The following is a 72,089-nucleotide window of genomic DNA, read 5'->3' as shown; positions in this document are numbered from 1 at the left end:
CTCCAATACCTTATTCACATGGGTAAACCATTCAAATTATTAGATATTCGATTGGGGCATCATTGTTGAGAGAAGAAACCCTAGAACTTGAATTCAAGAGGATTGAACTTCAAAAAGGTAATGTCTTCACCCTCTAATTGATTATACCATTTGATTAATGATTATAGACTCTATGTTCATGAGATATGAGTTGATGGGTTTGATAGAAAAATATGAACAATTATATGTTTGGGTTATTGACTTTTGATTATTGGTTATCTTATGGGTGAAGAAGAACGATATTGATTATAAGAAAGTTGAGATGTTAGAATTTATCCAGGAGCAAGAGAATGGCTTGTTGGGTGTAGAAATACCATTATTGAGGGCTATGAAGCTTTATGCCCACCAAGTGTTTGATAAAATACCTAAGTGACCAAAACATGAGTATTATTACTAATATGGAATCTCTTTGACTTGTATAGACATATATTAAAGTTGAAAGGGTTGGCGAATATTGTATTACGCTCAAGAGCAGGAAGTTAAGGTTTGTGAGGCTAACTCTCTATGTTTGGGAATGTTAATAATTCTCCATATACTACATTTCTTGTACAACATTACTAATTGCCTCAGAAGTATAGTTAAGCCTAGTTCCTTGAATAGTTGCAGAACTTCTATTATCTAGCTCCATAACTCATTCATGACTTTCATTTGGAACATTGTGAGCTCAGTGCGTAATCAATATAGAATTGAGTTTGATTCCCATGAGTCTCAATCTAGATTACTCAGCATGTCATAAACATTTGAAGTTTCAATTTTCATAATCAGTTCAACAATACATGTCTCAATCTAGTCCTATTCAGTATTCCCGTATCATGTAACTCAATATGATTCAGTATTTCAGCATCACATATTGCAATATGATTCTCAGTTCCTGAATTTAAATCCTTGAATATTGAACACATGTATTTGGACCTGAGGCCGTAGTTTATATGCTTTATGCATATTTGGGCATGCGGTCGTAGTTTATGCTTTATGCATGTTTGGGCCTGAGGTCGTAGTTGATGCTTTATGAATTTTTGGGCCTGAGGTCGTAGTTATGTATACGTATACTTGGGCCTGACGTCATAGCTTGTGCACATATATATTGGGCCCGAGGACGTAGTTTATTCAGATAAACAGGTTGTTCATCATTCAAAAGAGGGAGTATTCATATCCTTACTTCCTTTATTCAGTTCAGTTATCAGTTATCATTTCAATTATCAGTTATCTTTCGGGGCATTATCATTACCTTACAGTCTTCAGTATTTTCAGACAGTCAGTGTTTGTGTTTTCAATACTTCATTAGAGGCTTCATAGACTAGAGTAACAGTTAGACAGAGTCACAGACTTTTTATGTTAAGCAATATTAGCTACAAATATACTTCAGACTTATGTTAGTGTTCCCGCACATTAATTTATATCATTCAAACTTTCAGTGTATCAACATGTGTTAGTTTATCTTCCGCTTTCAGTATGTTATGATATTCAATGTTGATTCAGCCAGCCAGTTGGTTCGCTTGGTCATAGTAGTCAGGCATCTAGTGCCGTGTTACGTCCAGGCCCAGGTTCGGGACGTGACACTAGTTTCCACCCAATGAGAAATTCGGGTGATTCTTCCAGTTGGAATTATAGGTATTCCCATATTGTGTATTCTGTTCATTGGACCTCTACCTTCCTGGCCCACATAATAAATAGATTCGGGATTCACCATACATTGGTCACTCTTATGACCATCTCCATAAATTTCAAAACATATGGCCATCCTCTGAACCTGCTGCATCTGATGCCCTTGACGCATTGCCATCTTAGCCACTTGGTTGGTTAGTTTAGAAATTACTTCTTGCATGGCTGACACCTCATCCAGTTCGAGTGTACCTGATGCCTTTTGTTTTATCATCCTTCTAGGTTCACCCTCACCTTGCCAGTTATGATCGTTTGCAATGAAATTGTTTAGCAAAGACTGAATCTCACTGTACGGATTTTGCATGTAACTTCCTCCACAAGCTGAGTCTAGATTTTATTTGGAGGTCTCGTCCAACCTATCCATAAAAGTATGTCCCAACACCTCATCAGTCTGAGAATGATGTAGATAGTCTCTGAGTAGTTTCTTGTATCTTTCCCAAGCTTGTCGAAGAGTCTCACCATCTCGTTGTTGAAACCCAAGAATCTGGCTCCTTAGGGACGTTGTCTTTTTAGTGGGGGAAAATTGATTAAGAACTTTCATGCTAGATCATCCCAAATGTGGATCGAGTTTTCGGGCTCCTTCTGCAGCCATTCATTGGCTTCCCCCAGAAGTGAAAAGGGAAACAATATTAGTCTGACGTAGTCCTTGGAAACGTTCGGGTAATTATAATTATAAGTATCCATAATTTTTAGAAAGTTCTGAATGTGCCTCTGTGGATCTTCATGAGATAGACCCACATACTGCCCTATGGAATAAATCAGCTGCACCATGTACTGTTTGAGCTCAGAATGACCCGTGATGTCAGGCTTCACTATAGCCTGAATCATATTAGCAATATTAGGCCTTCCGGCCTCTATCACTAGCCTCTCTTCATTTTCCCCATCTCGATTGGCTGTGGTTGGACTACGATGCCCAACCCTACAATTCTTGCTCTTGCTTCTCCCTCCCTCCTTAATCTGTGGAAGAGTCTTTCGGGTTCAGGATCAAAAGGCGGAAGGTTGTTTAAACTGTTACTTCTTCTTAGCATTCAAGGTGAACACCTATACAGTTAGAACAACAAAACAAATTAAATCTCGAACAAAAATAAATAAAAGCTTATTTCAGACAAGTAGCTAATTTCTAAATCCCCGACAACGACGCCAAACACTTGTTGGGTCCAAATGTACATGCAAATATATGCGGTCGACAAATAATAAAGTGATGAGGAAGTATCGTTCTCATGAAGATTTATGATCAACTATTGTCCAATCTAAATATTTATAAATTTATTGCTCAAGTGAGTGTGAAGAAAATGATTGTAATTTTTATTAACTAAATTATTACGAAACTAATAAGCAAACAAGAAAATAAAATCGCAAGTAGAACAAACATACACTTAGAAAGAATTCAACGAGATAGGGATATTCTAGAGTTATAGGATTAATGTCTCTCCTATTGCATTCTTCCGGTTGATGTAATCACTTGACTTATTTAATTTGTTGATTAGCAGGGTTTATTATGCTAGCGAATTTCTTTCAACGCTTTGCTTGTCTATTCAAGCCAACCTAAGACTATATGGCTATAGAATCAAAATTAACAAGAACGCATGTGTATTTCCTGTAAAATTAACCAAGTAAGACAACTAGAATATATCTATTCTAATCGCGAATCTATTCTCCGATGTCCGAATTTAAAAACTTACTCTACTCAATCTTTTATGCAATCGATAGTTCCCACTTTCGAGTTCAACTATAAATTCGTAGATAGTACTCTATTGTTAGCTACGCAATAGAATAATTAAGTGCAAGATTGAATAAACAAATTAATATGATAGGATCAAGCAACACAATCAACCGTCAAACTACAATAGTTAATAACGAGCCATAACCCCAGAATAATGAGGTTCTTAGCCACTCATGATTTAGTTAAACAATTTTATAAGTGTTGAATAGTTGAAAATACTAAGAAAGAGGAAGAAAAACTGAGAATCCTTACTCCTGAGTGTTTCGTACTTGTGTTTTGCTCTTAAAGTGGCGTCTCCCCCTCCAAAATAGGTTTATACTTCTTTTTTATACGAGATGGGGGTGTGTCGAGCCAAAATAACCTTGTCCCGCGCGAAATATGAGACTTCCTGTCACCCAGCGTCCAGGGTAGCGCGTCGCGCTAGCCCTGACACTGAGTTGTGCCCAAAAAAAACGAGTCTATAAGTTGTGCCCCAGGCAGCGCGACGCGCTGAACTGGGCGCTGCTCTGAGTGACTTTTTCACTTTAATTTGTTTTCTTTTTGCTTCACTTCGTGCACTTTTATCCCACATTGTATCCGGGTGACTCCTACATATAAACATACCACGAATAAGAATAAATAATTACATTACACATCCAAATTCCACAAAATACGAGTAAAATGTGCGGCAACATGCATATAAATATATATATATACTTTAGGCCGAATATCAAATATATATTGACACAAATTTCATACTTACTGTCATGAGAGTACTAATTATAATGTTACTTGACATTCAATGACATAAAATCCTGAATCCGTGTCAAATTACTTATATAAATATTTTGCCGCTAAACCCCAGTTTTAAGATTTTTAATTTTTTGGAAAGAAAGAGCATCACGTTCGCTCAACCTTTTTGACACTTACAAACAAAGGTTGTGGTGGAATGGTAATACTCCTTCATTCTTAATTAAAGGTCTTATATTCGAGCTCTGGGTATAAAGTCATCTTTGCTAGGGAGTGCTTTATTTCAAATGTGAGACTTTTCGACACGAATTCGTATTTAGTCGGACCCTCAATACAAATACCGGACATAAATCCAACTTTTTCTTTCAATATTTACACTTTCCGTTGTTTCCAATTTCATCTTATATTGAAAAGGTTAAGATTCTAATTTAAGGCCCCCTTTTCACCCTCTGTCTGCTCTATCTGTTTTAGCAATTTCATTCGACATGCGTTGAGAGTTAGCGCAAGAAAGAAAAATCAACATATATTAGTAGTAGGATTTAATTTATAGTTTTAACTTTATACCTATTTATCCGCTTTATGTTTCAATAAACTTAGTAATTATTTTTCGCTTCAATTTTCAATAATTATATATTTAGTTACTTATAATTATCTTTAACATGATCTAATTTGTTTAAAATTATTTGTTTAAAATTATTTGTTACTATAGGGCTCTAATATGGTGTAATATTATCCGATTTGAATCAAGCATGCACGATTTTTCTCAAAAGGACTCACACCATTAAGAGATCCCCACATCTTATATGCATGCTCTTAATCTTTTTCAGCTACTAACGTGAGACTTTGTTCTTACACCCAACAATCTCTACCTCGAACTAATTTTCACGTGGCCCATTATCACGATTCACGGGTCTCCCTCTCGAACCAGGTTCCACGGGCCTATTACCACGATCCACAATTAATTTTTGAGATTTACTGTGTGCCACTCACATCATCAGAGTATTTATGGCAACTGAAATCCGCAATTAATTTCTTCTTATGTGCGCATCTCTAAGCTTGTATGGGTAAGCAAAACGAGCCCTGCACCATCACTCTGCCATTGTCATACTTGTCCTGTCGAACCTGGCTCTAATAAGTTGTTGGGCTCAACCAGCCCGTATATATTCTTAATATGGTGTGATATTATCTGTTTTGGGTTAAGCCGGCTCCAATCTATTCAGTGCCAATATGGGACTTTGTTCCCACGTCCAATAGTTACACTATTAATTGGGATCTAAAAGTTACACTCTTCTAATTATATATAATCTTCTTTTTAATTTGCGTTTGTGCGCGTTAAAGTTAGGGATTGTTTGGTTTAGTTTATATTACATTATAAATTAAAATGCATTACATCAAAGAAAATATTCAACAAGAAATAATCATTGCATTATACAATTATTTATGCATTACTAATTCTTATTTTAATCTTTGAATTACTAATAGCTCTCTAAACAAAATGATCGTTTACTGCATCACCCATTTTAGTGCTACCTGCGATACCCAACTAACAAAAGGAGAAATACAAACACTTCAGCTACTTACGCCAACTATATTACCACAAGTCCGAATCTTTTTCTATTTATTCTTTATTTTTCTTTGCCGTTTCGAAATGAATTAATCAGTGTTAGATACTCGGGTCCGAGTTATTCACCATGCGTACAGATTGAAGAAAGCAGAAGTGGAGATGCCATTACTGTGTAAAGTTAGTTGGAGTCAGTTATATCAATATTAATCAATATCATAAGTGCTCTATTTGGGATAAATACTATGATAATAAGGTACAAATTGATTAAAAACCGGCTATCACATGCAAAACTATATATATCAACCTCAATAGCTAGTAATCACTATGTAATTACAATGCATACCAGGGGCGGATGCACATTAACGATATCCGATTCATCTGAACTCAGTACTTTTAATACGGAGCATAGATTTATATATAAAAATCTACTAAAATTGTAGCAAATAGTAGGCATAAACCTATAACTATAACGACCCGATCGGTCGTTTTGGACTTTAGCATTCCGTTCAGTGAATCGAGGTCTTGGGTGACAAAATAAATTTTGTAGCTGAGTACAAACGTTTCTTTCCTCCCCACATGCATAGAAATAGATAAAAAGGAATTAATTCTAACTCCCACATGATGAAACATAGTAAAAGGTTTGCTTCATATTGTGTGTCATGACTTGCGTGCATAGCCGGATTCGATTTTCGAATGTTTCGGGATTTATTTGGATGAATGATCCTCATTTTAGAAGTATAAGTTGAAAATATTGACCGAAATTTGAATTTTGTAAAATTTTACCTCAGATCGGAATTTTTATGGTTCCGTTAGGTCCGAATGATGATTTTGGACTAGGACGTATGCCAGATTTGCATTTAGATATTTCTAGAAGGTTTTGGCACTATTTGGCGAAAGTTGGCAATTTGAAGGTTTGGAAAGTCATAGGTTTGACCGGGAGTTAGCTTCGCGGTTATCATGCTCGGATTATTATTCCGAAAGTTAGAATATATTCGTTGTGCCATTTGAAACTTGTGTGCAAAATTTGAGGTGATTCCGAGTTGTTCGGCGTAAGTTTGAAATCTGGAAATTTGAAATAGTTCATTAAGATTGAATTGAGGTACGATTCGTGGTTTTGATGCTATGTTATGGGATTTGAGGCCTCGAGAAGGTCCGTGTTATGTTTTGGGACTTGTTGGTATGATTTGACAGGGTCCTAAGGGGCTTGAGTGTATTTTAGATTATTGGTTGAGAGACTAGTTAAGTTAAAAAATTTGGAGTTTGACCATGGTCAATATCAGGTCAAGACAATCTCTTGTTAATGTTTTGAGTAAAATAGAAGATGCGTAGCATATTTTATGATTGAAATGCATAGATGGTTTGTATCTGGGAGGTTCCAGATGAGTTTCGGGGTGGTTTCAGATCATTTCGGTATGGTTTGGGATTGTTGGTGCTGGTACTTTGCAATTGTGAACTTTTTGTTGCAATTGCGAACAACTACATTTGTGAACTTCTGGTCGCAATTGCGAACCATGGTCGCAATAACGTGATCGCAATTGTAAACTTTTGGTCGCAAATGTGACATCTGCAGCTGGGTTAAGAGTTGGAATTTCGGGATATTAGCTCATTCTTTCATATTTGAACCCTAGACTCGGTAGGAGAAAATTTGGAGAGGGGATTTTCATATACAATTATCGGGTAAGTGATTTTGATCACTTTCCAACTATTTTACATAATTATATATAAGATTTAACATCAAAATTTTGACAATCAAATGGGAATTTTGGAAAACTTTGTTTATGTTTTGAAAAATAAAAATTTGGGATTTGAGAGTCGAATTGGACTCGAATTTTGAAACAAAATACATATATAGACTCATGGGGTTATGGATAGCCAGAATCTACACTTTGACCCGGGTTTTGACCGGGCGGGCTAAGAGTCCTCATGGACCAGGGGGATCTATTGATCCCTATTTTGGAGGCAGGGTGCATCATGGTTGAAGCTTTTTAGGTCAGCAAGTTCAATTTTAATGTTAGGCTTCACGTGGTATTTCAGATATCCATGGGTGCTAGAGTACCAGTACCAGACAACTTCCACAGCCACGCCAGCGGAGAGGCTACTTTCAGTGTGGGGATACTAGCCACATGGTGAGAGATTGTCCTAGACTCCGGACTTATGTGTCACATCAGGGTATTCAGGCTATGAGTTCCGCTCCAGTTGCTGCTATGCCTGCACCGCTAGCTAGGGGTACAAGTCAGGCGGGAAGAGGTCATCCTAAAGGGGGAGGCCAGGTCCATTGTTATGCTTTTTCTGGTTGGACTGAGGCTGATGCACCAGATGATGTCATTACAGGTATGGTTTCGGTTGGTTATTGAGATGCATTAGTATTATTTCGATTTGGTTTCATTTATCGGTAAGATTCATCCTACCTTACTTCAGATATGTTGTGATTCTTGTACTCTGTTCATGTGTTCACGCCAGTTGGGGGATTCTATTCTGATAACCCGTGTCTATCATTCTGATTTGGTCGCTATTGTGGGTCATGAGGCTTGGGTAGACTTTCTGTTAGTTAAATACGGTAGGTTTTGATGTGATTTCAGGATAGTTTGGTATGATTTGAGGTTTGGGTGCTCTACAGGTGTGGGAAGTCTGTTACACATTGTGATTTCGGTTCTACGGGATTGAGTTAGTAGAGTTTTATAGTTGTTGAGATGTTTATCTTACTTGTGATTCTGAGTGAAGGATGGGGACCTGGTGTTCTTGGTGGATATGTGTGTTTATACCGGGCTATGTGTCGCGGTGAGGTCATATCAAGGTAAGATTTGTTGTGGTTGTTGCATGCGTCTTGCTTCTTCCCAATGGATTGGATTCGCAGTATGGTATCAGTGGGGAGATGTGCCTGTTTGGCTTGTTTGATAGTCCTCTCATATGTTTCTCTTTTCATATTCAGTGGTATTCGAGTTATGCTTGTTGGGTTTGGATTGTAATGTGCCCAAGTGGCATTCAATGTGGCTTGTTGTTCGAGTGAGTAGTTATGATTTTTGCATGTTTCTTGCATCATTGTCAGTGTTGTAAAGGTTTGGAACAAGGTTCTAGTCGATAGGTATCGGGTTTGGTAATGGGCACCTATTGTGGTCAGAGTTGTTGCTATAGGCATATGGACGGTGTCTTATGTCATGTGGTTGTCTCTTGTGGATGTATGCATGAGCTGTTACATCTATTTGAGGATTATACAATGTGTTTATGTGAGAATAGGATCCTTGATAGGTGTTGAGATTAGGTTCTAAGGATTATCGGCATGAGTGGAAGAAATAATCTTCGGTTGTGATGATGTTGTCGAGCTTATGTGGATTGGGTGACGTAGGATTACATGTGGGCATGTGTATGGTGAGTTTATACTGTGGTTTGATGGCTTGGGAAAGACTCTTGGCATGTTCGAGGACAAACGTTTGTTTAAGAGGGGGAGAAAGTAACGACCCGACCGGTAGTTTCGGGCTTTAGCCATCCGTTCAGTGGTTCGAGGTCTTGGGTGGCTTCATATTATGTGTCATGACTTGGGTCTATGGCCGAATTCGATTTTCGGATGTTTTAGGATTAATTTGGATGAGTGATCCTCATTTTAAATGCTTAAGTTAAAAATGTTAACCGAAGTTTGACTTCTGTGAATTTGACCTCGGATCGAAGTTTTTATGGTTCTGTTAGGATTGGATGATGATTTTGGACTTGGACATATGCTCGGATTTGCATTTAGATGTTTCTAGAAGGTTTTGGCACTATTTGGCGAAAGTTGGCAATTTGAAGGTTTGAAAAGTATATAGGTTTGACCGGGAGTTGACTTCGGAGTTATCAATCTCGGATTATTATTCCGAAAGTTGGAATATGTTTGTTGTGTCATTTGAAACTTGTGTGCAAAATTGAGGTGATTCTGCGTTGTTTAGAGGTATTCGGCGTAAGTTTGGAATTTGAAAATAGCTCATTAAGATTGAATTGAGGCGCATTTCGTGGTTTTGATCTTATGCTGCGGGATTTGAGGCCTCAAATAGCACCGTGTTATGTTGTGGGACTTTTTGGTATGATTTGACGGGGTCCCGAGGGGCTTGGGTGTGTTTTAGATCATTGGTTGAGAGACTAGTTAAGTTAAGAAATTTAGAGTTTGACCATGGTCAATATCAGGTTAGGACGATCTCTTTTCAATGTTTTGAGTACGCGAGTAGGTCCGTAGAGTGTTTTATGATTGAAATGCATATATGGTTTGTGTCCGGGAGGTTACGGATGAGTTTCAAGGTGGTTTCAGATCATTTCGGTGAAGTTTGGGATTGCTGGTACTGGTACTTCGCAATTGCGACCTTTTTGTTGCAATTGCAAACTACCGCATTTGCGAACTTCTGGTCGCAATTGCGAACATATGGTTGCAATTGCGAACTTTTGGTCGCAAGTGCAACATCTGCATTTGAGTTAAGAGTTGGAATTTTGGGATTTTAGCTCATTCTTTCATATTTTGAACCCTATACTCGGTAGGAGGCGATTTAGAGAGGGATTTTCATCTACAATCATTGGGTAATTTTGTTCATTTTGCAAGTATTTTACATGATTATATATGAGATTTAACATCAAAATTTTGAGAATCAAATGGGAATTTTGAGAAACTTAGTCTATATTTTGAAAAATGAAAATTTGGGATTTGAGAGTCGAATTGGACTCGAATTTTGAAACAAAATTCATATATAGACTCGTGAGGTTATGGGTAGTCGGAATCTACCCTTGGACCCGGGTTTTGACAGGGTGGGCCCGTTGTTGACTTTTGAGGAATTGTGCAAAGATCATAGCTTTATTTATTGGAATTGATTTCTCTTGCATTATATAATATTATTAAGCCGATTTTGGTTAGATTTGTGCCGAGCGGAGGTGAATTGTAAAGGAAAAGTTATTTTTGAGTATTGAGTAAGGGCTTTTGAGGTAAGTATCTTGCCTAACCTTGTGTTGGGAACTAGCCCGTAGGAATTGGTTTGTTTGCACTATTTGGCGTGAAAGACGTGTACTCGAGGTGACGAGAGTGTACACAGCCTTATATGTGAAAATTTGATCGGTTTAGACTTTTAGGTTTCCGACACACACTGAATTGAAATTGCTCTATCATGTTATGTCCTCCATTGTTACATTCACTCTTATATGCCTTGTTTGAAGTTGTTGGTTCATGTTCTATCTTTTATTGCCAAATATACTCATGCATGCTTTAAATGTAACTGTTGCCTCTTTATTGTCATGTTATCTCTTTGATAGTTGATTTATTCTTGTTTGAAGTTAGTTGTTACATGTTATCTCTTTCATAGTTGATTATTCGTATTTAAAGTCAATGTTACATGCTGTCTCTCTTATTGTTAAACTACTCTTACTTGAAGTCATTATTACTTGTTATGTCTTTCATTGTTGAGCTCATTCTTCCATTTCCTCGTATTGTTGTAATTTTTATGTTGATTTACATGTCGTACCATCGTGTTATTGTTGTTCTTTTTTTACTTGGTGTTGTTGAGCCGTAGGTTACGTGTGGTTGTGGTAATTGAATTTGTTGTTATAGAACGTTGTCGTATATGAGTACATGTGGTACGAGTTGTTACATTGTGTTGTTATGTATTTGGCATATAAAGTATTATTGAGAGGATTGTCGGGTTGTTTGTAAGTGAGTTATCCGTGCTATTATTATTATTGATATTTGCACATGCGGCGTGACAAGGCAGGCTATATTTGTTGCGTTTGCGCAAATGGCGAAACAGGGTAGGATAATTATTATGCGCATTTGGCGAGACAAGGCGGGCATCTACTTTATTGTTGCGCATGCGGCAACACAAGGGGGCTATGTCGGGGATGCTTTGTGATGGCCTGGGGGCATTGCCAGTTATTATATTTGTGTGGTGGTGCGACTATCTTGTGTGAGTCATGCCTATTACATATTTTTGTTGTGTTGTTTACAATGTGCTACACGGTGTCTCTGATTTTACCTATTGACTTGAGCTGTGATAGTAGACTTGCACAAGCATACACTGTAGCATGTCACCTATATCAGTTCAGGAGTATGAATGTTGATGTTTATTGATCATGTACATGTATTCTTGTATACCTACCTTCTGTGCATGGTTTGGACTATTAGCACGTGAGTTGTCCGTGCGGATATGAGGTATTATTACTATTGGTACGTGAGTTGTCCGTGTAGATCTTGGTACCAGTGGTATTGGCACGTGAGTTGTTCGTGCAGCACGTGAGTTGTCCGTGCAACACATGAGTTGTTCGTGCAGCATGTGAGCTGTCCATGTGGTTGTGATGGTAATGCGGGCATGAGATGCCAAGTGATTATGATTCGTGATTCCGGATCCGTTATTGTGATTATGAGGTGTGGTACCTCGGGGTGATTCTTGCGTAAACTTGGTGTAAGAACAATTGATTATTTGGTTGTTACTTATTTTTTCAGACTTGGTTTCACTGGGACTCTAACTGTGTTCTGATTACTTTACGGCGTTAGTACCTGTTTACTCCTTGATTCTATTTGTTGCTTCTACTTTCCATCTGCTAGTGTTATATCATTAATTATTTCCATGTTTAGCTTTATATTGATATTCATTCCTCTGTTAGTTTTATATCAATACTTGTATAGGTTATTATGTTTAGTAGGTGTCTTGGTTATACCTCGTCACTACTTTACCGAGGTTAGTCTTGATACTTACTAGGTACTGCTGTGGTGTAAACATGCTACGCTTGCTGCACATTTTTGTACATATCCAGGTACCTCGGAGCGCGCTGATCATTAGTTAGCTGATTGTGAGTTGCGGTGAAGACTTCAAGGTATACCCGCCATTGCATTTGTAGGCCTCGGAGTCACCTTCTGGAGTTTTACATTATTACTGTTTACTTCTATTCCAAACAGTGATGTATTTGATATTCTTAGTTATTCTTAGAAAAGCTTTATTACATGTACTACCGGTTTTGGGATATTGTACATCTATTGATGATTGTTGGATTTGTATAGCAATTACTGGTCCATGTTAAATGGTTGATTCGTTTAATCTATTAATAACTCTCTATGTGTTAGGCTTACCTAGTCCTAGGGACTAGGCGCCATCATGACTCATGCAGAGGGATTTTGGGTCGTGACAATAACTTTAAAAGTATAATGAGTTCAATGATAAGAACCTTAAAGATTTAGCCCACATAATATAAATCTTGGATCTGGCTTTGATGTATACGACACACAGGTTGCATCATTTAGACCAAACAAATATTCCTCTCTAGCCATCCTTTTCTTTTGCTTTATGGATCTGGTGAAAAAGTATTCGCTATTAAAGTTAAGCCTTTCATATTCTGATATATGAATTGTTAAGCCGAGTATGAAATTATGTTTTGATGAATAACAAACTGTGATAAGAACCAGGTTTCAAAGTCTGGTCTAGCATGTTGCAAGACTGCTGTGAAGATGTGACAGAGTGAGTGTGTTGAACGTCAAAAGAGATAGGTTTAAATCAGGCTAGCTAAAGTCACCAAGTCAGATGTGGAAGACCAGCAGTCCCGTGCGAGTAGGGATTCCTAGAAGATCCTGTCCATGTCCAAAAAGGAATACACGTTTGGAGGACTTCTTGTAATAAAAGGAGTATGTATATATGGAAAATACTCGTTGGAAGCAAGAAGGATCCAAGTTGGAATTAAATAGGGAAACCTAGCCTCAACAGGAAAGGATTTCCTTAACCAAAATATTTTAGGTTTTGAAGCATTGATTGAAGAAGAATTTCGGCCAACCGTGCACCTATAAAAGAAGACTTTTTGCCACAATTCAAGACTATGACTATTGAGAGAAATTGTGAGAATAATTCTAACAATAGCTAGAGAAGCAGTAAGGTACTTTCGAAGATCCAACTAAATCAACTGCAGAACATGTTCTTGAAGATGAAGCTACTCGAGTTCTTTAGTTGTTAGGTTGAGTCATTTTGTTCTGATTTGTAACCTCTCTGATTTCATAGTAGTTTTGTAATAGGTTATTATTGAGACATAGCATTTCTTTCTATGGTAGGGTTAATTGAGTTGATTATAGGGGTTAGGGTACTAGAGTTAGTTCACTTGGTTATTGAGTTGCAACTTAAAAATTGTTGTTTGAAGTTAGTAGAGATTTGAGAAAAATCCTACTAGGTAGGTCATGGTTTTTACTCCCTTGAGCAAGGAGGTTTTTTACGTAAAAATCTATGTGTTAATTACTTTTCCACAAATATTCTTTTTTGAATGTGTTGAACTAGTTCAAAGAATCAGGTTCTTTGAAAACATGAAAATCAGGCAAGACACAATTCAACCCCTCTTCTTATTTCTAAGTATAGTCTAAATTAACAATTAGTATAAGAGCATGTTCTTTTATAATAGGCTAACACCTTGAAAGGATCTACAATAGTTGTACCACAATATACTCAAGAAGTATAATCAGCTGTTAGGCCACCACTGTTAAATGAAAAATACTATGGATGGTGGAAGAAACAAATGCGTGATTTCCCGAAAGGAGAAGAACTAAAACTCTGGGACATTGTTGAAAAGGGACAAAAAATCTCAATGATGTTTGATGACAAGGGTGACCCTACTAGACCAAAGCCAATAGAAAAATACTCCGAGGAAGATGTCAACGGAGTTCAAAAGAATGCAAAAACTAAGAAGATTCTAATTTGTGGAATTGACCCTGATGAATAAAACAAAATATCTGCCTACAGAGATGCAAAAGCTATATGGGATGCCCTGCAGTGTGCTCATGAAGGTACCTCTCAAGTGAAGCAGTCAAAGATTGACATGCTAACTAGGCAATGTTAACTATTCAAGATGAAAGAGAGGGAAACTATCCTGGAGATGCATACCTGGCTCACTTCAATTATCAATGAACTAATATCTATTGGAGAAATTATTTTCCGCAATATAATTGTGAGTAAAATTCTGAGCATACTGCCTTCTGCATGGGACAACAAAGTAAATGCAATTATTAAAGCAAGGAATGTAAATACAATGATTCTTGATAATCTTATTGGAAATCTGGAAACCTATGAGTTGAAGCTCAATCAGGATCACAGATCGACAAGCTGCTAAACCTCGCGAGATAAAGAACCCGGTGCTTAAGACAACCCACAAAAACGATGCTGAAGAAGATGATATGGCATTGCTGACTCGACGTTTTAATATAACTTGAAGAAGGGTAGCTCATCAAAATCCAAGACTATGGAGAAGACCAATAATAACAACGTTGATGGTTGCTACAAGTGTTGAAAGAAAGACCACTTCATCAAATATTGTCCCCTGTGGGAACTAGAGTAGAAAAGGAACAATTCTGATAAAGGAAAGCAACAAAAGAAGGACCGAGTTCCTGGATGTAGGATGACTAACAAGGCAACAACAAAAATAACATACCCAGTATTATCCCACATGGTAGGTTCTAGGGAGGGTAATATGTACACAGACCTTACCCCTACCTTGTGAGGATAGAGAGGTTATTTCCAATAGACCCTCGGCTCAGAAAAACATAAGCACCACATTAATGAAAATATAGACAAGAAGGGACAGTGCCAAAAAGCCATATAAAAGCAGAATAAAAATAACAAAACAGTAAGGTGATCACTAATGAAAGAAAACAATGGTTAGTCATAAAAATCTACTACCAACAGAAAGCGAGACTGCATGCCAATACTACTGTTATGAACACTCTAGACTACCTACTCTACTACCCTAATCCTCGACTTTCATACCTTCCTATCAAGGGTCATGTCCTCGTTCAGCTGAAGCTGTGCCATGTCTTGCCTAATCACCTCTCTCCACCTCTTCTTTGGCCTAACTCTACCTCTTCGTAGGCCCTCTAATGTCAACCTATCACACCTCCTCACCGGGGCGTCTGTGCTCCTCCTTCTCACATAACCAAACCACCTAAGCCGCGCTTCCCGCATCTTGTCCTCAATAGGGTCCACACCCACCTTGTCGCGAATAACCTCATTTCTAATCATATCTAACCTGGTGTGCTCGCATACTATGTGAACATCCTCATCTATGCTACCTTCATCTTCTGGACATGAGCGATCTAATAGCCCCCTCAACTTCATCAACTCTAATCTGCATACAATACCCAAAGTCACAATGACTCCAGGAGAGTTCCAAATAACCAGTACAATGCTCATGGTACCCTCCTCGTTCAAGATACTATGGAAGTAGGTCTGCCATTTCTGACGGATAAGCCCCTCATCCAACAAAACTCTACCTTATTCGTCCTTGATGCACTTTACTTGGTTCAAGTCACGCGCCTTCCTTTCTCGTGCCTTGGCTAACCTGAACAACCTCTTATCCCTACCTCGGCCCTCGAGTTCCTCATACAAATGACTAAAAGTTGCAGTCTTGGCCGCCATAACTGCTAGGTTTGCCTCTTTCTTAGCCAACTTATAATGCTCCATATTCGCCCTCTTCTCCTCCTCGTCTACACTTTCCACTAGCTTCAGATACACTGCTTTCTTGGTTTCCACTTTTCCTTGTACCTCTCCATTCTACCACCAGTCTCCCTTGTGACCACCAGAGTAACCCTTTGAGACCCTTAATACCTCTCTCGTGGCTTCCCTAATACACTGTATAGTCGTGGTCAACATAGCGCTTGCATCCCCACTACTACTCCAAGCCCCCATAGTCACCAGCTTGACCCCCAACTCCTGCGCTTTAGCTTCCGTCAAGGCTCCCCACTTTATCCTATATTGTCTATACGTCGCCTTCTTCCTCCTCTTCCTCTTTTTCCTCATGATCTCAAGGTCCATGACCCGGAGCCTATGAAGGGTCGAGAGGTTCTCACTCAGAATGACCTTGCAATCTGTGCAAAGACCTCTATCGGACTTCCTACAGAGTAAATAATCAATCTGGGTCTCGGCCACCGAACTCCAGAAAGTGACCAAGTGCTCCCTCTTCTTTGGGAAACTCGAGTTTGCTATCACCAAATCAAATGCTCTAGCAAAGTCCAACAGAGATGTTCCTCCTCCAATTCTATCTCCAAAACCAAAGCCACCCTGAACATAATCATACCCCCCAGACGTCACTCCAATGTGGCCGTTGGAATCTCCTCATATGAAAAGCTTCTCGGTATGTGGGATACCACGCACCATCTCATTCAAATCCTCCCAGAATCGCCTCTTGACTTCCTCATCCAAGCTTGCTTGGGGTGCGTACGCACTGATTATGTTCAAAGTTAAACCTCCAATAACTAGCTTAATAGTCATCAGCCTGTCATTCACCCTCCTAACCTCCACAACTAGTTCACGGAGGTCCTTATCAACCAAGATACCTACCCCGTTCCTGCCCCCACCCACCCAGAATACCAAAGTTTGAAACTGCCCACATCCCGCGCCTTATCTCCTACCCACCTAGTCTCTTGTACACAAGCTATATTAATCTTCCTTTTCTCGAGAATCTTTGCTAACTCTACAGATTTTTCAGTCAAAGTTCCTATGTTCCAAGACCCCACTCTCAGCCTAGTAGCACCCTTAGCCCTATTACCGCCCTTACCCCCCGCACTGACACCCCCGAGGACAAGACCTTACCCTGCCATCGTTCACCAAATCCACTATAATCTAGCGTCTAAAGATCACAAAGAAAACGTGCAAAACTAGAACAGAGCTACTAGGGGATATTTTAAATAAAGATTCAAAATAAAGATGTAAACAGATAGATAACAATATAAACAAGTAGGCAAAGCTATCACTAATGCAATTAATTTGACAATGCTAGGGAAAATACTAACTAATGATTCAAGAACAAAATAAGCAGGCAAGGAGAAACAATTATACTAAAATATCAAACTATTAAAATATCAAGACAAGAGAGGAACAATAGAACCTAGATTGTAGCCCTTGAAGTTAACAAAAATCTGGCTGTGATGGATTGCGATGAACTGGAGCAATTGTTAATTGCTTAACTTTTATCTTTCTGTGATCAATTGTTAATTGCTTAGATTTAATAGTTAGCTTTAGTTCATAATCATCCCAACCAAAGTGTTAATCATCCTGAATAGCATTTCAGTCAGAAATTACTTGAATATTAGTTAAATCCAATCTTTGTGGAGTCGACAATTAAACTCTACTATCTTTGGCTAGCGAGCATCAATTTCATGTTGTGTTTTGCGCTCGTCAAATTTTGGTGTTGTTGTCGGGGATTGGCAATCAATAGTGTTCAAAATAGTTTTTGATGCTAGATCAAGAATTTATTTTTTTAATATTCGTTCTATCATCTCTGTGCAGGCAACATGTTAAGTTAGGTGATGTATGACACGATCCTCTTCCAAGGAATTAGTGTCATACAACCCAGAGTTAGACAAGCACCTGCGATAGTTGAGAAAGGAGAAAGAATCAAGTGGATCCTTCTTGGGTCAGAATTTGACTCAACATAAAATAGCAAACATCGAAGATGATGGGGGTAGACTTAGCTGCAAAGGAGGCAACACAACATAGAGAGCAAGTTGCACGGATAGCGGCTGAAGCAGCCCTTAGAGCTACTGATGAGACTGTGGATGGGGATGGGGGTCGAAGATTTAATCAAAATCTAACCGTGGTTGAAGATGCATACAAAAATGTGGGTCCCAAAGCAGGCAGATCATTGGGTGACTATGCCTAACCAGTTTACAATCAGAGACTGTTAAGTGTCAGACCTCCACCCATAGCAGCAAATAATTTTGAGTTGAAGCAAGGCTTGCTTCAAACCATCCAGAACAACTGTGTCTTTAGAGGGAAGGTGAATGAAGATCCTAACACTCACTTGATGGACTTTGAGGAAATTATGAACACCTTCAAGTACAATGGAGTATCAAAAGATGCAGTCTGCTTAAGGGCATTTGCCTTTTCAATGAAGGATGATGCGAAGCACTGGCTTCGATGCTAACTAACTGGGTCGATCGGGACATGGGAAGATATGATGAAAATATTTCTTGATAAGTACTTCTCATCTGCAAAAACATTGAAATTAGAACAGAAATCCACAACTTCTGCCATAAGGACACTGAAACGGTCTTCGAAGCTTTGGAAAGATTTAAGAGATAATGAGAATGTGTCATCATAATGGAATCGAATTGTTGATGCAACTCCAAGACTTTTGGAATGGACTAACACTCTGAGTAATGCAGTTGGAGGTCCATTAATGAAGAAAATCTCAGAGGAGATTGTCTATATCCTTGATGAATGGTCTGATGATGCTAACCAATGGCCCTTTGAGAGTAATGAAAGAAGAAAATCATATGGGGTTTACGAGGTGGACTCTAACACATCAGTGCAAGCTCAGCTAGACTTCATGGCAATAGAAATAAGAAAGTTAACCTTAGCAAGGGCCTAGAGCCAGCCATCATCAGTTTGTGACTTCTGTGGAATGGATCATCCAACACATGAGTGTCGGGCCTCAGCTACAGATGAAGTGGTAAGTGTTGTGGGAAGCTTTGACAGAGGCAACTACCAGAGTAGTAATAATTTAAACTCTATGGGTCATAAGCACCCAAGATTTTTGTGGAGTTCACCCGGTGGTAGTCTGAATGTATGGCAACCGAATAATCCCAAACAAGGACAAGGAGCTCCAGATTTTATGAATCGGCAGATGCAGCAGTACCACCCTTAATAGACCAATCATCTAGCATGAAAGATCTAATATAGCCTTTATAATTAAGACAGGTGAGACACTTGAAACTCATTGCACATCTATTCGGGAACAGGGCACATCCATCCAGAACTTGGAAAGATAGATGGGAAAACTTGCTAATCTATTATCTAAGAGGGCTCCAAGAACTCTCCCTGCTAATACCGAAAGGAACCCAAAAGAAACAATAAATGTGGTGTCTTTGAGAAGTGGCCAAGTACTAAAAGATCCCATCGCAAAATAAAAAGGGTGAGTTGATTGAAATATGAGTGGAGATTTTAGAGGAGAAAAAAACTAATGACAATCAAGAAGGTGAAGTGAGGGTAGATCCAATTGATGGTCTCAAGAACAAGGGGGGACTAGAGCTTTAAAAAGAAGAAGGATGAGAATTCAATGAATGAGGAGACTGAGAAAAGTAGATATATGCCTGCTTTACCTTTCCCCCAGAAGCAAAGAAGAGAGAAGCTGGAGAAACAATTTGGGAGCTTTTGTAGAATTACTCAAGAAGGTGCATGTTAATCTGCCTTTCACAGAGGTACTTTCACAGATGCCGACATATGCCAAGTTCTTGAAGGAGATATTGTGCAACAAGTGAAAAGTGGAAGAGACATCGGTAGTTAGGCTCACAGAGTATTGTAGTCCTATTCAAAAAAATAAGCTCCCACGAAAGTGTGGAGATTCGATGAGTTTTACTATACCTTGTTCTCTAGGGAGTACTAAATTTGAAAGTCATTGTGTGATTCGGGTACTTCTATTAATCTTATGCCCTTGTCTATTTTTAGGAAACTTGAGAAAGAAATTGGAGCAATCAGATCGATACATGTGTCTTAGCAGCTGGCGGATCAAACCATAACAATACCTGAAAGAATAGTGGAGGACGTGCTAGTTCGAGTAGACAAATTTGCGTTCATTGTGGACTTCATCGTGGTGAACATGGAAGCGAATAAGGAGGTCCCTCTGATTTTAGGGAGATGTTTCTTGGCTACTAGTAGAGCTATTACGGATATTCAGTAAAGGAAGCTCATGCCAACAGTGGGGGAAGGGAGAGCGTGTTCAATATGAAGAAAGCAATAAGGGCACCTAGAGATGTGTCGACGGCACACTCTGAATTCAAGGCAGAGGGCCTAAAAGAGCGAGCTAGAGGGGGTAGGTATAACAACTGTTGGGTGTACCCAAAGAATATAGAAAAGAAACTTTCATCATGGATGTGTGCATTAGGTCGGGCGTGCAAAGTGGATCCCGACTTCGATTCAGACCCAGACTAGATGATTCAGAGGAGTTTCCTTTACCTCTTGCTTTTTATTTGTGTGTCATGGGGACATGCCATAATTTAAAGTGTGGAGTGAGGGAGATAAATATGTATATGTATATCTGTTTTTTTTTTTTACTTCTTTTATCTTTGTGTGTGTTTTCGTTAGTATTATTTTAGAAAAAAAATATTTGGCTTTTTCCGATGATGGATTTCCTCGACTGTCTTCTTGAGGGATCAAAGTCGAAGAAAAAACATATCTTTTATTTTTTTTCTTAGGTACTGTAACAATTCCCCATTAGTTTTCTTTGTGTCGCTGTTCATTTCCAAGTGTTTTGCTTGAATCGGGTGTAGTTAGTTTTTCTATTGTTAGGAATAGAGAAGTCTTGTGCTATAGTGTTAAATCGAGATAACTATTCTTGACTTTACATATTCCTTGAGAGTGGTGAGTGCCTTAGTTATGACGCCTAGGCCCAGTTCTTGACTCGTGTATAGGTGCCTTAATTTGTTTGCTCTCGGCCTTACTTAACTGCTTTGACTAGAGAGTCGGGATAGTTCCAATCCTAAGTGAGTTATGTGTCAATGTGTGTGTGAGGTTGTCATTGATATTCTATGAATGTCAGTTGATGTCTAAATTTGACCTCCGTAACTTTCGAAATAGCTATCACGACCAGGAATCCCAACCTCAGGGTCGTGATGGCACCTAACTTCCACTTGCTAGGCAAGCTGACGTGAGATAATTAAATAGCTAATTTGTTAACAGTTAAAAACACAATGATGATACACAATGAGACATACAAACCCAATCTAACACAGTACTAATATAAGTCACGTGATAATATCTACTCCCAGAAATCCGGAGCCACGAGTACACGAGCAACTAGAAGTCTACAAACAAAGTCTGAAATAAATACAACTATTTCGAAGGAAATGAACCGCAAAAGTGGAAAAAGGAAGGGGACTTCAATGTCTGTGGACGCCAGCAGATCTACCTCGAGTCTCCATATGCAAAGATCCAAGATGATGCACCTCACGGGCCGCAGGGATCAATATAGTATCTGCACAAGAAGTGTAGAAGTTTAGTATGCGTACAACCGACCCAATGTACTCCGTAAGTGTTGAGCCTAACCTCAACGAGGTAGTGACGAGACTATGACAAGACACCTACATAGATAAATCTGTACAAGTGTATATAAAGCAACAACAATAACAGATAGCGATGATGTACAAACTGGGAGGGGACACACAAAAGGGGGCAAATATTACAGCTGCGACAAGTATGAAATCACGAAATAGTCAAGTAAAACATCAACCGATGAAATCAGATAAACCAATGATATGAAAATGGCACGGCATCACCCTTTATGATTTTACTCTCGTTCTCACCATGCAATAATATGAATATAATGACACTGCATTACCCTTCGTGCTTTTACTCTCATCCTCACCTTGTAGTAATAACATGAATGAAATGGGACAGCCCCTTCGTGCTTTTACTCTCTTCCTCACCATGTAATCATGAAAATGTAAATGAAATGGCACGGCATCACCCTTCTTCCTTTTACTCTCTTCCTTACCATGTAACTATGATATTATGAATTCGAGAAATAAATAATGCGGGGAGTAAATTTAACGTCAAATATGGTGCCATGATACCCAACTTCAACTTCCAAAAATATTCAACAACTATTAAATAAGCAATAATTACGAAATGAATAATCAAAGAAGCAATAACCTAACCTAAGCATGGATATCATAATTAGCGAAGCAATAAAATACAAAGGAACAAGTTCCACCCGCATGCTTTAACCCAATAACAATGTATAAGTACTCTTCACCTCACATATAATTTGTTCCCACAAATAAAACTCGTAGCATGTAGAATAACAAGTCCTAATCCCTCAAGCCAAGGTAAACCACGACACTTACCTCACTTCGCAATCAAATCAAAGCTCAATCGGGGCTTTGCCTCTAGAATTAGCATCCAAACCAATCAAATCTAACCAAATATAATTCAAACAATTCAAAATAAGCTTTAGAGACTACCCACGAGTGAAAAAGATTCAATCTTTAATGATTTTGGAAAAAGTCAACAAAAGTAAATCCCGACCCGCTTGGTCAAAACCCCAGATTCTGACCAAAACCCAATTATCCATTCACCCCCAAGCCTGGTTATGTGATTTGTTTCGCAATCCGACCCCAATTCGAGGATTAAATCTCAACTTTTACAAAAATATCCAATTCTATCCAAATCCCTAATTTCTACCATAGAGATCCTATATTTAATGTTGAAATCTCATTAAATTTATTGGGTAATTGAAAACAAATGAATTTGGGAAGAAAAGTCTCTTGGAAAATCGCCTCTAGGGCGTTAAGGGTTGAGAAATTGTGAGAAATGAGCTAAGTCACGTATTCCCCTCTTTTACCCAGCTCCGGATGTCGCAATTGCGATGTCTTGTTTACAATTGTGAACATCACAAAATGTGATACAAGGTCGCAAATATGAAACCTGTCTCAGGGCCACAGTAGTTGCAATTGCGACATTTGGTTCGCAAATGCGAACTCCCAACCTTCGCAAATGCGAACCATTTCTTCACAAACAGAAAGAAAGCTCAAGGACTACTAAGTCGCAAATGCGACTATGAGATCGCAATTGTGATCACTTCCAGTTTGCAAATGCGAACAAAATCCTCGCAAATGCTAAACCTCCCAATCCAGCCCATGCTCGCAAATGCGAACACTTTTTCACAAAATCGAGGCTTGCAATTGCGAGCCAAATCTTGCAAATGCAAGATCTGCAGCAGAGCGCCAGCACCAGAAGTGCACTAGCTATTCCAATCTTAACCGAATTCATCTGAACCACGTCTGAAACTCACCCAAGCCCCTCGGGCTCCAAACCAAACATGTACACAAGTGTAACAACACCATACGAACTAGCTCGTGCGATGAAAACACCAAAATAACACCTAAACTCACGAATCAAGCATAAAAATGTATGAAATTTTCAAAGAAACTTAAGAAGTTTCAAATTTACAATCGGGCATTCGAATTAAGTCAAATCAACTCTGTTTTGCACCAAATTTTGTAGACAAGTCATAAATAGGGAAATGAACCTATACCTAGCTCCGAAACCAAATCTGAACCCGATAGAAACAAAGTCAACCTATAGTCAAACATAGAAATTCTTTAAACCTTCAAATTACTAGTTTTTAATAAATCACATTAAATCGAGTTAGGGAATTTCGAATTCAATTCCGGGCATACGCCCAAGTCCCAAATCACGATAAAGACCCACCGGGACAGTCAATACACTGATCCGGGTCCATTTACACAAAATGTTGATCGTAGTCAACTCAAATTATAAAAACTTTCTCGCAAAGGACACCGACTGTGGACTGCAAATTGAGGAACACTAAACAGAGTTATTCAAGGTCTCGAAACACAGAAATAAAGGCTAAAACTCAAAATGACGTATGGGGTATCACATTCTCCTCCCCTAAAACAAACGTTCATCCTCGAACGGACATAGAAAGGTACCTGGACTGTTGAAAAGGTGTGTGTATCTTCTCCGCATGTCGGACTCAGACTCCCACATGGCTGCCTCGATCGGCTAACCTCTCCACTGTACTCTAACTGTTGGATAACTCTTAAACCTCAACTTCCGGACTTGCCGAGCTAGAATGGCCATTGGCTCCTCCTCATAAGTCAAATCCTTGTCCAATTAAATTGAGCTGCAATCTAACCCATTGGACAGATCACCATGATACTTCCAGAGCATGGAGACATGGAACATCAGGTGGAATGCTGAAAAGTTAGATGGCAGTGCAAGCTCGTAGGCCACCTCACCAACCCTCTCAAGAATCTCAAAGGGTCACATATACCTAGGGCTCAACTTGCCCTTCTTTTCGAACCTCATCACACCCTTCATGAGTGAAACCTGGAGCAAAACCCTCTCTCCAACCATGATTGAAACATCATGAGCTCTACGATAGGCATAACTCTTCTGCCTATACTGAGCTGTGTGAAGTCGATCCTGAATCATCTTAACCTTTTCCAAGGCATCCTGAACAAAATCGGTACCCAACAATCGATCTTCTCTCGGCTCAAACCAACTAACTGGCAAACGGCACCGCCTCCCGTATAATTCCTCATAGGGAGTCATCTGAATACTTGTTTGGTAGCTGTTATTGTAGGCAAACTTCGCAAGCAGCAAGAACTGATCCCAAGAACCCCCGAAATCCATAATGCAGGCGTGAAGCACATCCTCCATTATTTGTATGGTGCGCTCGGACTGACCATCCATCTAGGGGTGAAATGATGTACTTAACTCAACATGTGTGCCTAACTCATGTTGTACGGCCCTCCAGAAGTGCGATGTGAATTACGTACCCCGATCAGAAATAATAGACACCGGCACACCATGAAGATGAACGATCTTGCGGATATAGATCTCACCCAAACGCTCTAAAGAATAGGTAACTCCTACAGGAATGCAATGTGTCGGCTTGGTCAACCAGTCCACAATGACCCATGCTGCGTCGAGTTTCTTCAAAGTCCGTGGGAAAAAAACAACAAAATCCATGGTAATACGCTCCCACTTCCACTCGGGGATCTCAAGCTTCTGAAGCAAACTGCCAGGCCTCTGATGCTCGTGCTTTACTTTCTGACAATTCAAACATCGAGCCACATATGCTACTATATCCTTCTTCATTCTCCTCCACCAATAATACTACCTCAAATCCTGATACATCTTGGCAAAACCCGGATGAATGGAATACCACGAACTAGGCCTCCTCAAGAATAAACCCACGAAGCCCATCCACATTAGGCACACAAATCTGACCCTGCATCCGCAGCACCCCATCATCTCCGATAATAACCTACTTGGCACCACCGTGCCGCATCGTGTCCTTATGAACAAGCAAATGGGGCTCGTCATACTGACGCTCTCTGATGTGCTCATACAAAGAAGACCGAGAGACCGTGCAAGCTAGAACACGACTAGGCTCCGAAATATCTAACCTCACAAACTGATTGGCCAAAGCTAGAACATCTAATGTTAGCGGTCTCTCACCAACCAGAATATACGAAAGGCTACCCATACTCACAGCCTTTCTATTCAAGGCATCAGCCACCATATTGGCCTTCCCCAGATGATACAAAATGGTGATATCATAGTCATTCAACAGCTCCAACTACCTTCTCTGCCTCAAGTTGAGATCCTTTTTCTTGAACAAATACTGTAAACTTCAATGATCCGTGAACACCTCACACGACACCCTGTAGAGGTAATGCCTACAAATCTTCAGTGCATGAACAATGGCTGCCAACTCTAGGTCATGAACAAGGTAATTCTTCTCATGAACCTTCAACTTCCATGACGTGTATGCGATCACCCTAGCATCATGCATGTGTAGGATCCTGAACCTGTGGGCAACACCAACACTAGTGCCGTAGTCAAAGCATTCTTGAGCTTCTGAAAGCTCAATCACACTCATCGGACCACCTGAATGGAGCGCTCTTCTGGGTCAATCTAGTCAAGGGGGCTGATATGGATGAAAACCCCTCCACGAACTGGCGATAATAACCTACCGAACCCAGGAAACTACGAATCTCTGTAGCTGAAGTAGGTCTAGGCTAGTTTTGAACCACCTCAATCTTCTTAGGATCCACTTTAGTGCCCTCGGATGATACAACATGCCCCAAAAAGGCAACTGAATCCAACCAAAACTCACACTTTGAAAACTTGGCATATAACTGACTATCTTTCAGAGTCTAAAGTACAATCCAAAGATGCTGCTCATGCTCCTCTCGACTCCGGGACTAGATCAAGATATCATCAATGAATACGATCACAAAAGAATCTAAATAGGGCTTAACTACCTGGTTCATCAAATCTATAAATGTTGCTGGGGAATTTGTCTACCCATATGACATCACTAGGAACTAATAATGCCCATACCGAGTTCGAAAAGCTGACATAGGGACATCCAATGCCTTAATCTTCAACTGATGGTAGCCAGATCTCAAGTCAATCTTCGAAAATACTTTGTCACCCTAGAGCTGATCAAATAAGTCACCAATCCTCGGCAACGGATACTTTCTCTTGATAGTGACTTTGTTCAACTGTCGATAGTCTATACATATACTCATCGAACCATCCTTCTTCTTCACGAACAACATGGGCGCACCCCAAGGCGAGACACTAGGTCTAATGAATCCCTTATCAAGAAAATCTTGCAATTGTTCCTTCAATTCCTTCAACTCAGGCGGGGCCATACGGTATGGTGGAATAAAAATAGGCTATGCACCCGGAGCCAAATCAATACAGAAGTCAATATCTCTGTCGGGTAGCATCCCCGATAGATCTGCAGGAAACACCTCTGGAGACTCACGCACAATAGGTACCGAATCCATGGAAGGAACCTCCTCACTAGAATCATGAATATAGGCCAAATAAGCTAGACATCCCTTCTCGACCATATGTCGAGCCTTCACATAAGAAATAACCCTACTGGTAGAATAACCAGGAGTTCCTCTCCACTCTAATGGAGGAAACCCTGCCATGGCTAAGGTCACCTTCTTAGCGTGACAGTCCAATATAGCATAGTACGGTGACAACTGATCCATGCCCAAAATAACATCAAAGTCTACCATATCAAGAAGTATAAGATCTACACTAGTCGTAAGACTCCCAATAGTAATCACACCCGAGCGAAAGACACAATCTACAACAATAGAATCTCCCACAAGCGTGGACACATACACAGGAGCACTCAAAGAATCAAGAGGCACAACTAGATATGAAGCAAAATAGGATGACACGTAGGAATAAGTAGAGCCCAGACAAATAGAATTGAAACATCTCTATGGAAAACTGGAACAATACCTATGATAACGATGTCAGATGACTCGGTCTGAGGTCTAGTTGGGACTGCATAAAAATAGTGTTGGGCCCTACCATCCTGACCTTCGTCTCTCGGACGGCCTCTAGCTGGCTAGCCTCCACCTCTAATGGCCTGACCTCTACCTCTAATGGTCTGACCTCCACCTCTAGCAACCTAACCCCTACCTCTAGTTGGCTAAGCAGGCGGTGAAGCAACCGGTGCCAGAACCATGGCATGAGAACCCTGTTGGTGCATGTCGCCTTGTGATATGGAGCAAAATCTAGAATAGTGCCTCGGATCTTCACAAGTATAACAAGCCCTCGGCTGTTGTGACTGTTGACCCTGGAACTGGCCCTGTCGACCTAGATAACCACTCTGATAACTCTGGATCAGAAGTGCACTAATAGGAGATGCAATCTAGGCTAGCCACTCAGGATGAGATACATAAGGACCACGGCTACCCGAAGCACTATGGGATGCCTGAAGCGCTGACTGAAACTACCCGGAAGGATGGCCTCTACTAAAAGTACCCTTGCCTCCAGAAAAGGCACCACTGAAGCCACCGAAATAATGAGGCCTCTTATCAGATACCGGCCTACTCTCCTATCCACGAACCATCTCGATTCTTCTAGCAATCTCTACGGTCCTCTGAAAAGAAATATCATCTTCGGTCTCATAGACTGTCTGCAGCCTGGTACTTAGGTGAGTCCATCAATGAATCTCTTCACTCTCTCCCTCTCAATAGGGAGTGAAATAATCGCATGGCGAGCAAGGTCCACAAATCGAGTCTCATACTGGGTAATAGTCACGCTACCCTACTGAAGTTGCTCAAACTGCCTGCGGTACTTCTCTCTCACAGTGAAAGGAATGAACTCTAGAAATAGCTATGAAAACTGATCACACGTAAGTGAAGGTGATCCAGCTGGTCTAGTCAACACATAATCTCTCCACCATCTCTTGGCAGAACCGGTCATCTAGAACATTACAAAGCCGACCCCATTGATCTTAATAATACACATGTTTCACAACACATTATGGCAATGGTCCAAGTAATCTTGTGGGTCCTCAGAAGGTGCACCATTGAAATGAACAGGGAAGAGCTTGGTAAACTTATCCAGCCTCAACAAGGCCTCAGAAGCCATAGCAGGTCTATCTCTGGCCTGTGCCGCAATAACCGGCCTAACTACCCCAACTGACTGGGCTACTAGAGTCTGATATAGGGGGGACACCTACTCCGGGGTGTGAGTAGTGGGAGTTTGTGCTCCTCCCCTAGCCTGAGAGACGGCTGGTGCCACCGAAAATGCACCGATCTAGGACACACTCTCCATAAGGCCCACCAAGCAGACTAGAGTGTCCTGAAGCAATAGAGTGGCTATAAATCCCTCCAGGACCTGAACTAGTCCGACAGGTGCGGTCTGAGCTGGGACCTCCTCATCATGATGAATCTTAGGCTCCACTACGGGTGCTTCTACTCGAGCTTTAGGCTGAGCTCTGCCTCTAGCTCGGCCCCTAGTAGCAGCGGCCACAGGGGGATCTGGCTCCTGTCCAACTACAGATGTTGTGCGTGTTCTTTCCATCTGCGAGAGAACAAGAATAGAATTTTTCAATCATCAATGATAGAATAAAAGTGCACGATTGAGAAAGAAAGAAGTGATTTTTTCCTAAAACTCATAGCCTTTGAAAGATAAGTACATACGACTCTGTACCGATCCTCCAGACTCTACTACGCTTGCTCAAGACTCGTGAGACCTAGGCAACCTATTGCTCTGATACCAACTTGTCACGACCCAGAATCCTGACCTCAAGGTCGTGATGGCGCCTAACATCCACTTGTTAGCCGACATTTGATAATTAAATATCCAATTTGTTAATAGTTAAAAACACAATGATGATATAAAACGAGACATAGAAACCCAATCTAACACAGTACTAACATAAATCACGTGATAATATCTACTCCCAGAAATTCGGAGTCACAAGTACACGAGCAACTAGAAGTCTACAGACAAAGTCTGAAATAAACACAACTGTTTCGAAAGAAATGAACAGCAAAAGTGGAAAAAAGGAAGGGGACTTCAAGGTCTGCGGACTCCAGGAAATCTATCTCGCGTCTCCGTATGCAATGATCCAAACTGATGTACCTCATGGAGAACGAGGATCAATACCAATATCTGCACAAGAAGTGCAGAAGTGTAGTATGAGTACAACCTACCCAATGTACTCCGTAAGTGTCGAGTCTAACCTCTACGAGGCAGTGACGAGGCTATGACAAGGCACCAACGTAGATAAACCTGTAAAAGTGTATATAAAGCAGCAACAATAATAGAGAATGATAACATACAAACTCGGAGGGGATATGCAAAAGGGGGCAAATATAACAGCTGCGACAAGTATAAAATCACGAAATAGTCAAGTAAAACATCAACCGATGAAATCAGATAAACCAATGATATGAAAATGGCACGGCATTACCCTTCGTATTCTTACCATGCAATAATATGAATATAACGGCACTGCATTACCCTTCGTGCTTTTACTCTCATCCTAACCATTTAGTTATAATATGAATGAAATGGCACAACATCCCTCTTCGTGATTTTACTCTCTTCCTCACCATGTAATCATGATAATGTTAATGAAATGACATGGCATCACCCTCCGTGCCTTTACTCTCTTCCTCACTATGTAATAATGATAATGTGAATTCGAGTAATAAATAATGTGGGGAATAAATTTAACGTCAAATATGGTGCCATGATACCCAACTTCAAGTTCAAAAAGTATGCAACAACTATGAAATATGCAATAATTACGAAACGAATAATCAAAGAAGCAATAACCTAACCTAAGCATGGATATCATAATTAGCAAAGTAGTAAAATACAAAGAAACAAGTTCCACCCGCATGCTTTAACCCAATAACAATGTGTAAGTACTCATCACCTCACATATAAGATGTTCCCACACATAAAACATGTAGCAAATAGACTAACAAGTCCTAATCCCTCAAGTTAAGGTTAATCACGATACTTACCTCACTCAGTAATCAAATCAAAGCTCAACCGGGGGATTGCCTCTAGAATTAGCCTCCAAACCAATCAAATCTAACCAAATATAGTTCAAACAATTCAAAATAAACTTTATAAACTACCTACGAGTAAAAAGGATTCAATCTATAATGATTTTTGAAAAAATCAACCCCCGGCTCGCTTGGTCAAAACTCGAGATTCGGACCAAAACTCAATTATTCATTCACTGTGTGCTCGGTTATGTGATTTGTTTCGAAATCCGACCCCAATTCGAGGTCTAAATCTCAAATTTTACAAAATTCCCAATTCTACCCAAATCCCTAATTTCTACCATGGAGATCCTAGATTTGATATTGAAATCTCATAAAATGTAGTGGGTAATCTAAAAGAAATAGATTAAAGTCACTTACCAATAAATTTTTGAAGAAACGTCACTTGGAAAATCGCCTCTAAGGTGTTTAGGGTTTAGAAATTGTGAGAAATGAGTTAACTCCCGTTTTTCCCCTCTTTTACCCAGCTGCGGATGTCTCAATTGCGATGTCTTGTTCGCAATTGCGAACGTTGCAAATGCGAGACAAGGGTCACAAATGCGAAACTTTTCTCGAGGTCACAGGAGTCGTAATTTCGACATTTGGTTCGCAAATGCGAACTTTCAACCTTCGCAAATGTGGACCGTTTCTTCGCAAATGCGAATACAGCTCAAGCACTACTCAGTCGCAAATGCGACTTTAAGATCGCAATTGCGATCACTGATAGTTTCCAAATGCAAATACTATCATCCAAATGCGAAACCACCCAATCTAGCCCACTCTTGCAATTGAGAACACTTGTTTGCAAAAGCGAGGCTCGCAAATGTGAGATCTGCTGTAGAGCACCAGCACCAGAAGTGCACCAGCTATTCCAACCTTAATCGAATTTATCCGAAACATGTCCGAAACTCACCCGGCCCCTCGGGCTCCAAACTAAACATGCACACAAGTGTAACAACATTATATGAACTTTCTCGCATGATCAAAACACCAAAATAACACCTAAAACCATGAATCAGACATAAAATGTATGAAATTTTCAAAGAAACTTAAGAACTTTCAAGTTTACAACCGGGGTCCAAATCACGTTATATCAACTCTGTATTGCACCAAAGTTTTTAGACAAGTCATAAATAGTGAAATGAACCTATACCAAGTTCCGGAATCCAAATCTGAACCCGATAGCAACAAAGTCAACCTATGGTTAAACTTAGGAATTCTTTAAACCTCCAAATTACTAATTTTCAACAAATCACGTTAAATCGAGTTAGGGACTTCCGAATTCAATTCTGAGCATACGCCCAAATCCCAAATCACGATACAGACCCACTGGGACAGTCAAAATACTGATCCGGGTCCGGTTACACAAAATGTTGACCATAGTCAACTCAAATTATTTTTAAGGCTAAAATTCATATTTTCTTCTATTTTTCACATAATTATTTTTGGAAAAGGACACGGACTGTGCATGCAAATCGAAGAATGCTAAACGGAGCTATTTGAAGTCTTAGAACATAGAAATAAAGGCTATAACTCAAAATAACCTATCGGGTTATCATAATAGCAGTCTTGTTCAGTCTAGGAAGTGATATAGGCATTTATCATTTTTTGAGACAGATAAGTGATTTTACCCATTAATTAATATGTACCTTAGTTATCCCTGTTGAGCCTCTAATTATATTTTTTGGCAACCACATTACAAGCCTAACCCCTTTGTTTGAATTGACTATCGGGTTGAACCTATTACCTCTCTTGAGAACTTAAATTTTCTATGAGCTTGTTCAAAGCCAAGTACAGGTATGGTTGGGGTTTGTGTGGAACTGAGAAAAATAGAGAAAAAAGCACTATTTGAAAAGAAGTAGGAGCCACCTGTAAGGAATTGAAAGAAATAAGAAAATGAAGTTGCTTGAAAAAAATCAGAACTTTCAAAAGAAAAAAAGAGTTTGTGCATGTATTAGGAAACAAAATTGATTCTTTGCTAGTGGTAGTTCTCATCTTATTTGTGCTTAAAAAAAATTGGGAGCTTGGTGCTATTAGGTTATGAAGGTGGGGATTTGGTTTAATATACGTGTGGGGTTTGATTTGTTAATGTATATGTATTATAGTGCTTAGGGAGGTGTAGTCACTTTGTCCAAATTATATCCTACCCGTCCCGCAACTTACATTACAACCAAATAAAGTCCTACTTGATATTTGACTGCATGAGCTCAATAAGTAGAGTATTACACTACGGGAAAACCTATTACGTCTTATGTGGCACGTGAATTTAATTCTGAGAGTGAGTGAATTCTTTCTATCTTGAGTTACTATTTGTTCTTGAATTTTATTGTGTGTGGAACTTCTCTCTATATTTGGTGTGAGGGCACATGATTTGCAAAGGAAAGGTACGATCTTCGGCCTTTGTGTTAGAGCAAGTGAGCAAGTTGTAAAAAATACTTAGTGCTTTTGAGTCGAGTCTTGAGGCTAGGATGGAATAGTATGGTACTTAGTCTACTTTAATTATTCTTGGCAGGATGAGTTAGGAGAGTTACTTGAAAAGGTAATCTCTATGTGAAATGTAGGTTGATTACTCTGGGATGAGCAATGATTTAAGTATGGGGTGTTGATGATAAGCTAGGAACTCATATTTTAATTATATCTCGCACTCTAATTACTATAATTTGATTGTATTTGAGCCTAATTGTTAGTAATTTGTACTTATTACGTGTGTTATGTTATGTAGGATGTGATTTCGAGTGAATACTCAAGTTTGAAACTAAAATGGGTGATTTGGAGCTTTTAAGTTTGAGTAGAAGTCCAAAATATTAAGTGGGGATCACGTTTGGGGCTCAAGAACCATGTCTGGATATCAAAAACTGAGAAAAAAAGATTACTTTGAGAAAAATGTACTACCGCGCCGCGGGGCACAAGGTGCTAGTGAATAATTCCTGTAGAGTGAAAAAACCTGCTCTCTAAACATTCCCATTGGCGCGGCGCATGGGGCGCTGTGTGGCGTGCTGCGCCCGTGTAATTTACATAGAGTGCATTCCCACTTCAGCTTGGACCGGACCTGCTTTTACATGGTATAAATACACCAAATATACGTTTTGAAGAGAGTTTGACCTACGGAAGACTGGAAGAGCATTGGAGACTCAAAGTACAAGAATTCATCATTCTTTCCTCAATTCAACACTTGAGTTTGGATTGAATTCATATTTTCTTATTATTTAACTCTATTTGTGATGATTTTCTCCATGATTATGGAGTATTTACATTAGGGTTTGATGGATATAGTGTTTGATTGATATTGGTCGATTTTAACTCTAGTTCTTTGCATGAATTCACTTACGGGGCTTTGAATTGATTGCAATTTTGTTTATTGAATTATTTAATCGGAAGAGGAATATTTTGGGTGATTATCTTTGCATTATCTTGTTTGGTTTAAGTCAGCAATTCTTTTAAATAATCGAAAGAGCTTGTTGAATTTTTGATTAAATCAAGTAGGAGAATATTCGAGAGACGTTTTCCTAAAGACTAGTCCATTAACATGTTCTTGATATCTTCACAGTACTTTATATTATTTTACCTCGTAGAGTTGAGATTTAATCGAGAGAGGAGTCTTGGGTATACGATTGAACTAATCATCGAGTGAATTCGTGAGAATCATTAGAACATTAGAGTGAATTGAACTAGAGTTAGATCCTGAATAGCTCTCGTGCACCTATCCTGTCACGACCCTTATTTCTCCCATTGATTATTTCAGTGTTTCTCAACTTTTGTCTTTCTGTGATCAATTGTTAATTTCTTAGATTTAATATTTAATTTTAGTTCGTAGTCATTCTAACTAAAGTGCTAATCATCCTGGATAGAATTTAAGCCAGAAATTACTTGAACATTATTTAAATCCAATCCCTGTGAAGACGATAATTAAACTATACTATCTTTGGTGAGCATCAATTTCGTGTTGTGTTTTGTGCTCGTCTGTAATATATCATACTATTTTAATATATATTAGTTGTTATTTTATTATTTAATGTGGTGTGCAGAAATATAACAAAATCTATATAAAATCAAAAGATATATGTATTGTATAGTTGTCACGACCCCAAATCCCCTCTGTTGGATGTCGTGACGGCAACTAGTCTCTAAGACTAGGTAAGCCCAACAAAACATGCGGAATAACGAAATAATAATTTAAATCTCAAAACATCAACAACTATATGAAATGAAATCTCTAACTCAACATGTACATCTCCCAAAACCGGGTGTAAATACAAGTCACAAGCTCTAGATACAGTACTGAACACTCCTATACATAACTGTCTATAAAGATGTAAAGAAATAAGAAAAGAACAGGATAGAAGGGACTCTAAGGCATGCGGACACGGGTAGGTGTACCTTGAAGTTTCTGATAAGCAAGCCACGCAATGCGGTAACACCGAGGCTGATAGGATGTACCTGGATCTGCACAAAACATGTGCAAAAGTGTTGTATGAGTACACCAAAATGGTACCCATTAAGTGCCAAGCCTAATTTCAGTAGAGTAGTGTCACGGCCCAAAATCTCACCTGTCATGATGGCGCCTATATAATTACTAGGCAAGCCGACAACCTCAATGAACCGCAATTTATCTTAAGTTCGAAAATATAATATTTAACTTCAGCGGAAGAAATCTCACAAATACAGATATAAATGCTCCCAAATCCCGGTATCACTGAGTACATAAGTATCTAAATGAATACAAAGTCTGACTCATAAAAATACTGTCTAAAAATATAGAACAGTATAATAACTGAATGGAATAGAGACAAGGTTAGCGGACGCGAAGCAGCTACCTTGATAGTCTCCAACTGGTAACACACTGAGCTCTAAACAGTCGCCGCGTCCGGAAGCATCTGGATCTGCACACGAGGTGTAGAGTGTAGTATGAGTACAACCAACTCAATAAATAACAAGACTAACCATTGTGCTAAAAGTAGTGACGAGCTCCGCAGGTACAGTCCAGTACATAAATAATGGTATAGAAATATAGGCATGCTTTCAAGTTCAACAGTTAAACTCAGTACAAGTAAAATAGATCAATACTGCATGCTATGAGGAATATGACATCTCAGTAGGAAGACCTCATGTGCTACTGGTCACTAATCATTCGGTCACTCGGTATTGTTTATGGCCATTCCAACCTAGGGATATTCCATCTCGTATATATACACACATCAAGTGACAGTCAGCCACTCAGTACCGTATAAGGCCAATCCAGCCCTGGGGTAATTTATCCCCAAATGAAAATGATACGGACAAGATCCATGTCCAGGGAAATCCAACACAATATAAATAAATAAGGAAAATCCATGCCCTGGGAAGTCCATCCCGAATACATAATCATCTACACTCACTGGGGTATGTACAGACTCTTGAGGGGCTCCATCAGTCCAAGCGTGATATAAAGCCGATATGGCCTACTGCAGGCGGGAAGTCCCAATCCATATAATAATAAAGCCTATAAGGCCTTCTACATGTGGGCAGCCCCGATCCATATAATAATAAAGCCTATAACTCCTGCTGCAGGCGGGCAGCCCCGATCCATATAATAATAATATATATAAAGCCTATATGGCCTGCCACAGGCGGGCAGCCCCGATCCCATAAATATCCTCACAATGGATGAACATGACTGAGTTTGAAATATACATTTTTAAAATAATTAAATTCAACAACAACACAACTATGTGGGTCCCAAAATATCGGTACGTAGCCTAATCATGATCTTTAATACAAGTCTCAGCTCAATTCCTCTAACATGAGGAGAATATGCGGACAATAACATGATTCTTCAATTTTTACAACTCCCCAGAAATTATTTAAGTCATAGTTTCTATGGTGCACACCCACACGCTCGTCACCTAGCTTGTGCGTCACCTCCAACAATTCACATCACACGTAATTCAGGGATTTATACCCTCATGTAATGACCTGGTCGGTCATTTTCAGTATATTAGCCCCGATCCCCTATTTACTGCATTTGCCGTATCTGTTTCTGCTTATGTGACTTGCCAAGAGGTCTTGTTTTGGTTTCGTAGTGTTTTGGGACACTTAGTTCCTAAAACGGAAGCTTAAGTCTTAGGATTTTGACCGTAGTTGGGATGGTGTAAAGACAACTCAAGAGTGGAGTTTCGTCGGTTCCGTTAGCTCCGATAGGTGATTTTTGACTTAGGAGCGTGTCCGGACTGTGAATTTGAGGTCTGTAGCTAATTTAGGCTTGAAATAGCGAAAGTCGAATTTTTTGGAAGTTTGACCGGGGGTTTGACTTTTTGATATCGGGGTCGGATTCCGATTCCAGAAGTTAGAGTAGGTCTGTAATGCTGACTATGACTTGTGTGCAAAATTTAAGGTCAATCGGACGTGATTTTGTAGGTTTCGGCATTGTTTGTGGAATTTGAAAGTTTAGAAGTTCTTTAGGCTTGAATGCGGGTGAAATTGGTGTTTTGATGTTGTTTTGAGTGATTCGAAGGCTTGACTAAGTTCGTATAGTGTTTTGAGACTTGATGGTATGTTTGGTTGAGGTCCCGGGGGCCTCGGGTGAGTTTCGGGTGGTTAACAAATCATTTTTCGCCTTGGTGAGATAGCTGATATTTGCTGCTGCATTTTTCTGGTTTCCTCTTACGCATTCGCGAGAAGAGCCTCGCTTTCGAGAAGAGTGTTTCTGAGTTGGTGAGATTTTGCTCTACGCGAATGCGAAGGTATGGCAGTGTATGCATCATGAACGCATGAGTGGCGTCGCGTTTGCAAAGGGGAGTGAGGCAGCTGGGGACCCCTCCCCCCCAGTCTTTTCTTCTACGCGTTCGCATGGTGAGGGACGCGTTCGCGAAGGTCTGAGTTTGCAAAGCTTCGCATTCGTGAAGCGTAGGTTGCGTTCGCGAAGAGTTAAGTTAAGAGGCAGTCTGAGTTGGTCTACGCGAACACGAGAGGACGGTCGCGTTCGCGAAGAAGGATATCTAGGTAGGCAGTATTAATTTCAAAAATGAGGGTTTGAACCCATTTTTCATATTTTGAGCTAGAGAACACGCAGAATTGGGCGATTCTTGAAGGGATTTTTGTGGAGTTGATTGGGGTAAGTGATTCCTACTTGGTTTTGGTTAAATCCCGTGATTTCATCTTTAATTCTATTATCTAATTTGTGATTTGGGGGTGAGAAATTGGGGAAAAAGAGGAAGAACTCTTGAGTTAGAATTTTGAGGTTTTGAATGAGATTTTGTTATCGGATTTGAGTAATTTTATTATGGTTAGGCTCGTGAATGAATGGACTTTTGGTTTTTGTGACTTTTGTCGGATTTTGAGACGTGGGCCTGGGGGACGGGTTTAGGCCGATTTCGGATTTTTGGCTTATAATTTCATGTTTTTCTTGTGGAATTGATTCCTTTAGCCTATATTAATTATACTGTACTGCTTGTGGCTAAATTCGGGGCATTTGGAGACTGATTCGAGGGGAAAAGGCATTTCGGAGTAGGATTTGCTCGGTTTAAGGTAAGTAACACTTTCAAACTTGGTTTTGAGGGTTCGAAATCCCGAACTATGTGCTATACGATTGGTATTGACCGTGAGAATTGTGGCATGGTTGATTCCATGGTACTGTATAGTGACTCTATTTTGTTGATATCCATGTTTTCATCTTGTGATAAAGTAATTGAGCTATCAATCGTGATAGATATCATGTTTAGGCTTTATGCTGGTAATGTTGGGACCCCTAGTGGCCGTTTCTTGCTGTTATCTCACCGATTTCATTGATATTATGTACTCAGTCATGTTCATGCATTTCATATCATATCTCCGTCTCAGTTGTTGTTATTGATACATCATATCATTGTTTCGGGCTAGTTTTCATGATATTGTGAGCCCGTGAGTGAGACTGGAGAGATTGATGACTGAGTAAGGCTGAGAGCTCGATTATGAGTGACAGTTATGGGATCGGGCTACACGCCGCAACGGTTATATTTATTTTATGGTAGCGCTTGGGTTGTAGGAGCCCCTCTGGAGTTTGTACACACCCCTAGTGAGTGCGGTTGATATTATTGAGGGATGGATCTTCCCTGGACATAGATCTTGTCTGAAGTACTTGATACCTGGAGATGGATCTTCTCCACAGTGCTGGATTGGTCTTCTTCGGTACTAGGTGACTTATAGTCAGTGATGTATATCTTCTGGGATGGATCTTCCCTGGATCGTATGGACCATATACAGTACCGAGTGGTTGAGCATTCGAGAGTCTGAGCACATAAGGCTGACAGCATGGTGCATCACAAACAGCATGTGCATTAGCATGTAGAGATAGTAGAGTTATATTCTTTACACTGTTCGGATCTGCTTCACTTTACTGTTTGAGTTCCCTATTTAATATGAAAGCATGCCTACGTTTCTGTTCAGTTATTACTATTTTATCTGTACCGGTTGAGTTCGTCACTACCTTTCAGTCCAAAGTTTGGACTTGTTACTTACTGAGTTAGATGTACTCACATTACTCTCTGCTCATCATGTGCAGATCCAGGCATTTTTGGTCACGACGATGGTTGCTAATTACGGCTTCAGAATTTGGGGACTACCAAGGTAGCTGCGCGGCATTCGCAGGCCTTGACTCTCCTCCTTTATCACCAGTTGTATTTTCAGTTTATTTTCTCTAGACACTGTAGTGGACTGTATTCTATGTTAGACGCTCATGTACTCTGTGACACCCTGGTTTTGAGATGGATTGTATCGTATTTTGGATATTTTTGTTTTCAAAAAGACTTTCCTAAATTATTAAATTGCTTCCGTCTTTATGTTCAAAGATTTTTTCTGTGTTGGGATGTTGAGTTGTGGCTTGCCTAGTTCCACGATAGGCGCCATCACGACGAGGTAGGTTTTGGGTCGTGATAAGTTGGTATCAGAGCCTAGGTTAGATAGGTCTCACGAGTCATGACCAGGTTTAGTAAAGTCTTGCAGATCGGTACAGAGACATCTGTACTTATCTTCGAGAGGTTGCCGAACCATTAGGAAACTTCACATTCTTTAATTCTTGTCGTGCGAGTCTTTTGATTTTGGTAACCAAATTTCTGTTGTTCTAATTCTCTCACATATGGTGAGGACGCGTACTGTGGGGCAGGATGGACAGCCACCAGTAGCACCAGTCAGGGCCACAAGAGGCCGAGGTCACGGTAGAGGCTGAGGTAGGGGCAGAGGTGTAGCTCGCACCGCAGCTAGGGCAGCACCTGCAGATCCACCCGTTGCCCTAGTTCAGGAGCAAGCTCCTGTTGTGGATGAGCCTGTGGGACCAGCTCAGGCACCATATGTGCCCCTTGTGATTCTAGGCCTTCAGGAGGCCTTAGCTCAAATTCTGACCATGTGCACCAGTCTTGCTCGGGCAGTCTCTGTTCTGGCCGCAGCAACCACTTCTCAGGCTGGGGGAGGCACTTAGACACCCGCCGCCCGCACACCAAAGCAGGTGATACAGGGACTCCAGACACCGGGGGCACCACCAGCCCAGTCGGTTGCAGCTGCTCAAGACTATATGGTTCTTGCTATGCCCGAGGATGAGAAGCATAGATTGGAGAGGTTTGGGAGGCTCCGGCCTCCATCTTTCAATAGTGCAGAGGGAGAGGATGCGCAGGGCTTCTTGGACAGGTGTCAGAGGATACTCCGTACAGCCGGTATTCTAGAGACTAGTGGAGTCTCGTTCACTACCTTTAAGTTCTCTAGGGCTGCCTTCAGTTGGTGGGAGGCATACGAGAGGCGTAGGACGGTAGGCGCAGCACCCCTTACCTGGCAGCAGTTCTCTTTTCTCTTTCTGGAGAAGTACATACCTCAGTCCCGCAGAAAGAAGCTGTGCAGGAATGTCGAGTAGCTTCATTAGGGTGATATGTTCGTGACGCAGTATGAGATGAGATTTTCAGAGTTGGCCCGTCATGCTATCTGTTTGGTTCCCATAGATAGGGAAAGGATCAGGAGGTTCATAGATGGCCTCACTTTTCAGCTGCAATTGCTTATGACTAGAGAGAGAGTGTATGGTGCTACATTTGATGAGGTTTTCGATATTGCTCATCTGATTGAGATGGTTCACAGCCAGAAGCGGGTTAAGAGGGAGGCCAAGAGGCCTCGTGGACAGGGTGGATTCAGTGGTGTTCCTTCTAGGGGTCAGTTCCGCCACGGTAGGGGTCGTCCTTTCAGACATGCTCAGAAGACTCGCCCAGTTCACCGTGCTGCATCATCTGGCTATGATGCACATAGCTATCAGCAGGGCCAGTCTTCATTCGGTGCACTACCAGCTCAAAGTTCGTCTCATGCACCATCAGATCAGGGTTCATCTGTGTCAGTACCTTCTAGCAGTTATTCCGGTGCTCGGGGTTCCCTTCACTCCCCACTGCCATTTGCAGAGAGAGGCTGCTTTAAGTGCAGAGATTTGGGTCATAGCAAGAGGCATTGTCCCCGCTTTTTGGGAGGTTCATCTCAGTAGAGGAGTCAGCCTTCAACTTCGGCACCAGTTACTTCACCACCCGCCCTGCCAGATCGGGGTGGAGCTCCGTCAGCTATGGGTCGACCTAGAGGGGGAGGCCTATCAGGTGGCGGTTAGGCCCATTTCTACACACTCCCTGCCAGACCAGATGTCATTGCTTCGGATGCTGGGATTGCAGGTATTGTCTTAGTTTGCCATAGAGATGCCTTTGTATTATTTGACCCTGGTCCCACATATTTATATGTGTCCTCGCATTTCGCTCATTATCTGGATATGCCCCATGAGTCTCTAGTTTCACTTGATCATGTGTCTAAGCTGGTGGGCGATACTGTCATTATGGACCGTGTATATCGTTCATGTGTGGTGACAATTGGGAGTCTAGAGACTAGATTAGATCTCTTATTTCTTAGTATGGTCAATTTAGATGTTATCTTGGGTATGGTGAGTTATCAGATATTTTGTTATATGGCTTTGAGCCAAGTGGGGGAGTCTGATATCTATGATTTGATTGCATGATTTTGTACGATATTAGTTTTTGGGCTGAGGCATACTTGTTGATTGGTTATGACTTGCAGAGGTTGATATCGGGGATGACTTGAGTAAGAAAATTTCTTGAATGCGGGTTATATCGCACTTATTTTTAAAAAAAAATCATGAAATGATTAAATTATTATTTTGAAGGATGTAGTGCATACGGGGTGTGAATTTGATCGGTGGTGTTAAGGCTGGGTTGCCCCTTCGAGCGTTGTTGTGCTAATGAGGCACGTGTCTTTCAGCCCATTTGGGCAGTGCAATTTAGAACTTGAAATTACATTTAATGGTGCTGAGATATGCGGTGATTCTGTATGATTATGGATTCTACATTTTAGTATAAGAAAGGTAAGAAGAATAATTTTAAATTCGCATAAGGTATTTTCAGAGTGAGCATTACAGTTGAGGTATTTTTGGAGGGACATAAGAAGAGTATAATGGCTTACGGGCCTAATGGTGGTTTGGTGTTATGTTAGGGTGTCTTGTAGTGAGATTTGGGTAAGGGTCGTGGAGTTCTGACAAGGAGAAGTATCAAATTAAGGATAATTCAGAAGAAACTCAAAGTGAATAGGACAACTGGGTAGTAGGCTAGACCAGTATGGTGATGACATGATAGATGCGGTGTGTTGTGCAGGATTAAGATCTACATGTACAAGGTGATAGTTCATTCTTGAAGGCAAGTTCACGAATTCTGAACAGAATGGTCAATGTTGTATATTTAGATGAATGTTATAGTTGCTCGGTAATCCTTGAGAGGTGTGCGCGGTTGAAAGGGGAATTGTGTTTTGATTTACGGATGTTCATTGGTATTGTGATACTCTTCTGGTTGATCGACTGATGATATTCACTTTTTGCTATGTGGCATGGAAGAATTTTAGGAGTATTCCTCGTGGATGATCGTGTATGAGATATGTGTTAGACATTCTGGCGGTGAAGTTGGGATTAGATATGGGATTCATGTGTTATATAGATTTGGAGACTAGGAGTTCTCAAGAGCAGGTTGTTTCCATGGTTGTGGACTATAAAGTCATGGCCGAAGCTAGCTAGACGATAGTATGTGTTATGATTCAGTCATTGTGGGCTTTCGGAGGGTTATTTATCCATGTGGGGGTGCCTGGAGTTGATTTGGGGGTCCATTGGTAGGACCATTTAGGATGTGTATTCTACACCGAGTCGGATTAGTTGGCTCCATACTGCTATTGTTGAGGGATGTGCTATTCTGTTGTTGTTGAGCTTATTCGTGTTTTGATATGTTCGGTGAGTTACTCTTCTATGCTATGAGGGGTTGTGATTCGTTGGTTGTATGCACCCATGGTGCAGTTCTATTGGGACCTTATAGCGAAAATTTATGCGAGATGGGTATTTGGGTGATGCATCAGTGGTTGCGCATTGGTTATGTTCTTTTGGGTTTGTGTGGCATTGTGTCATTTGCTTCTCCATGGTTATGGTAATGCCCTTCGTGTACTTGATGACGGATTGCGCGTGGTTATTGATTTTGAGCACGGTGGCTGAGGTATTTCATGTGAATCAGTGTTTGGATGGAGTCGCGTATTGCGGCAGAGTTATGTTGAGATATGATCCTTGTGTTAGATTCTTGTGTTATGGTTCTACGGTGTGTGATGGGTTCTTAGCATTGCGTCGGGGTGGTACCCATCGGGCTTACGGGATGATTCTCTTGTTTGAGTCATTTTCGTGATCGAATACATTTGGAAGGTTGCTTATTAGTGCACGAATTACACGGGTTGTGGCTTTAGATAGTATTGGTGTGGCATGTCAGTAGAGTAGCTAGTATTTGATAAGATGAAGTCATCGGATCTAGGATGGGAGCTATCAGATTTGATTGTGGCATATTTGGAAGGATGATATCGAAAGTCAGCTTAGGAATTTCCTATGGTTCTTGTCGAAGGAAATGGAGCTCCACGACTGGTAGATCTGGTGAATAGTTATGAGTCTCTTCATGTTTCTTTCATCATCGGTGGTGTACGAAGGTTTTTGAATGGAGTCTTGTTTCATATGAGGTTTATTACCGATATGGGGTTGTTTCGAGCAGCTATGGTGATTAGAAATCATTGCTTCGAGCATTTGAGCTATGTGGTATTTGAAGTTTTGTGAATTTGAGTTATGGTTACGGCTTTTGGTATAGCTTGTTCAGACTTATATAGTGTGTAGGTTGCGGGATTCTGACCTTATAAGAAATTCAGGATGTTGGAAATTAGATTCTAAGGCTTGTGGGCTAGGTAGAATTAAGAAATTTCAGTTATGTGGTGTTATCAGACCTATATGGGATAGGGTGACATGGGATCACCCCCGGATGCATGCATGGTAAGATGGAATAGTGATTTGGTGGCTTGGAAACAACTCTTGGCACGTTCGAGGACGAACGTATATTTAAGTGGGGGAGGATGTAATGACCCGGCCAGTCATTTTGAGTGTATTAGCCTCGATCCCCTATTTATTGCATTCCCCATATCTGTTTCTGGTTATGTGACTTGCCGGGAGGTCTTGTTTTGGTTTCGGAATGTTTTGGGACACTTAGTCCCTAAAATGGAAGCTTAAGTCTTAGAATTTTGACCGTAGTCTGGATCGTGTGAAGACGACTCCAGAATGGAGTTTCGTCGGTTCTGTTAGCTCCGTTGGGTGATTTTGGACTTAGGAGTGTGTCCGGACTCTGAATTTGATGTCTGTAGCTAATTTAGGCTTGAAATGGCGAAAGTCGAATTTTTGGGAAGTTTGACTGGGGGGTTGACTTTTTGATATCGGGATCGAATTCCGATTCCGCAAGTTGGAGCAGGTCCGTAATGTTAAATATGACTTGTGTGCAAAATTTAAGGTCAATCGGATGAGGTTTGATAGGTTTCGGCGTCGTTTGTGGAATTTGAAAGTTTAGAAGTTCTTTAGGCTTGAATCTGGGTGTAATTGATGTTTTGATGTTGTTTTGAGTGATTCCAAGGCTCGACTAAGTTCTTATAGTGTTTTGGGACTTGATGGTATGTTTGGTTGAGGTCCCGGGGGCCTCGGGTGAGTTTCGGGTGGTTAACGGATCATTTTTGACCTGGGTGAGATAGCTGATATCTGCTGCTGCATTTTTCTGGTTTCCTCTTACGCATTCGCGAGAGGAGCCTCGCGTTCGCGAAGAGTGTTTTTGAGTTGGTGAGATTTTGCTCTACGTGTATGCGAAGGAGAGGACATAAATGCGAAGGTACAGCAGTGTGTGCATCGCGAACGCGTGAGTGGCGTCGCGTTTGCGAAGGTGAGTGAGGCAGCTGGGGACCCCCCAGTCTTTTGTTCTACGCGTTCATGGGGTGAGGGACGTGTTCGCAAAGGTCTGAGTTTGCAAAGCTTTGCGTTCGTGAAGCGTAGGTCTCGTCCGTGAAGAGTTAAGTTGAGAGGCAGTCTGAGTTGGTCTACGCGAACGCGAGAGGACGGTCGCGTTCGCGAAGAAGGATATCTGGGCAGGCAGTATTAATTTCAAAAACGAGGGTTTGAACCCATTTTTCATATTTTGAGCTAGAGAACACGGAATTGGGCGATTCTTGAAGAGATTTTTGTGGAGTTGATTAGGGTAAGTGATTCCTACTTGGTTTTGGTTAAATCCCGTGATTTCATCTTTAATTTTATCATCTAATTTGTGATTTGGGGTGAGAAATTGGGGAAAAAGAGGAAGAACTCTTGAGTTAGAATTTTGAGGTTTTGAATGAGATTTTGTTATCGGATTTGAGTAATTTTAGTATGGTTAGGCTCGTGAGTGAATGGGCTTTCGGGTTTTGTGACTTTTGTTGGATTTCGAGACGTGGGCCCGGGGGCCGGGTTCGAGTAGATTTCGAATTTTTGGCTTATAATTTTGTGTTTTTCAGGTGGAATTGATTCCTTTAGCCTATATTAATTATACCGTACTGCTTGTGGCTAAATTCAGGGCATTTGGAGACTGATTCGAGGGGCAAAGGCATTTCGGAGTAGGATTTGCTCGGTTTGAGGTATGTAACACTTTCAAACTTGGTTCTGAGGTTTCGAAACCCCGAACTATGTGCTATACGATTGGTATTGACCGTGAGAATTGTGGCTTGGTTGATTCCATGGTACTGTATAGTGACTCTATTTTGTTGATATTCGTGTTTTCATCTTGTGATAAAGTAATTGAGCTGTCAATCATGCTAGATATCATGTTTAGGCTTTATGTCGGTACTGTTGGGACCCCTAGTGATCGTTTCTTGCTGTCATTTCACTTATTTCATTGATATTATGTAATCAGTCATGTTCATGCATTTCATATCATATCTTCGTCTTAGTTGTTGTTATTGATACATCATATCATTATTTCGGGCTAGTGCATTGGCATGTAGAGATAGCAGAGTTATATTCTTTTCATTGTTCGGATCTACTTCACTTTATTGTTTGAGTTGCCTATTTAATTTGAAAGTATGCCTGCGTTTCTGTTCAGTTATTACTATTTTATCTATACCGATTGAGCTCGTCACTACCTTTCAGTCCAAAGTTTCGACTTGTTACTTACTGAGTTGGATGTATTCACGTTACTCCTTGCACCTCATGTGCAGATCCAGGCATTTTTAGTCATGGCGGCGGTTGCTAATTGCGGCTTCAGAGTTCGGGGACTACCAAGGTAGCTGCAACATTCGCAGACCTTGACTCTCCTCCTTTATCACCAGTTGTATTTTCAGTTTATTTCTCTAGACACTATAGTGGACTGTATTCTAAGTTAGACCCCCATGTACTTTGTGATACCATGGTTTTGTGATGGGTTGTATCGTATTTTGGATATTTCTGTTTTCAAAAAGGCTTTCCTAAATTATTAAATTGCTTCCGTCTTTATGTTCAAAGATTTTTCTGTGTTGGGATGTTGAGTTGTGGCTTGCCTAGTTCCACGATAGGCGCCATCACGACGGGATAGGTTTTGGGTCGTGACACCTCATAACCAAGTTTAGAAATGTTACTTACCTCAAACCGTGTAATTTCTTACTTCGCTATGCCCTTACCTCGTGAATTGGTCTTCGATAGCCTCGTATCTAGCCACAATTAATTCGATCTAGTCAAAATAAATTATTGAAATTAATTCCATATGAAAATTTCAATTTTCCAACAAAATCCAAAATTTACTCAAAAATCGCCTGTGGGGCCTATGTCTCAGAACCCAACAAAAGTTACAAAATCCGAAAGCCCATTCAACCACGAGTCCAACCTTACAAATTTTACCAAATTCCGACATCAACTCGACCTCCAAATCTCAAATCTTATTTTCAAATCCCTATGTCCAAATTCCCGTTTTACACCTCAAAACACGTAATTTAGTCGGAATAATCGACGATAGTTCAATATTATTGACTAAAAATTGCCACAAGTGACTTACCTCAAGAATTCGCATGAAAACCTCGCTCAAAATCACCCAGCCCGAGCTTGAAATGCCCAAAAATGGCAAAAACTTGGAACTCCTATATTTTTGTACTGTCCAGGGGTTTCCACTTCTGCGGGATTTTTAACCGCACGTGCCGTCTCGCAGGTGCGTGAATTCCTTCGCTTCTGCGAAGCCATCTCCCCTTCCCCTGTTCCGCTTCTGCGCGCATAGCTTCGCACCTGCGACCTCGCAGGTGCGGCAATTTCTTCGCACCTACGACCACTGCCCCTCTTCACGCCTGGCCGCTTCTGCGATGGGCTGGTGCGCACATGTGGCTTCGCACCTGCGATCAAACCTCCGCAGATGCGAGAAAACCAGAAGCAAAAAATTTCCAGCAGTGGTTTTAAGTCCAAATTTTATCCGTTAGCCATCCGAAACTCACCCGAGGCCTCCGGGACCTAAACCAAACATACCAATAAGTCCTAAAATATCATACGAACTTAGTCGAAACCTCAAATCACATCACACAATGCTAAAAACACGAATCACACATAGATTCAAGCCTAATAAACTTTGAAACTTCCGATTTCTACAAACGATGCCGGAACCTATCAAATCACATCCGATTGACCTCAAATTTTGCACACAAGTCATAAATGACATAACGGAGCTATGAAAATTTTCAGAACTGGATTCCGACTCCGATATCAAAAAGTCAACTCCCCGGTCAAACTTCCAAACTTAAATTTCTAATTTAGCCATTTCAAGCCTAATTTAGCTACGGGCTTCCAAAAACTTTTCTGTACACACTGCTAAGTCCAAAATCACCATACAGAGCTATTGGAATCATCAAAACTCTATTTCGGGGTCGTTTACACATAAGTCGACATCTGATCGACTATTTCAACTTAAGCTTTAACCCTTGGAACTAAGTGTTCCAATTCATTCCAAAACCTCACTGAACCCGAACCAATCACCCCGATAAGTCACATAACAACTGTAAAGCATAAATTGAGTAGTAAATGGGGGAACTGGGATGTAATGCTCAAAATGACCGGTCGGGTCTTTACATTCTCCCCCACTTAAACATATGTTCGTCCTCGAACATGCCAAGAGTTGTTCCTAAGCCTTTAAATCACTGTTCCACCCTACCATGCACAAACCCGGGGGTGATCCCACGTAACCCTATTTTGTATAGGCCTGACAACACAACATAATTGAAAGTCATGAATTTAACCTTAGGCCATAAACCTTGGAATTCAATTTCCAACATTCAGAAATTCTTTTCAAAACACGAATCTCACATCTACACACTACATGACTCTGAACAAGCTGTATCAAGCCATACCTCGTTCCAAAACCTTCGTACATTGTTGATAATAAAAGAAACACACGGAATCTCATAACCCCTTATCAGATCAATAAGTCATGGAGCCCTCTCGCCCAACCAGAACTATAATCACTTTCTAAGATGACTTTCAGTGTCATCCTCCCAAATATACCGTATTCAAACCCGATAGTACCCATTCTAGGTCCAATGACAATATATTATTAAACAAAACTATCCCACAGACATGCCACACCAATATAACTCAAGCCACAACTGCGCAATCCGTGTACCCAAAGATGGAAAATGTCTAAAAGAAGAGAACCGTATTGCAAGTTCAACAAGTACCACCACAACTGCAATGCTATAAGCTCATCATATATAGTAGAACCAAGACACACGAATCAAACAACGGTAACCAGCTCATCTAGAGCTCACATTAACATCAGCTACACGGACAACTCACGTGCTATAGTATCAATATCTGGACCCACACGGACAACTCATGTGCCAATAACATAAATGTCAGGATCAGCACGGATAACTTACGTGCTAATAATATCAATCGCCCGACATGGTCACAGGCCTCCAGTCTAAGCATATAATGCATGAGCAAACAAATAAGTACACATGTATATGATAAATGAAATAAAATTCACATGCTCCTGGACTGGTATAAATAACACGCCATAGAGTAGGCATGTGCAAAGTGTGCTATCACAACTCAAATCGGCAAGTTAACGCAGAAATAGTAACTACCCAATTTATTCGGGGAATTAGCCTCTTTGTAACCTCAAGTGTAGCCTAGATAGTTCTTGACAAAGGTACGAATACGAGAAACGTTATAACTTTATGCTTAACAGTCAACTCTAGGCATATCTTTGCCTAAGAATTCTTCCGAGTATGAATACTTGCCCCGATGCCCGTACATGGCTCAAACCTCACATACGTACGCACTCGTAGCGCGCAGCTATCACAAATAATTAGCGCAATTAGTGCCTCCACTGAGTTTAAATAAAATACCCACCTCAAACAGGCCGCAACACTGAAACAATTTGCTTTTGAGAACTCCTAGTCCCCCAAATTCATAGAACACATAAACCACCTTAACTGATCACAACTCCAGCACTCGTATGACTATCACCTCCTTCATGCACGATCATCCCACTAGGAATACTTCCATAATTCTTCTGTGCCACATAGCAATAATTTGAATATCAGTAGTCTATCAACTAGGTGAGTACCGCAATACCAATGAACATCTGTAAGTCAAAACACAATGCGCCTTCTGAAATGCGCACCCTTCTCAGGGATTACCGAGCAGTTATAACATTCATCTAAATATCTGAAACTAACCATGTTGTCCAAAATTAAGGACCTTCCCTTCAAGACTAAATTGCCACCTTGTACATATAAATTTTAATCCCGCACAACATACCGCATCTATTATGTAATCATGTGAAAAGCACGAGAATCTCATTATCAACTCTGAGTCACCAGCAAATTACATACCCGGTTAGTTAGAAACCTTCCATTTTCTCTCATCCAGGAGGAAATCACAATACACAACATGTCCCCCACACCAGTAGAAAATATCTAGTTCGAACCATGGTAGAAACCATCAAGAATATTTTGAAATCTATTTGCACATAACCAAGATATCAGAACTGAATTCCTCTAACTCGACCCAGCCACGCATGTCACCAAACCCAAGAATATTTCCACCAAAACATCTGTAGAGCCTCACCACATCATAATCACCCAACCAAACCGAGCATACCATTACCATACTGGTCTAGCCTACTACCCAATTGTCCTATTTTCTCCGACTTTCTTATGGATTACCCTCAAGTTGACACTTCTCCTTGTCAGAACATTACGATCCTTACCCAAAGCTCAGTATAAGACACCCTAACATAAAATCACACTGCCCTAAGGCCCATAAGTTACTGTATTCTTCTTAAGCACCCTTTCAGTACTTGAGTCATCCTCGATCTCAACCTCTGCAAGTCATAACTAATCTACAAGTATGCCTCAGATCAAAACTAAAATTTAATATATAACCATGAAATTAAGCCATCCGCAGCAGGCTCCCCCACTTGGCTCAAAGCCATAGAACAAAATGTTCCATAACCCACAATACCCATACTCTATTACTGCCATAATACCACAGTCAGTTCAATGAAAATTCTTCTCAAGCTCATACAATGCCAACCATAAAAATACCTCAATCATCCGCTAAGCTGACATTCATTCTCTTGACACTCAAGTCAATTTTTTCAACCAGCTTCAAATTCAAATCTAAACACATACGCCCCACTGGCAGAAAAGAAATCTCCACTCACATTATAAGGAACACACCTACGTAGATTACTCCGCAGGGGATAACCCACCTGCTTAGCCTCAAATTGGTATCTTGTTATACCCTTTCGCAGTCACAATTACTATGCAATCACTTAATCTTTATGAGTCCAAACTCATTAATAAGACATGAGAATTTAATTTGTCCCAAAATTTAACAACGAGAAATATCCTTCAAAACATTCATACTCGAGACTGTACGTCACATCAAAATGAAAATCATGCACCCAATGGCACTTTCTTTACATTTCAAGGAAACAATTCTCGTCACATATCATCTTAACACATCCCGCAGTCACATCATACTAATCACAAAGCCATTTTACCACTCATCGAGCCACAAGTTCCACTCGTAAGGACATTACCGGACATATGAGTCCAAATGTACAAGTTACAACTGAAGTTACCGAGCTTAAGCTGCGATCTAACCCTGGCCTCAAGTCCTCCAGACTGACCCATCACGAAAACACAGAATACTCATCTCGAACCTCGTTCATGGAATCATAAATCGGCGATGCACAGCTGATACTGAGTGCTCACATGCGCACATGAATCTGGAAGGAATTCAAAGAGTTATATTTCAAGCTGAATCAATTCCGCACGATAAGGAAAGAAAGATGGGAAGTTTATCCTAAAATGCCCTGTAGCCTCTCGAAGATAAGTATGGACGTCATCATACCGATCCGCAAGACTCTACTAGACACTTGCTCATGACTCGTGAGACCTATGTAACCTAGGCTTTGATACCAACTTATCACAACCCAAAATCTCACCTATCGTGATGGCGCCTATATCAATACTAGGAAAGCCGACAACCTTAATGAACCACAATTTCTCTTAAGTTTGAAAACATAATATTTAAATTCAACGGAAGAAATCTCACAAATACAGATATAAACACTTTCAAAACCCGATGTCACTGAGTACATGAGCATCTAAATGAATACAAAGGCTGACTGATAAAAACATTGTCTGAAAATTAGAACAGTACAATAACTGAAAGGAAGAGAGACAAGGTCAGCGGACACCAAGTAGTTACCTTGATAGTCTCTAACTGGTAACACATTGAGGTCTAACAGTCGCCGCGTCCGGAAGCACCTGGATCTACACACGAGGTACAGAGTGTAGTATGAGTACGACCAACTCAATAAGTAACAAGACTAACCTCTGGGCTGAAAGTAGTGACGAGCTCCGCAGGTACAGTCCAGTACATATATAATGGTACAGAAATGTAGGCATGCTTTCAAGTTCAACAGTTAAACTCAGTACAAGAAAAATAAATCAATACTGCATGATATGAGGAATATGACATCTCGGTGGGAAGACCTCGTGTACTACTGGTCACTAATCAGTCAGTCACTCAGTACCGTATAAGGCCAATCCAGCCCTGGGGTCATTTATCCCGAAATGAAAATGATACAGACAAGATCCATGTCCAGGGAAATCCAACACAATATAAATAAGTAAAGCAAATCCATGCCCTGGGAAGTCCATCCCGAATACATAATCAGCTATGCTCACTGGGGGTGTGGACAGACTCCGGAGAGGCTCCTTCAGCCCAAGCGTTATATAAAGCCGATATGGCCTACTACAGGCGGGCAGTCACGATCCGTATAATAATAAAGCCTATAAGGCATGCTGCAGGTGGGCAGCCCCGATCCATATAATAATAAATCCTATAAGGCCTGTAGCAGGCGGGCATCCCCGATCCATATAATAATAAAGCCTATAAGGCCTGCTGCAGGTGGGCAGCCCCAATCCCATAAATATCCTCACAATGGATGAACATGACTGAGTATGAAATATACATTTTTAAAATAATTAAATTCAACAGCAACACGACCCTGTGGGTCCCAAAATATTGGCACGTAGTCTAATCATGATCTTTATTACAAGTCTCAGCTCAATTCCTCTAACACGAGGAGAATATGCGGATAATAACATGATTCTTCAATTTTTACAACTCCCCAAAATTTATTTAAGTCACAGTTTCTATGGTGCACGCCTACACGCTCGTCACCTAGCATGTGTCTCACCTCCGACAATTCACATCACACGTAATTCAAGGATTTATACCCTCAGAACCAAGTTTAAAAATGTTACTTACCTCAAACCATGTAATTTCTTACTCCGCTATGCCCTTGCCTCGTGAATTGGTCTCTGAAAGCCTCATATCTAGCCACAATTAATTCGATTCAGTCAAAACAAATTATAGAAATTAATTCCATATGAAAAAACTAATTTTCCAACAAAATCAAAAATTTACTCAAATATTGTCTGTGGGTCCCATGTCTCGGAACCCGACAAAAAGTTACAAAATCCGAAAGCCCATTCAACCACGAGTCCAACCATATAAATTTTACCAAATTCCGACATCAACTCGACCTCCAAATCTTAAATCTTATTTTCAAATCCCTAGGTCCAAATTCCCTATTTACACCTCAAAACACGTAATCTAGTCGGAATAATCGACGATAGTTCAATATTATTGATTAGAAATGGCCACAAGTGACGTACCTCAAGAATTCGCGTGAAACCCTCGCTCACAATCGCCCAGCCCGAGCTTGAAGTGCCCAAAAATGGCAAAAACTCGGAACTCCTCTGTTGTTTTACTATCCAGGGGTTTCCGCTTCTGTGGGATTTTTAACCGCACCTGCCATCTCGCAGGTGCGTGAATTTCTTTGCTTTTGCGAAGCCATCTCCCCTTCCCCTATTCCGCTTCTGCGCGCATAGCTTCGCACTTGCGACGTCGCAGGCGCGGCAATTTCTTCGCACTTGCGACCACTGCCCCTCTTCATGCCTGGCCGCTTTTGCGATGGGCTGGTGCGCACATGTGGCTTCCCACCTACGATCAAACCTCCGCAGGTGTGAGAAAACCAGAATCAAAAAAATTCCAGCAATGGTTTTAAGTCCGAATTTTATCGGTTAGCCATCCGAAACTCACCCGAGGCCCCCGGGACCTCAACCAAACATACCAACAAATCCTAAAATATCATACGAACTTAGTCGAAACCTCAAATCACATCACACAAAGCTAAAAATACAAATCACACATAGATTCAAGCCTAATAAACTTTGAAACTTCCGATTTCTACAAACGATGCCGGAACCTATCAAATCACATCCGATTGACCTCAAATTTTGCACACAAGTCATAAATGACATAACGGAGCTATGAAAATTTTCAGAACTGGATTCTGAATCCGATATCAAAAAGTCAACTCCCCGGTCAAACTTCCAAACTTAAATTTCTAATTTAGCCATTTCAAGCCTAATTTAGCTACGGGCTTCGAAAAACTTTTCCGTAGACACTACTAAGTCCAAAATCACCATACAGAGCTATTGGAATTATCAAAACTCTATTCCGGGGTTTACACATAAGTCAATATCCGGTCGACTATTTCAACTTAAGCTTTAACCCTTGGAACTAAGTGTTCCAATTCATTCCAAAACCTCACCGGACTCGAATCAATCACCCCGGCAAGTCACATAACTACTATAAAGCATAAATTGAGCAGTAAATGGGGGAACAGGGCTGTAATTGTCATAACGACCGGTCGGGTCGTTACAAGTAGTGACGAGGTTAGGTCAAGGCCCTACTGCAGATAATAAGAATCAAACAGAAGATATAATGATATAATAATAATGAAAGGGAAGTGAACAATAAAGAATTTGCGGGAAGTAACAACACAGAATCAAGGGAAGCTAATAAAACACGAAAGGAAAATAAGAATTTTACATGTTAAGGTAACAACAACCAAACAATACAGCAAATAAAGAAGATCAACAAGGACACTCCCGAGGTACCGCCTCGTAGTCTCGAATCATAAAATAACTCACAATCTTTCCTTATATCACCGTGGGAGCCTTTATATTTGGTTTTGAAAATCATTATCCCGAAATAGCATCTCGCGTTTTAGCCCACCTTACCACACCGCATAGCTTCTAGTAGTTCCCCTACTAGCCACGCGTATCAAGCCCACCTTATCTCAACGCATGCGTTTCAACACCCAGACCTTATACCACCGCATGCGTATCAATAATCACAACGGCACGACCGAAACCTCCTGCAAACAATAACAACCGCACGGCAAAAATGTCGTGCAACAACAACACGACAGAAATCTCGTGCAAACAACCAAACAATCACCTCGACAATAACACGAAAGCCAAAACACAACTAAATAAATGATATTTCACAACTTACACCTTGCCTCAAAAGAACCACGACCTTTCAATTTAATACCAAACTCAACAGCAAGATATTTCAAGGATAACAATTTCAAGTTAAGAATTCCACAGTTAAGTAGTGAATACGGAAATAAAGAAAAGTAAGTGATTAAAACCGGAATTCCAACATTTAGCCCATGTACGCACTCTTCACCTTGCGTACACGGCCTTCACATATCAAAAATTATCGCCACAGTACCGAATCCTATGGGAAATTTTCCCCACACAAGGTTAGGCAAGTCACTTACCTCAAACCACGCTCAATCAATCAATTAGAAGGTCTTTCCGTCTATTTTTCAACTCCGAACGGCTCGTATCTATCCAAAATAATTTCATACTATAAATATAACTATAGAAAACTAATTTAAATAATAAAATAATGATCTTAGCTAAGAATTAAAAAAAGAAAACTAGAAGCACCGGATTCAGTAACTCCTCAACGATCCGTAATTCGCCGAACATGGTCCAAATCACACCCGAGGCCCCCCGGGACCTCAACCAAACATACCAACAGGTCCTAAAATACGATACGAATTTAGTCGAGGCCTTAAATCACATCCACCAATATCAAAAACACGAACCGCACCCCCAATTCAAGCCTAATTAACTTAACTTTTAACTTATATATTCGATGCCGAACTATATCAAATCAAGTCCTATTTAACTCAAATTTTGCATACAAATCATAAATGATATTGGACCTACTCCAACTTCCGGAATCAGAATCCGACCCCAATATCAAAAGGTCCACTCCCGGTCAAACTTTCGAAAATCTTCCAACTTTCCAACTTTCGCCAATTAATATCCAGACATGCTCTTAAGACCGAAATCATCCCACGGAGCTATTGAAACCGCCAAAACTCCATTCCGGATTCGTCTTCACACAAGTCAAACTAAGGTCAACTCCTACGACTTAAACTTTCAATTTAGGGACTATGTGTCCTATTTCACTCCGAAACTCTCCCAAATTTGACATCAAGCGCCCCGACAAGTTACATAACCACAAAATAAAATAGAGGGAGCAATAACTAGGGGATCAAGGCTAATACTCTCAAAACGACTGGCCGGGTCGTTACAATAGTAATCAAATAAATTATTTGTTCCTCATTTATTCTTTATTATTATTAAATTAGCAAGTACTTAAATTTACTAATATGACTTTTTATTAACTTGATAATTGGCTTAATTTTTTGATACTACTTCTCTTTTAATATAATATAGATATATATTTTCTTACTCTGAATTATTTTTATTTTTTAAAATTTATGTTATACTGTTCAAAATTCTTCAATTGTCTAAATTCATCAATAATTTTCTTGAGTGTTATTTATTTATCAATTAAATCAAATGTAAATATATAAAATTATCTTTATCCCCCTCTTTTCGTAAAAGTTTTCTACTGTAATATTTAATTATTTTTCTCATTTTATATTTTACAGTAAATTTAATAATGTAATTTGTTTTACTAAATTATATTTTTGAATTCATCAAAAGTATAAAGAAATAAGCCTTTTATTATTTTTATCATAATAGTATCTTTATATTTATTATTTTTCATTATATAATTATGAGTTTTATTTATTAACTAAAATTTTCTACTTAGATAGTATATATACTTTCACGCTATCCCTTGAAATTCGTTTTTTTAGTATTCTTCCTTTATGACTATTTATTTATTATGATATTATTTATGTGTATATGTACGTTTTTTCTCATTATAATTCTAATTATAAGTCTTATATTTTCCCATAAATTATATTATTGTTTTGTTCCTTGCTTATTTAATTGTTTTATCCATTACTTAATATTATTAAAATGACATTTGAATTTTTAATAAATTATCAGTTTAATATAATACAATGAATATAATTTTATATGTTTTCTTGAAATTTAACTTGACTTTATCATGTATGACTTTCTCAATTATTTCGATTTTAAATTTATCAATAATAATTTCATGTATTATTTATTTATTTATTTTATCAAATAAATTTAAAGTTCGGATAGAACCACATTATATCTATTCTCCTCTTTATATATTAGTTTTTATTCTATAATTTTTATTTTTATTCATTTAGTGTTTATCTATAATACGAATATTATTGTATTATTTTTCTAAATGGATGGTGTTGATTTAGTTCAAAAGTTAAACAGAGAAGTTTTTTTATTATATGACATAAATATACTAATAATTGTAGATTATTATTTTTGTATTATTTTCAATAATAAATTAAATTGAATTCTTCTTCCCGTTTGTATTTAATATGAAAGTTTAATTGTTTTTATTGTAATTACTACATAATAAGTTAAATTATATCTTTATATTTTTAATTTATTTCTTGAAATTATTGTTTATATTTTTGTCTTTAGTTTTATCTAGTATAATATTTTTAGTTATATGATCTTATCCATATAGCATGACCATATGAATTATTATTCAAAAACTTTCTCATCTCAAAAAACAAATTAGTCTTATCATTTTATATATCTCTACATTGGAGTTGTTTATTTATATATTTTTTCTTGTTTATAATAGTTTCCTTACCCCCTCTCTCTCTGCCATTAACACAGCCACACAGCACCACCGTCGGCGACCCAGGTAAGGTGCTCACCCTTCATCTCTCCTCCCTCTCTTGCTTTCTCTGTCCATCTTCCTTTCTTCCTCTTTCTCTCTCTCTTTACCCCTCCTTCCCATTTTTCTCTATTTTCTTTCTCCACTACGACTGGACAGAGTCTTGCGCTGGAACTCCTTGAATCTTGGTACTTCTCCCTTTCTATTTCTCTCCCCTTTGCCTCCTGCGTTTATGTGGGGAAACATCGACTAAGTTCGTCAAGATCAGTCAATTTTTCGGCGTAGATCCCGTCACGCGTGGACATGTGAGATCCTGTCCAGGTGGTTTTCCGGCGCGTGTATCTCCTCCCAGTAATCGAAGCTCAAGAACGACCGGTCCAGGTGTCTCGGATTGTCCCCTCCAGCCAGCTTGTCGCGATTCATCCCCGCCGGTCGGATTTTTGTTAACTTCAGTGGCTGCAATCCTGGATCTATCGTTCTTCTCTTGTCCTGCTATTTTGATGTTTTGATATTCTAGCTTAATTGTATCCTCTTGCCTGCCTATTTTTGCTCTTGAATCTGTATTTAGTGTTTTCCCTAACATTGTCATATTAGTTCCATTAGTGATAGCTTTGCCTACCTGTTTTATATTATTATCTACTTGTTTATAGTTTTATTTTGAATTTTATTTAGTATATCCCATAGTAGTTTTGCTCATTTTCTTTGTGGCCTCTAGTTGTAGATTATAGTTTAGTTCTTTCATTTTATTTTTTCACCTATTTTTGTGAATATTAGTTGTAGATTATATTTCGGTTATTCATTTTATTTTTGTCACTTTTTGGGGGTAGTGCTTGCATAGTGTCTCCTGGATTATGATAGCTTTGATAAACGATGGTAGGATAAGGTCTTTTCCTCGGGGGTGTCCTCGTGGGGGAGGGAATGGGGAGGGGGGCTAAGAGGGCTAAGGAAGCCTCCAGGCTGAGAGTGGAGTCTTGGAACATAGAAACTTTGACTGGAATGTCTATAGAGTTATCCAAGGTGAGAGAAAGGAAGGAACGTGACTTGGATTAAGTGAAGTGCATCAAGAGAGAATAAGGTAGAGTTTTGTTAGATGAGGGTTTATCCGTCTGAGATAGCAAACCTACTTTCATAGTCTCTTGAACGAGGAGGGGAACAGAAACATTGTACTGGGTGATTTAGAACTCCACGGGAGTCGTTGGGACTTTGGGGGCTATGCATAAGGTGAGCAGGGGCAAAGCGACCGGGCCAGATAAAATTCAAGTGGAGTTTTGGAAGAGGGCGGGCAAGGCGGGCTTGGAGTGGCTCACTAGGTTATTTAATATCATTTTTAGAACAAAGAAGATTCCCAAGGAGTGGAGGTGTAGCACGATGGTTCCTTTATACAAGAATAAGGGTGATATCAAAAATTACAATTACTATCGGTGTATCAAGCTGCTTAGCCATACTGTGAAATTCTGGGAGAGGGCGGTGGAGCTAAGGGTGAGGAGAAGTGTGTCTATTTTCGAGAACCAGTTTGGGTTTATGATGGGGAGCTCGACTGCAGAGGCCATTCACCTTGTTAGGAGATTGATGGAGTGGTATAGGGAGAGGAAAAGGGACTTGCATATGGTATTCATCGACTTAGAAAAGACGTACGATAATGTCCGATGGAGGTTTTGGGGAGATGTTTGGAGGCTAAAGGTGTACCTATTGCCTATATTAGGGTGATTAAGGACATGTATGATGGAGAAAAGACCCTAGTGAGGACAGTGTGAGGGGGATCGGACCATTTTTTGGTCATGATGGGGTTGCACTAGGGGTCGGCACTCAACCCTTTTTTGTTTGCCTGACGATGGATGTTCTGATGCACCATATCCAAGGGGAGGTGCCACAGTACATGTTATTTGCAGATGATATTGTATTGATTGACGAGACGTGAGGTGGTGTGAATGCAAGGTTAGAGGTGTGGATGCAGACCCTAGAGTCTAAAGGTTTCAAGCTAAGTAGGACCAAGATAGAATACTTAGAGTGTGAGTTCAGTGGTGAAACTTAGGGAGGGGAAGGGGAGGTGAGGCTAGACTCACAAGTCATCCCTTATAGAGGAAGTTGTAAGTACCTTGGGTCTATTATATGGGGGGATGGGAGATTGATGACGATATCACACATCGTATTGGGGTGGGATGGATGAAATAGAGACACACTTCTAGTATTTTGTGTGACAAGAAGGTGCCACCAAAACTTAAAGGTAAGTTCTATAGAGTGGTGGTCAGACCGACTATACTGTATGGGGCTGAGTGTTGGCCAGTATCGCCCATGTACAGAAGATGAAGATAGCATAGATGAGGATGTTGATATGGATGTACGGGCACACCAGGTTAGATAGGAGTAGGAATGAGGTTATTAGAGACAAGGTGGGTGTGGCCCCTATTGAGGACAAGATGTGAGGCTTAGGTGGTTTGGACATGTTAGGAGGAGGAGCACAGACGCCCTGGTGAGGAGGTGTGAGAGGTTGACATTGGAGGGCTTACGGAGAGGTAGAGGTAGGCCGAAGAAGACGTGGGAAGATGTGATTAGGCAAGACATGGCGCAGCTTCAGCTGACCGAGGACATGACCCTTGTTAGGAAGGTGTGGGTCGAGGATTAGAACAGTAGGGTAGGAGTTCTAGATTGTTCATACCGGTAGTATTAGTATACACTCTCGCATTCTGTTGGTAGTAGGTTTCTATGACTACCCGTTATTTTCTTTCATTTTGATCATCTTATTATCGTGTTGTTTTTATGATGCTTTTACATGACTTTTTGGTGCTGTTCCTCCTTATCTATATTTTCATTAATATGGTGCTTATATTTTCCTGAGCCGAGGGTCTATTGAAAACAGTCTCTCTACCTTCACAAGTTAGGGGTAAGGTCTGCGTACACACTACCCTCCCTAGACCCCCACGGTGTGGGATACTACTGGGTATGTTGTTGTTGTTGTTAATAGTTTCCTTAAAAATATATAGATATTTAATTATTTTTAATTTAAATTTAAAAAAGAGTAACTAATTATTAACTAATCTAACTAATTTGGTCCTAAAATTTGACACTTGTTGATTTTTTAAGATGACGCTCGGTATCATCACATTGATTTGTTTCTCTTGTTCTATATAGATAGAAGATACCTAAAATTTTGAGTTTAAAATTTGTGCATTTGCGCATAGATTTAATAATTAATAAGGTGATAGTAATCTGTTTTGGTTTTAATGATAAGCTAGTATAGTTAGTTATAAATTCTAGAACTGAAGAATAGGGTAACGACAATCTGATAACCTACTTGTCAATAGGGGTTACTTGGTGTAGCTTCAATTTTCACTTGATTTAGTTTCTTTTTTCTTTTAAATGAAACCAGTTCCATTCATCAGAATTAGTGAATGATTATCATGCATACAAATCAAGTGGTTGTTGCAGAAGAAAAGAAGAAGAGCACGAGGAGGAGCAAGTCTTTAGTATGAAGTTTGCCATCATTGGCTATAAATTGAATAATGACGGGTGAAAGTTGACCATCGTGTGCAATTCCTAATGTAACTTATTATTGTGCTATCCAAAAGGACTGCTAAATTGGTGATTTGCACAAATAGGATTTTTCGATATCACCATTTAAATTTTAATACCATTAAGAAAAATCTAAAAAAATAACATATGCATTAGTATTTGGTAGTATGCTCCTGGCGATCGCTAGGTATTTAATTGTCACAACCCAAAATCTCACCTGTCGTGATGGCGCCTATTTCAATACTAGACAAGCCAACAATCTCAATAAACCACCATATCTTTGAAGTTAGAAAACAAAATATTTAAATTCAGTGGAAGAAAACTCACAAACACAGATATAAACACTCCCAAAACTCGGTGTCACTGAGTACATGAGCATCTAAAATGAATATAAAGTCTGACTAACAAAATACTGTCTGAAAGCATAGAACAGTACAATAACTAAAAGAAAGAGAGTCAAGGTCAGCGGACTCCAGGCAGCTACCTTGATAGTCTCCAACTGATAGCACTCTGAGATTTAACGGTCGTCGTGTCCGAAAGCACCTGGATCTACACACGAGGTACAGAGTGTAGTATGAGTACAACCAACTCAATAAGTAACAAGACTAACCTCTAGGCTGAAAGTAGTGACGAGCTCTGCAGGTACAGTCCAGTATAAATAATAACAATACAGAAATGTAGGCATACTTTCAAGTTCAACAGTTGCTTTTAGTACAAATAAAACAGATTAATTCTGAACAATACGAGGAATATGACATCTCTGTATCTACATGCCAATGTACATACTGTATGTGATGTGCCTTAGTGAAAACTTCATGTACTCACAATCTAAAATACTCAATCACTCAGTACTGGCCAATCTAGTCCAGGGAAGATCCATCCCAAATATATATGTATATCCATCAACTGATAGTTAGTCACTTAATACTGTATAAGGCCAATCCATCCCAGGAGAAGATCCATCCCCGAATATCAATGATTCGGACAAGATCCATATCCAGGAAAAATCTATCCCTCAATATAAATACTTCGGGCAAGATCCATGCCCAGGGAAGATCCATCCCATGTATATATCTATATATATATATATATATATATATCTCACAACTATGCTCACTATGGAGGTGCAGACTCCGGAGGGGCTCCTTCAGCCCAAGCGCTATAATAGCCAAATCTAGGCATAAATAAATAAACATAACTATCACTCAGAATCTCCAATCTCTCGAGCTCTCAATGGCATGAAAAATCAACCTGACATGATGATATGAAGTATCAATGAATGACAACAGAGGCTGAGATATGATATGATATGCAAGTGATAAATGTGATTGAGTACAAAATTATAAATTTAAACAAATAATTCAACAACAATACGACCCATGTGGGTCCAAAAATATATCGGCGCGTAGCCAAATCATGATCTTTAACCTGAGTCTCAGCTCAATTTCTCTAACACGTGGAGGATATGTGGATAATGACATTTATTTGATTATGCAACTCCCCAGAATCAATTTAAGTCACAATTTTCATGATGCACGCCCACACGCCCGTCACCCAGCATGTGCGTCATCTCCAAATAATTCATACAACACGAAATTCAGGGATTTATACCCTCAGAACCAAGTTTAAAAATATTACTTACCTCAAACCGCATAATTCCTTACTCCGCTATGCCCTTGCCTTGCGAATTCGTCTACGAAAGCCTCGTATCTAACCACAATTAATTCGATTTAGTCACTACAAATTATTACTTTTTCGCTATTTTGTAATCTCCAAGGTATGATACCTTATAGCTTCACAGTTACAAGTCATTTTATCATTACTTTGGGTCTCACAGTTCAGCTGCGTACTCCCCGTTTGCCTATCTCACACTCCCATTGGAATTAATTCCATAAGAAAATACTAATTTTCCAATAAAATCCGAAATTTAACTCAAAAATCGCTCGTGGGGCCCACATCTCGGAACCCAACAAAAGCTACAAAATCCAAATGTCCATTCAACCACGAGTCCAACCATACTAATTTTACAAAATTCCGACATCAACTCGGCCTCCAAATCCTCAAATCTTATTTTTAAATCCCTAGGTTCAAATCCTCGATTTACACCTCAAAAATACATAATCTAGTCGGATTATTCGATGCTAATTCAATATTATGGAGTAGAAGTGATCACAAGTGACTTACCTCAAGTTTTCCCATCAATTCTCTCTGAAAATCGCCCCAAACCCCGTGCTTGAAAGTCCAAAAATGGCAAATCTCGGAACCCCTTCGAAATGTATAGTGTCTAGGGGTTCCGCACCTGCGACTCACTTAGCCGCTTCTGCGGTCTCGTAGGTGCAAGAAACCAATCGCTTCTACGGTTTGCCATGGCCTCCACTGCCTCCACTTCTGTGAGCTAGAAGCCGCTTCTGCGGGCTCGCATTTGTGATGCTCGCTCCGCTTCTGCAAAGTTTGCGCTTCTGCGCCCATCCATCCGCATCTGCGATCACGCAGGTACGGAAATTCCCTTGCACCTGTGACCACAGCCTCATAGCCCCCTGCCCGCATCTGCGCTTGCCAAGCTTGCTTCTGAGAGCTCGCACCGGCGAGCCAATTTTCGCAGGTGCGATTGCATCAGATGGCAAAAACTTTCAGATTTTCTTCTAAGTCCGAATTCGATCCGTTAACCATCCGAAACTCACCCGAGGCCCACGGGACCTCAACCAAATATACTAACAAGTCCTAAAACATCATATGAACTTAGTCGAGGCCTCAAATCACATCAAACAACGTTAAAACCATGAATCATACCCCAATTCAAGCCGAATTAACTTTGAAACTTCCCATTTCTACAAACGACGCCGGAACCTATCAAATCACGTCTGATTGACCTCATATTTTGCACACAGGACATAAATGACATAACGGACCTATTCAAATTTCTAAAATCAGATTCTGACCCCGATATCAAAAAGTCAAACCCCGGTCAATCTTTCTAAAAATTCAACTTTTGTCATTTCAAGCCTAATTCCACTACGGACCTCCAAATAATTTTTCGGACACGCTCCTAAGTCCAAAATTACCATACGGAGCTACTGAAATCATCAGAATTCATATCCGAGGTCATTTACACATAAATCAACATCCGGTCAACTTTTCCAACTTAAGTTCTCAATTATGAGAATAAGTGTCTAATTTCACTCCGAATTCCTTCCAGACCCAAATCAACTAACCCGGTAAGTCATAAAATAATTGTAAAGCATAAATTGAGAAGTAAATAGGGGAATGGGGTTATAATACTCAAAATGACCGACCGGTTCGTTACATTCTCCCCCTCTTAAACAAATTTTTGTCCTCGAATGGGTTTAGAATCATACCTGGAGTCTCAAATAGGTGTGGATATTTGCTCCGCATCTCCCGCTCAATCTCCCAAGTAGCTTCTCAGACTGGCTGGCCTCCCCACTGTACCTTCACTGATGCTATGTTCTTTGACCTCAGCTTTCAAACCTGCCGGTCTAAAATGGCCATTGGCTCCATATCATAAGTCAAATTACCGTCTAGTTGTACTGTACTGAAATCCAAAATATGAGACGGATCCTCGACATACTTTCGGAGCATGGATACATGGAATACTGGATGAACACTTGATAGACCAGGTGGCAAGGCAAGTTCATAAGCCATCTCTCCAATCTTCTTAAGTATCTCAAAAGGCCCAATATACCGAGGGCTCAACTTGCCCTTCTTCCCGAACCTCAACACACCCTTCATGGGTGAAATCTTGAGCAGAACCTTCTCCCCAACCATGTAAGAAATATCACGGACCTTCCTGTCAGCATAACTCTTCTGTCTAGACTGCACCGTGCAAAGTCGTTCCTGAATCAATTTAACCTTCTCCAAAGCATCCTGAACCAAGTCAGTACCTAATAGCCTAGCCTCACCCGGCTCAAACCAAACCACAGGAGACCGACACCGTCTCCCATATAAAGCCTCACACGGAACCATCTGAATGCTCGATTGGTAGCTGTTATTGTAAGCAAACTCCGTGAGTGGCAGAAATTGATACCAAGAAACCCCAAAGTCTATAACACAAGCGCGTAGCATATCTTCCAATATCTGAATAGTGTGCTCGGACTGTCCATCCGTCTGAGGGTGAAATGTTGTACTCAACTGAACTTGTGTGCCCAATTCTCGATGCACTGCTCTCCAAAACTGTGATGTAAACTGCGTGCCCCAATCTGAAATAATGGACACTGGCACACCGTGTAGGCGAACAATCTCGCGGATATAAATCTCAGCCAACTGCACCGAAGAATAATTAGTACCAACTGGAATAAAATGCTCGGATTTGGTCAACCGATCTACAACTACCCAAATAGCATCAAACTTCCTCAAGGTCCGTGGAAGCCTAACTACGAAGTCCATGGTAATACGCTTCCACTTCCACTCCGGAATTTCAAGTCTCTGAAGCAATCCGCCCGGTCTCTGATGTTTGTACTTTACCTGTTGACAATTTAAACACCAAGCTACAAACCCTACTATATCTTTCTTCATTCGCCTCCACCAATAGTGTTGCCTAAAATCCTGATACATCCTCGCGGCACCTGGATGAATGGAGTACCGCGAACTGTGAGCCTCCTGGAGAATCAACTCATGCAAACTATCTACATTAGGAAAACATAGCTTGCCCTGCATCCATAATACGTCGTCATCCCCAACAGTGACTTCCTTGGCATCACCGTGTTGAACCATGTCCTTAAGGACAAGCAGATGGGGGTCATCATACTGACGTTCTATGATACGGTCATAAAGAGAAGACTGAGAAACCACACAAGCCAGAACTCGATTCTGCTTGGAAACATCCAATCTAACAAATTGATTGGCCAAGGCCTGAACATCCAAGGCTAAAGGCCTCTCTACTACCGGTAAGTATACTAAGCTGCCCAAACTCTCTGCCTTACGACTCAAGGCATCGGCCACCACATTGGCCTTCCCGAGATGATAAAGAATGGTGATATCATAATCCTTAAGCAACTCCAACCATCTCTATTGCCGCCAATTAAGATCCTTCTAATTAAACAGATGTTGTAGACTCCGGTGATCGGTATAAACCTCACAATAGACACCATACAAATAATGCCACTGAATCTTCAAGGCATGAACAATAGCTGTTAACTCAAGGTCGTGGACCGGATAATTCTTCTCATGTACCTTTAACTGTCTGGACACATAGGCAATCACCTACCGTCTTGCATCAGCACTGCGCTAAGACCAATATGTGATGCGTCACAATACACAGCATAATACTATGAACCTGTAGGCAACACCAATACTGGGGTCGTAGTCAAAGTTGTCTTGAGCTTCTGAAAGTTCTCTTCACACTCATCCAACCACCTGAACGGAGCACCTTTCTGGGTCAATTTAGTCAAAGGCGATGCAATAGATGAGAAATCCTCCATAAAGAGACGATAATAACCGGCCAAGTCGAGAAAACTCCGCATCTCAGTAGCTGAAGATGGCCTGGGCCAACTCTGAACTGCCTCTATTTTCTTCGGATCCACCTTAATTCCTTCACTGGACACTATATGCCCCAAGAATGCCACCGAACTGAGCTAGAACTCACACTTAGAAAATTTGGCATAAAGTCTCTTCTCCCTCAGCCTATGTAATACAATACCCAAGTGTTGTGCATGTTCCTCTTGGCTACGTGAGTACACTAGGATATCATCAATAAATACCAATACAAATGAGTTAAAATACGACTGGAATATATTATTCATCAAGTGCATAAATGTTGTTGGGCCGTTGGTCAGCCCAAAAGACATTACGAGAAATTCATAGTGGCCATAACGAGTCCTGAATGCCATTTTTAGAATATCTGAATCCCGAATTTTTAACTAGTGATACCTAGATCTCAAATCAATTTTGGAGAATACCCTCGCTCCCTGAAGCTGGTCAAATAAGTCATCATTACGCGGCAAACGATATTTATTCTTGATTGTAACCGTGTTCAGTTGCCTACAATCAATGCACATCTGCATAGTACCATCTTTCTTTTTCAAAAACAAAAGTGGTGCACCCTAAGGTGACACACTAGGCCTAATAAACCCCTTATCAAGGAGTTCCTGAAGTTGCTCTTTCAACTCTTTCAATTCAGCTGGTGCCATACGATACAGAGGAATAGAAATGGGCTGAGTGCCCAGCACCAAATCGATACCGAAATCAATATCCATGTCGGGTGGCATACCCGGCAGGTCTGCAGGAAATATATCTGAAAAGTCTCGCACTACCGGTACTGAATCAATAGTAGGGGTATCTGTATCAACATTTCTCACAAAGGCCAAATATGACAAACACCCTTCCCCCACCATACGTTGGGCCTTCAAATAAGAAATTACCCAACTGGGAACATGTCACGACCCAAAATCTGACTAGTCATGATGGCACCTAACCCAGCCGGCTAGGTAAGCCAATTAACCACTAACCAACTCCATTAACAATTAATAAAGCAATTAAGTAAGGAAATATCTTAATCTAATACATTCCCCAAGAACTGGTAGTACAAATCATGAGCTTCTAAGAATAGAGTTTACAAAGCGGAAATGAAATAAATACATAGTCTGTTTGAATAGTATATAAACAGAGTTTTACAGATTTAAAGCTACCACGAACAAGAGGCAGCTACCGCCGGGACGCAGGTACATCTTCAATCGAGCTCCCATCGAACACAGCAACATCAGCAGCCAACATTTGCACGCAAGGTGCAGAAGTGTAGTATGAGTACAACCGGCTCCACGTACTCAATAAGTAACAAACCTAACCTTAGGTTGAAAGTAGTGACGAGCTAACAGAAAAGTCGGGTCCAACACCGATATTCTAAAACAATTCATAACAGCATAGTGCACGTAACAAAAGAGTATCTCAAAAATAAAAGGCTCAGTCCGTTCACAGTTCCAGAAAAATACGCTTTTCTTTTCAAGTATCTCAGTGAAAATCCAAATCTTTTACCGAAAAAGCCAAAATGCGAGTAAGTTTGAAAACTGTGATATTCCCAAAACTCTTTTCAACAAATAATAAGACGTTTCATTTTCAGATATCATGAGGAAAGTACTTCTTTATGCCTACATGTCAAGATACAGGTAAAATCACAAATGTCCCCAAAACTGGGTAGCAGAAGGAAATGCACCTCTATGCATGTATCTCAAGTACGCATGTCAAATGCAATGCATCTCGATGATGAGCTCATGTACTCACACTCTTAGAGTACTCAATCTCACTGTCTCACATTCTCTCTCACTATGCTCAACACACTCAATCACTCAGCGATGTACCATACCTGCTGCGGCGTGCAGCCCAATCCCTATTTATAGTTGACTACGCTCACTTGTGGTGTGCAGACTCCTGGAGGAGCTCCTTTCAGCCCAAGCGCTATATCATTACGGCGAGCAGCCCGATCCCATAATATATAAATAGCCATAAGGCTCGTTGCGGCGTGCAACCCGATCCATATAAATATACAGCCCTAAGGCTCGTTGCGGCGTGCAACCCGATCCCATAAATGTAATCAATATATATCATGTTGCGGCGTGTAGCCCGATCCCATATCTGTCACTCATAATCAGGCTCTCGGCCTCAGTCAGTCATCAATCTCTCCAGTCTCACTCACGGGCTCACAATGTCATGAAACTAGCCCGACAACAATGATATGATGTATCAATAAATAACAACTAAAATTGAGATATGATATGGATGCATGAATATGACTGAGTACGAAATATCAATGAAACCAGTGAGATTACAGCAAGAAACGACCACTATGGGTCCCAACAGTACCGACACAAAGCCTAAACATGATATCTAGCATTATTGATAGCTCAATTACTTTATCACATGGTGAAAACACGGACATTAACAAAGTAGGACCACTATACAGTGCCATGGAAACAACAGAGTCCTAATTCACATGGTGCACGCCCACACGCCCATCACTTAGCATGTGCGTCCCCTCAACACAAATCACATAACACGTATTTCAGGGTTTTATACCCTCAACACTAAGATTAGAAGAGTTTCTTACCTCGAACAAGCCAATACCAATGCCGAACAAGCCAAGCGATGCTCCAAAGATGCCATCCCGCGCGTTCCGACCTCCGAATGGCTCGAAACTAACCAAAAACAACTCAAGTACATCAAACAATGCTAAAGGAACCAATCCCAATCGAAAAAGATCAAATCTTGAATCAAAAGCCCAAATTCGGCCAAAAGCCAAACCCAGACCCGCACCTCGGAACCTGACAAAATTTACAAAATCCAATAACTCATTCAATTACGATTCTAACTATACTAGTTTCACTCAAATCCCACTCCAATTCGATGTTCAAAACTCGAAAATTCATATTATGAAACTTTAGGCCAAAACCACCAATTTCCTCTATAAAATTCACAATCCAATTACCAAAAATGAAGGTAGATTCGTGATATAAGATCACAAATGAATAGAGAAAACTTACCCCAGTCTACAAGATGAAAATTGCTCCAAGAATCGCCTCAATCCGAGCTTGGAAATGTTAAAATGAAGCCAAAATCGCGAACCATTGTATTTATCATTCTGCCCAGCACTTCCGTATTTGCGGAAAATTCATCGCACCTGCGACCTCCATTTTGCAGAAACACCTCGCACCTGCGCTGCCCGGCTTCCTCACCATTTCTTCTTATGTGACTCGCTGCCCGCATCTGCGCCATCGCAAGTGCGGAAATCACATCACACCTGCGACCTCTGCTGACACCCTCTAACTTTGCACTTGCGCTCGAGCCGCCGCACCTGCGGCATCGCATATGCGCCCAAATATCCTCTTCTGTGGTCTTCCTCACCTAGCACTATTCTCACATTTGCGACGCCTTTGTCGCTTCTGCGGCCATCGCACCTGTGCAAACCAACTGCAGGTGTGATCCTACTAGAACCAGCAGCCTCCAGCTTTGCACATGAAGTGAAAAATGATCTGAACCTCGTCCAAAACTCATTCGGGCCACTCGGGATCCCGTCCGAATATACTAACAAGTCCAATAACATAACACGAACCTACTCAAGGCCTAAAATCACACATAACCACATCAAAACGATGAATTGCACCTCAAATCGAAATCTATGAACTTTGAAACTTTAACTTCCACAACCGATGCCGAAACCTATCGAATTACGTCCGATTGACCTCAAATTTTGCACACACGTCACATTTCACATTACAGACCTATTCTAATTTTCAGAATCGGATTCCGACCCCGATATTAAAAAGTCCATTCCCGGTCAAACTTTCCAATATTTCAACTTTCGCCATTTCAAGCCAAATTCCACTACGGATCTCTGAATCACAATCTGGATGCGCTCCTAAGTCCAAAATCACAAACGGAGCTAACGGAACCATCAAAACTCCGTTTCGGGTTCAAATTCACCAAAAGTCAAACTTGGTCAACTCTCCCAATTTAAAGCTTCTAGCTGAGAATCATTCTTTCAAATCTATTCTGAATAACCTGAAAACCAAAACTGACGATTCATATAAGTCATATTACATCATACGGAGCTACTCATGCCCTCAAACAACAGAACGAAGTGTAAATGCTAAAAATGACCGGTCGGGTCGTTACATCCTCCCCCACTTAAACATACGTTCGTCTTCGAATGTATCCAGAGTTGTTCTCAAAGCCATCAAACCACCATATAACCTTGTCATGCACATACCCGGGGGTGATCCCACGTCACCTTATCCCATACATGTCTAATAACACAACATAACTGAAATTTCTCAATTCAACCTAGCCCACAAGCCTTCGAATCTAATTTCCAACATCCGGAATTTCTTATAAGATTAGAATTTCGCATCTACATACTGTATAAGTCTGATCAAGCTATACCAAAAGCCGTAACCATAACTCAAATACTCAAATTCAAATACCACAAAGCTCAAATGCTCGAAGCAATGATTTCTAATCACAGTAGCTTCTCAAATCAACCCAATGCCGGTAATAAACCTCATATCAAACAAAACCTTGTTTTAAAACCTTTGTTCATTGTCGATGATGAAAGAAACACGTAGAACTCATAACCATTCATCAGATCAACCAGTCATGGAACTCCCTCTCCTTCAACAAGAACTATAGCAAATTTCTAAGCCGACTTTCGATATTATCCTTCCAATCATGTTATATTTTATTCCGATAGTATCCATCCTAGGTCCATTGACCTCATCACATCCAACACGACCACTCTAGTGACATGACACATCAATACAATCTGAAGTCACAACCTGTGCAATTCGTGCACCAATAAGCAACAATCCAAATGTACTCAATCACGAAAATGACTCGAATAAGAGGACTGTCCCGCAAGCTCAACGGGTACCACCCCAATGCAATGCTAAGAACCCATCATACACCGTAGAACCATAACACACGAATCTAACACCAAGGATCATATCTCAACATAACTCTGCCGCAATGCGAGACCCTATCCAAACACTGGCCCATATGAGACACCTCAAGCCACCATGCTCAAAATCAATAACCACGCACAATTTGACATCAAGTCCCCAAAGTGCATTACCATAACCACGGAGAATCCAATGACACAATGCCACCCAAAACTCGAAAGGACATAACCAATACGCAATCAATCATGTAATACCCAAATACTCATCTCGCTCAAATTCTGCTATAAGGCCCCAATAAAACTACACCATGGGTACATACAACCAACGGTTCACGACCCCTCGTAGCATAGAAGAGTAGCTCACCGAACATAACAGAACACAAATAAGCTCATCTACAACCGAATGACACATCCCTCAACAACAGCAGTATGGAGCCAACCAATCTGGCTCGGTGTAGAATACGCATCCTAATTGGGCCTACCAATGGACCCCCAACCCAACTTCGGGCACCCACACATGGATAAATAACCCTTCGAAAGCCTACAATAACCGAATCATAATGCTTACTATCCTCTGGCTAGCTTCGGCCACAACCTCACAGTCCACAACCATGAAACAATCTGCTCTTGAGAACTCCCAGCCTCCAAATCTATAAAACACACTAATCACCATATCTGATTCCATCTCTACCGCCAGAATGTCTAACATATCTCTCATACACGATCATCCCACGAGGAATACTTCTAAAATTCTTCCGTGCCACATAGCAAAATTTGAATATCAGCAGTCGATCAACCGGAAGAGTGTCGCAG

At 40.3% G+C, this 72,089-nt stretch overlaps 4 protein-coding genes across 4 annotated transcripts; 1 reads left to right on the top strand and 3 right to left on the bottom strand.

Moving 5' to 3' along the window:
• Positions 1-14,909: 14,909 nt before the first annotated feature.
• On the bottom strand, positions 14,910-17,277 carry LOC138899113 (uncharacterized). The gene is made up of 6 exons (XM_070185231.1): positions 17,270-17,277; positions 16,832-17,024; positions 16,286-16,738; positions 16,020-16,231; positions 15,449-15,806; positions 14,910-15,011 (listed from the first exon to the last, which is right to left on the bottom strand). The coding sequence occupies exons 1-6, from the start codon at positions 17,275-17,277 to the stop codon at positions 14,910-14,912; spliced, it is 1,326 nt and encodes a 441-aa protein (XP_070041332.1).
• A 1,385-nt stretch (positions 17,278-18,662) lies between these two features.
• On the bottom strand, positions 18,663-24,862 carry LOC138899112 (uncharacterized). Its single transcript, XM_070185230.1, has 2 exons — positions 24,474-24,862; positions 18,663-18,666 (listed from the first exon to the last, which is right to left on the bottom strand). Exons 1-2 carry the CDS (start codon positions 24,860-24,862, stop codon positions 18,663-18,665), a joined length of 393 nt encoding a protein of 130 aa, XP_070041331.1.
• A 2,033-nt stretch (positions 24,863-26,895) lies between these two features.
• On the bottom strand, positions 26,896-40,396 carry LOC138899111 (uncharacterized). Its single transcript, XM_070185229.1, has 2 exons — positions 40,309-40,396; positions 26,896-27,389 (listed from the first exon to the last, which is right to left on the bottom strand). The coding sequence occupies exons 1-2, from the start codon at positions 40,394-40,396 to the stop codon at positions 26,896-26,898; spliced, it is 582 nt and encodes a 193-aa protein (XP_070041330.1).
• Positions 40,397-40,426: 30 nt separating this feature from the next.
• On the top strand, positions 40,427-40,999 carry LOC138899110 (uncharacterized). Its single transcript, XM_070185228.1, has one exon. The coding sequence runs from the start codon at positions 40,427-40,429 to the stop codon at positions 40,997-40,999; it is 573 nt and encodes a 190-aa protein (XP_070041329.1).
• Positions 41,000-72,089: the final 31,090 nt, after the last annotated feature.

Source organism: Nicotiana tomentosiformis, chromosome 9 (assembly GCF_000390325.3).
Source record: "Nicotiana tomentosiformis chromosome 9, ASM39032v3, whole genome shotgun sequence".
Lineage (NCBI taxonomy): Eukaryota > Viridiplantae > Streptophyta > Magnoliopsida > Solanales > Solanaceae > Nicotiana > Nicotiana tomentosiformis.
Note: the sequence above shows the minus strand (reverse complement) of the source record. Positions and strands in the feature narration are given on the sequence as shown.

Coding starts and splice junctions, on each gene's coding strand:
- LOC138899113 (XM_070185231.1), bottom strand. Junction 16,232..16,285: donor TTAGGGAAGCCACGAGAGAG/GTATTAAGGGTC, acceptor GACTGGTGGTAG/AATGGAGAGGTACAAGGAAA. Junction 15,012..15,448: donor ACATGACCCTTGATAGGAAG/GTATGAAAGTCG, acceptor TTTCTACTCTAG/TTCCCACAGGGGACAATATT.
- LOC138899111 (XM_070185229.1), bottom strand. CDS start 40,396: ATGAAGCTACTCGACATTCCTGCACAGCTTCTTTCTGCGGGACTGAGG. Junction 27,390..40,308: donor GAAAAGAGAACTGCTGCCAG/GTAAGGGGTGCT, acceptor CTTCATATCTAG/TTGTGCCTCTTGATTCTTTG.
- LOC138899112 (XM_070185230.1), bottom strand. CDS start 24,862: ATGGAGGATGTGCTTCACGCCTGCATTATGGATTTCGGGGGTTCTTGG.
- LOC138899110 (XM_070185228.1), top strand. CDS start 40,427: ATGAGATTTTCAGAGTTGGCCCGTCATGCTATCTGTTTGGTTCCCATA.